Raw genomic sequence first — 70,597 nt, forward strand, 5'->3', positions numbered from 1 at the left:
AACACCACCAGAAGGAGCTGCAAGACAAAATAGTCCACGACCTACGGCAGCAGCAGCAGCAGCAAATGTCGAAGGAACAAGTGGAGCAAGAGATACGGCAGCACAAGCAAGGGTAGACAGAGCACGGCAAGGCAGAAGGGAACATCGGCATTCCCCAGAATTAAACGACGAGGATATGTGCGGTTTGCCGTGCTTCACAAGGAGAGTACGAAAAACTCGAGTCCCTTCGGGATTTAAGTTGCCCGATCATTTCAAAAAATTCGACGGCCTGCAAGATCCGGAGGATTGGCTAGTTGATTACCTCGAGACGGTGAAATTAGCTGGAGGGACCAGGGCAACAGCCATGCAAAGTATTCGGGTGCATTTAAGTGGAGCTGCACGATCTTGGATCAAAAAGCTTCCGCCAGGATCTATCGACATCTGGGATAGCTTTGAGGACATATTCGTCAAGAATTTCCGATCCACCTGCAAGAAGCCCGCGTCTCTAGAGGAGTTACGGGCGTGTCGACAGAAGCCAGACGAGCCAATGAGAAAATATATCCAAAGGTGGAACATCATAAAAAAACTCGGCAGAAAATATATCTGACGAGAGGGCAATAGATGCATTTGTCGCAGGGATCAGGCGTGGAGATTTTGTCGAAGATTTGGGAAGAACCAATCCAAAGACAGTATCCGCATTAATGGAAATAGCAAATAGATGGGCAGATGGAGAAGATGTTGTCCACAACAAACGGCATAGGTCGCCAGAGGAGGACCGCGGTCGAAATTATCAATCAAGGCGACGATTTCCTCGGCAGTACTCGAACTATGATGCTCCAGGTCAAATTTCGGCTGGTTTCCGAGCCAGTGCGAGGAGGAAATAATCGAGATGACTACCGGAGAAGTAATGAGCAACGAAGTGACAACGAGAGACGAATTTCGACAAAATAGGCAAAACAGCGGGCCAAGGTTCCGGAGGCCTTTTGTGTCTCCCGAAGAAATGATGAACGGGCCGTGTCGGATGCACTTTTTCCTTGACGACAACGGAAAAGACGGTCGGGACATTTGCGGAAGGATTGTCGAAATTTCCGGGCAATGTTGAGATACGCGGGGCATGCTAATGCTCGAGCGGCGCAAAGAAACCCTCGAGAACCCAGAAGTGAGGTCCACCTGCCACCTCCTCCCGCGATAACAGATGACAATCGACATCAGCTAAGAATAGCGGCGGCGCCTGCGCCACCGCCTTACGTTGACCCCAATTCTAATGGAGCGGTCTCGATGATTCAGAAGGGAAGGCCGTCCAATAGAACTCAGAAAGTAATCTCGCGACAGGTGTTCATGGCAGAGAAAATGCCTCCACCAACAGTTGAGTACCTCAATTGGTCAGGGCAAGACATCGGCTTCACCATAGCAGATCATCCGCAGCAAGTTCCTCGACCAGGGCAGTCAGCACTCATACTACCAGCGGTCATCGCAGGATTTGACGTGTCTCGCGTGTTTATAGATGGCGGCAGCAGCTTGGACCTCATGTACGCGGATACATTAAGGAAGATGAACATCTCCCTAGCAAACCTGAAACCAACGGACACGAGATTCCACGGCATCACACCGGAGAAGCCAAGCTATCCGTTGGGGAAGATAAACCTCGACGTTCGGTTTGGGACCCGAGAAAATTACGGAATCGAGAAATTGGAGTTTGAAGTCGTAGATTTCCCGTCACAATACCACGCTCTCGTTGGGACGACCAGCATATGCTAGATTTATGGCGGTACCACATTACACGTATCTATTATGGAGGATGCCCGGACCTAAGGGACCAATTACAATCAAAGGAAGCTTCGCCCTAGCCGATAAATGTGACAAGGATTTTCATCGACTATCAGAAACTTTCGGGATGCAAGCTGAATATTTGGCATCAAGGCTCATGACTGACTACGACTGCAAGGCCAAATAAAGAATCAACTTTCAACACTGAGAAAAATTCTAAGGAGGTGCAGATTCACTCGACGGATCCAAAAAAGACGACATCCATTGCAAAGGACATGGACCTCGCATAGGAAAGCGCGCTCGTCAAGTTCCTCCGTGAGAACTGGAAAATCTTCGCATGGTGTCCAGCTGACATGCCGGGAGTACCCGGGGAACTTGCCGAGCACCACCTTAACTTGGATCCACTAGCGAGACCAATCAAACAACCTTTGCGACGTTTTTCGGAACCAAACCGCAAAGCTATGCTATCGAAATTGATCGACTCGGAGAAGCTGGTTTCATCAAAGAGATATCCACCGAAGCCACTTGGGTAGCTAACCCGAGCGATGGTGCCAAAGAAAAACACTAAAGTCCTTCGCATGTGTGTCGACTTTACGTGTCTCAATAAACATTGTCCAAAGGATCACTTTCCCTCCCAAGGATCGATCGGATTATCGACTCCACGGCGGGATGTGAACGTCTTTCCTTTACGGACGCATACTCTGGTTATAACCAGATCAGATTAAAAGAAGACGACGAAGCCAAAACAGCGTTCATCAGACCGTATGGCGTATTTTGTTATAAAACAATGCCCTTCGGGTTGAAAAACGCGGGAGCAACGTATCAGAGGATGATGCAGAAGTGTTTCGCAACACAGATTGGAAAAAACGTGCAAGTATACATTGATGATGTAGTCATAACGTCAAGAAAGGGGACAACATTGATCGAAGATCTCAAGGAAACTTTTGATAACCTCGACAAATTCTGCATCAAGCTGAACCCGATGAAATGCTCTTTTGGCGTCCCAGCAGGAGAACTCCTCGGGTTCTTAGTTTCAGCAAGAGGGATTGAGGCAAACCCCGATAAAATACAAGCCATCGTAACGATGAGGAAGCCAATCAAGTTAAAAGAAATACAGCAATTAACTGGGCGAGTCGCGGCTTTGAGTAGATTCGTCGCCGGGCTGGGAGAAAAAGCACTACCGTTCTACGCGTTGATAAAACAAGGGGAGAAATTCCGGTGGAACGAAGAAGCGCGATAGAGCTTTCGAGGATCCGAAACGCAAAATCTCGACACCACCAATCTTGGTGGCGCCGAAGGAAAAGGAACCTCTCTGCTGTACATCGCAGCCACGCCACAAGTGGTTAGCACGGTGCTAGTTGTCGAAAGAGAAGAAGAAGGAAAACTCCATGGAGTGCAAAGACCGGTATATTTCATCGGTGAAGTTTTATCGCCGTCCAAACAGCGGTACCCGCGGTACCGAAAACTAGCATATGGAGTAATTACAATAGCAAGAAAGTTGCGCCACTATTTTTCGGCACACCCGATAATAGTAGTCAATGAAGCACCTCTCTCAAATATACTAAACAATCCGGAAGCTACGGGCGTGTCTCCCTTTGGGGAATAGAACTTTCCCTCGGGACATCACGTATGAAAAAAGAAAGGCAATCAAGTCGCAAGTTTTGCCGGATTTCATCGCGAGTGGATGGAGTTGCAAAACATGGGACCCCAGATTTGTCGAGAACTTGGACAATGAACTTCGACGGGTCCAAGAGAGTAGAAGGAGCTGGCGCAGGAGTGATACTCATATCACCAGAAGGCGACAAGTTGAAGTATGTCCTACGGATGACGTTCCCAAACGCATCCAACAATGAAGCAGAATATGAAGCCCTTATACACGGGATGAAGATGGCGAAAGCTTGCGGTGCAACTCGACTAAAAATCTTTGGCGACTCACAATTGGTGGCTCAGCAAGTCATGAACCAATGTGATGCAGTCAATGATAGCATGATAGCATACAAGGAGGTATACAATGAGCTGGAGAAGCTGTTTGATGGATGCGAGGTAAATCATATCGATAGGCTGAGCAATGATGAAGCCGACGTCCTCGCAAACATCGGGTCACGGTGCCTCCCAATCCCGCCGAGCGTGTTTTGGGAAGAAATAGCGGAGAGATCAACGAAGCCGAAGAAGGTGCAGGAAAAAGCAAAAGAAGGAAAAACTTCGGTGTCTCCCAAAGAAACCATGGAGGACGAAGAGGACCAAGAACTTGTGATGATGATAGAAGTTCCTTGGATGCAAGCGTACATATCATATATCCTCAGGAAGGAAATACCCGACGATCCAGTCGAAGCAAGGCGAGTTATTCGACGATCCAAAGCTTTCGCGGTGGTCAAAGGGGAGTTATATAAGCGAAGTATTTCAGGCGTCTTGCAAAGGTGTGTGACACCAGAAGAAGGAAGAATAATCCTAAAGGATGTGCATGAGGGAATATGTGGTCACCACGCAAGCAGTCGAGCTATTGCAGCCAAAGTCTTTCGAGCAGGATTCTACTGGTTGACAGCAATTGAGGACGCAAAAGAGATAGTACGAACTTGCGACGCGTGCCGAAGATTCGCCGCAAAACCGCACTCTCCGGCGGCGAGAACTTATGCCAATACCATTGTCATGGCCCTTTGCTCGGTGGGGACTCGACATGGTAGGCAAGTTGCACAAAGCTTCGCCGAGGAAGATACGAGTACTTGTTGGTTGCTTGTCTACAAATTCACCAAGTGGGTAGAAGCGAAGCCAATAAATTCACCGGACGCACAATCAGCAATAAAGTTCGTGAAGGGCATCGTTTTCGATTTGGAGTACCTCACGGCATCGTCACAGACAATGGCAGCAACTTCACGTCGAAGGAGTTCAAGGCATACTGTGCGGAAGTGGGCATCAAATTGCACTTCGCGTCAGTTGCACATCCCCAAACTAATGGTCAAGTCGAGAAAGCCAATGGCATCATCTGCAATGGCATTAAAAAACGTCTGCTAGGACCGCTTGAAAAGGCTCGACACACCTGGCCAGAAGAACTGCCAAGTGTTTTGTGGAGCATCCGAACAACACCAAACACGGCGACACAAGAAACACCGTTCTTTCTCGTCCACGGAGCTGAAGCCGTACTACCAATTGAAATAGAGCACGATTCTCCAAGAGTAACAGGGTACGACGAAGAAACATCACGAAAAGTTCGGGAGGATGATATGGATGCACTCGATGAAGCTCGAGATGCGATACTGTCACGGGTTACCAAGTACCAACAAGACTTGAAGAACTACCACGGTCGACGATTGCGGCCAAGATCTTTTCGAGGTCGGTGATTTGGTCCTGCGACTCAACCAGACAAAGTACGAGAAGCTCGAGTCACCATGGTTGGGGCCTTACATCGTCACGGAAGTCATCGACGGAGGAGCATACAGGATCAAGGACAAGAAGACAGGGGTTCATGAGAAAAACCCCTGGAACGTGGCGCAGCTCAGGCGGTTCTACGCATAGAGCCGAAATATAGTCCTTCTTTGTAAAAATACAATGTACTGAAACGCCCGCGAGTTTTCAGACGCACTCTTTTCCTTTTCGGGGCACCGAGTGGGGCCGGAAAGGTTTTTAATGAGGCGGGCTCGCGGTGCTGCAATATAATAAAGATAGTGGAGATATACTTCTTATTTTTCGACACGCTCGGGGGCTCAACGCCTAAGTCTCAAAATACATACAATATAGATTTACTGAAATATTTCGCCTTGGTACACTAATACCTCGCCAAATATAAAAATCGGAAGCCAACAATTATAAATATAGTGTACACGTCAAAAATCTTAAATGCTTTGGTCCAAGAACCTCGCAATAAAAATATAGAACTTCGATATCAAAGATACTCGAAGATTTGCAATCCATCAAAGAAAAAACAAGGATGTCTTATTACAACAGAAGGAAAAATCTTCAAGATGGAAAAAATAGTACAACCTTTACCCAGAAGGCTCGGGGGCTCCAACAATATAGAGGACTTTTGCAATATACAACAAATTTCTTCGGAAATAAAAAAGAAATCAAAAAAGGTTGAGATACAAGGTTTCCAATATAGTACAAATCAGTTAAAGCCCAAAATACTATCTACGGACAAGCCTCTGGTTGTTTTATGTTCAGCATAAGACCCCTTGATAAAGAACTCTGAGTCCATCCGAAGAAGCTCATCTATCATCGACTCGGCCACAGGAGCTACCATATCATCAATTGTGTCAATATCATTTTTTCGCCGCGTTTTCTTGGCCAGGCAATCAGCAACAATCTTCGTCAGGTCTAACTTTGGATGACAAATATTTATCATAATCATGGCGAACCTTGCTCCAGCAGTGAGTTGAGCTCGTACAAAATTATGAATACGGGGAGCATCTCTGAATACCTCCAATAATTCAGGAAGAGTTTTGGGAACCTCATTTCGAGGAAATAAAGTCCTATAAACAAGGGTTAATGTTGTCGTGCAAAAGCGAGAAATTCGCGCACTTGGCAAGCACGATCTTGGAACCTAACAATTTGTTGGGTTCGTTCGAGAGTGGCCCGAACAAACAGCCATGGTTAAGGGAAAGATTGACAAGAAGATTCGTTCTCTCGTTCACTCTTTGATCTTCGGCAGCAGCGTCAAGAACCGAGCCTATTAAGCGACAAGGCAAGAAATTTGAAGGAAGGCACAGCAAAATAAAGAGGAGGCATTATGAGGTCGGAAAAACGTACCTAACATATCTGTGCTAGCTTCCAGCATTAGCTCGAGCATACTATTTTCTCGGGTCGTGGCTTCCTTTGCTTCCAATACAGCAGCATCCTTGGCAGCCGTAGCCTCTTTGGCTTGTTGGAGAGCAAGTTTCTCTTGCTCGGATGCTTTCCGAGATTGTTCCATCATTGCCAGAGTTTGTTTCTTCATGGATTGAAGTTGTTGTCGAAGTTCTTGCAAATCTTCCGACAAATGTTTACTTGAAGAACCTTCGAGGGGATTATCATCGACTAGTACTTTCTTCGAGAAGGAAGATGCGAGTGAAGCAACGGCGGAACAAGGGTTGGTCGAGTAATTATCAAATATTAAGCTGGAAAAGAAAGTCCCGGGATCAATGATAAGCACGAAGAGGAATTTCATTAATTTCTAGAAAATTTACACGGACATTACAAAAGAAGTTCTCCAGAGGGACTAACAGGATAATTGTCGCCAAGGCTAAAATGGCGACAACGGCAAAAGGAATAGAGAAAACAAAGGAAAAGAAAAAGCAAAGGCATTCAACTAGACCTCCGGCCTTGATGAGCTAGGAGTCGAAGATGGCTTGATCCCGAGATAAGCCAGGATTTTCTTCGTGTTGGGCTTGGCTGCCTTGATCAATGACCTCCATCTTGATGGTTCTATCTGCTCGGTGTCGCCTACTTTCAACCAGTCAATAGTTTGTTGACTGGTCGGCGACCGAGGGCAATAGTGCTCTCGACAAGCAACCTTCATGTTTTCCTGGCGCATCTTCAGTCCAAGATCCTCCGGCGGATTGAAGTCCTTGGCAAGAGCGAGGAAAGTCTTAGGCTCCTCTTTCTTCGGGAAGAAGTAGGGGAACAACTTCGACATTCCTGCGTCAGCATTCACCACGCCTTCGCGAATTTCTTGGCCGTGAAACTCCAGATAAGACAACGCGTCAAGCGAGAGGATCATTGGTGGGATTCTCAAGATCAAAATCTTGGCTCGTTTGACCTGCCAAAGAAACAACATATTAGTCGACAGCAAGTAAAAATAAAGGAAAGCAAGTCTTACAAAAATAGAAGGGATCAACAAAATTACCGAGGAAGCGACGATTTTGTGTGTTCACGCGCTTGAGGATTCCCTTTTCACGAGCAGCTTGTGCGACCTTGTGCTCATTTAGAGCAGCTTCAGCATCTTCAAGTTTCTTTTGCAGTTCTTCGACACTAGCAGCTTTTGCTTTGGCTTCATCAGCCTCCACTTTTGCTTGGCTAGCGTCAAGTTCGGCTTTCTGGCGAGCCTTTTCACTTTGCTCCAATTTATGAGCAAGAGTGTCGGCAAGCCTGTTGGCCTCTGCAAGTTTCTCTGAAAAAATAGAAAAGAACAATCAAAATTGCGACAAAAATAGAAGCAAGAAGATCGGAAGCAATGACAGCACAAAGTTGTTACCTTCAGTCTTGCTGGCATATTCACGGTACCCAATAAATTGGGACCCAATGCGAACAAGCTCTTTGATCATGGGCTGTCAAAGAAGAATAGAGAAAGAAAACTTCGGTAACAGAAAAAAAATTGAAGGCACAAAAAGAAGTAAACAGAAGAAATATAGATATTAGCAGGCAAGTCAAAAACTTACATCATCTAAGAGCGCCTGAGAAAAGCTACCCAATTGAGGGGCAGGCTCGACGATCGTCTCAACCCTCGTCCTTTTTGGTGAAGGAGCAAGGGGGCTTGAAGGAGGAGTGGTGGTGACGACGTTTTGTTGAGGAGGCGAAGATTCTTCTCCTTCAACTACCATCTCCGACACAAGCAAAGTATGTGACGCGCTCGTCCGAGGAGCCACGTCACGAGTTGGTACTTCTTCCTCGTCATCACTGCGATTGAGGATCGATAGCATAAAAAGCAAGATAAGACAAAAAAATTCGACTACAGAAACAAGGGGAAATCAAGGTGACTTACGAGCTGACGAGGGATGCGAGATATGGATCATAAGTTGCCTTCTGATGTGAAGGATCAACTTCTTCGGCTTTGGAAGTGCCGGAATCTTCGGCGTTACTCCTCTTCCTTTTCCCTTTTGGAGAAACGAGCGGGAGGAGGAGATTGGGCCGACCCGAGTGCCTTCGGAAGATCCCGCAGATTTTCGAGAATCCACGGGTTCATTCACAAAAGACGGAGCTTCTTGATTGTCATCAGTGATAATAGCTCTTTCTTCGACTTCTCCACCTTCAGGAAGTGGAGGAAGCGAGACAAGTTTTGGATGATCCTGTGCAAAATAAAGCGAGGAGAGATATCGGGAAAGAAGCAACAAAAAGATAGCAAAGCAACAACAAGACAAATAGACAAAGGTTACCTTGGGAAGTGGATTGGCGGCACCGAACGGCGTCACACGGCAAGAAGAAGGGACAAGCATCTCTTTTGCTCGAGAGATGAAATTTTTCGGACAAGTTTTTCTAAATCCTTGACTTCCAAATTCACCGACAGACCGATCTACGTCTTCGTCGCCGGCATATTTCCGGAGAGGATATTTGCGAGCTTGAAGTGGCTGCACTCTAGTACTAAGAAAGTATGCAGTGATTTGGATACCCGATAATTTTTGGCCGCGAGTATTTTGCAACTCGCGGATACGAGTCATCAAGGTTTACTGTCGACGCCCTTTCTTCTTCGGTGGCCTCGGCGTCCCGAGAACGGCGGCGAAAGATTTTTCGGCGCCGTCAAAAGGAGGAATGTTGTCCTCCGCACATCCATGGTTTTCCTCCTCGAATGTACAACCACTTCTTGCGCCATCCTTGAACTGAGTCAGGAAGCTTGACGTCGAAGTAGTCAACAGTGGGACGAACAGAAATTACAACGCCGCCTATATTATAGGCGACATTTGGCGAGCCATTACGGCGGCAGAAGAAAATGCGCTTCCATAGCGCCCAGTTAGGCTGGACGCCAAGGAAGGCCTCGCAAAGTGTGATGAAGATGGAGATATGAAGGATGGAGTTTGGCGTGAGGTGGTGGAGTTGCAAACCGTAGACAAAAAGCAATCCACGAAGAAAAGGATGAATGGGGGCGGACAGACCGCGGATGAGGTGATCGACAAAACATACCCGGTACCCCATTGGAGGGGTTGGGTAGCTCTCCTCACTGGGGAAGCACAGCGCTTTGGATTTCTTGCTGATCCCCAGCTTCTTCAACATGTTGATGTCTTGCGAGGAAATTTTCGACCTTTCCTACTCCGCCGCTCCAAGATCCGCAGCGGCCATGGAGGATTCCGGTGTGCTGTGCCTCGTCAAACGGCGCGGCGGCATCAACAATGGCGCAGGATTTGCAGTCTGGAGGTGAAGAGCTCAAGAGGTTGTGAATCGCAGGAGGGAATTTGCAGATGAGAGAAAGAGGACGGCGTGAGCGGAAGTGTCCGAGGAGGAAGAAGATGATCTTATATAGGGGTGCGGTGAAACGACGGACCGTTGGATAAGGAAAATGTGTGACAGATGATAGCCACGTGGCAACAAGGGTAAAAAAGTAATTTAATGATGGAGAAGTTACGGTCTGTGCGCCAGAAAAAGCGGAGGACGTGTGTCCCCCACTTGCACGACGTGTCAAGATAGTGGATCAATTGGGCCCGCATGGCAGCGAGAAAAGACTTGTCGCAAATTTTTGACTAGTAATCGTGGCTATCGTCAGCAATAACGTCACCTTGACAGAAGAAAAATTCGGCTTAACGACTGCATTAAAAGGCGACATGAAAAAGTATTCGAGAGCTTTTGATCAAATACAAGTTTTTGAACAAATGCTCGGGGGCTACTTTGGAAAAATGAAGAGTTCAATAAAGACAAGATAGAAATGGTGTGAGCCTATGATCAAATACAAATATTTGTTCATAGCCTCGGGGGCTACTCCCATCGGGAGCGCTGTTCGCGCACCCGAGACATTATAAAACTTCGGGAGAGAAATAAAATATAGCGGCATAGAGCGTGGAGCCTACAACCAAGCACAATTCCTTGGCTGTAGCCTCGGGGGCTACTCCCATCGGGAACGCTGTTCGCGTGCCCGATGAAATTATAAAAAGAAAGAAAGTCGGAATGAAAAGAAGAAACATAGAACGAGCAAGAGAGTATATTTCGAGTTATAAATAACTCTGCATATACTCCCATCGGGAGAGCAATATAAGTCATCCGTGACTCGATAAAATGTGCCATTCCATCAGCCGAATAAGCACTCGACAATATATTCTCGGAACGCCGAAGTTGCGATCAATTTCGAATGCTCGCAAAACTTTGCGAAGGTAAGACCCCGGATCAATTCCGTGAGGCGTGGCGCTGTCTCGACGTCGGTTTGCTACTTTTATCCGTATCAACGGATACGAAGAAAAATCCTAACGGACGCGTTAGGTACCCGATAAATATGACTCGGGACTCGACAGAATGGTAAGACCTTAAGCGGCACCTGTCGAAGTTTACACCAGTATCCCGAAATCATGTCCGGGGACGTGATTTTGAAGTAGGTTTTTGCGGATTGCCACTAGAGCAGTTAACTAGTACCTGATCCGTCAGATGAACTAGCCCCAATTACCATTATCCCTGTACAATATAGAAATTTATATATGAAGAAATATAGAAAAGTTTAAGTTGTCGAGTAAAAATAAATAGTGGAGATTTTCCCTGACTCTACGATTCAAGCAAAATCTCGGGGGCTACTGACATAGGCATCCCTAATGGGCCTGCCGAAGATAGTACCCGGGGTTTATTGAAGGCCCACTACTCGAAGAATAAGAAGATTCGGAAGCCCAAGATGTTATTAAGGAAAGTTAGAGTTGTAATAGAAAGTCTTATTTGTAATCTTACGGGATGAGTTTGAAACCTTCCCGGACTTTGTAACTTGTACAAGCACGAATCCCTCGGCTCCGCCTCCTATATAAGGGGAGTCGAGGGACGCGAGATCATCGAATCATTGTCTACAAACCCTAGTTTTCATAATCGTCGAGTACTTTTCGGCTGAAACCTTCGAGATCTACTTGCCCTCTACTTCCAACTAAACCCTAGCCTACGATCCATAGGCATTGACAAGTTAATACCTTGTCAAAAGGGCAGAGTCGGGAGTTGGCCGAGGGGCCCACACCCTAGGGGGGCGCGCCCCACCTCTTGGCCGCACCGCCTTGTGGTGTGGGGCCACCTTGGACCCTCTCCGTCTCCTCTTCGGTGTTCTGGAAGGCTCCGTGGAAAATAAGACCGTGTTCTTTTGTTTCGTCCAATTCCGAGAATATTTCATGTGTAAGATTTCTGAAACCAAAAACAGCAGAAAACAGGAACTGGCGCTTCGGCATCTTGTTAATAGGTTAGTGTCGGAAAATGCATCAAAATGATATAAAGTGTATGTAAAACATGTGAGTATTGTCATAAAACTAGCATGGAACATAAGAAATTATAGATACGTTTGAGACGTATCAGATGGCGGAATACAAATCCCGCTATAATTTTTGGGCCGAAGCTATCTCCACCGCTTGTCATTCTTCTAACCGGCTCTATCTCCGCAAGGGCTTGAACGAGACTCCATATGAAATACTCACCGGCAACAAGCCTAATATCTCATACTTCAAGGTGTTCGGGTGTAAGTGTTTCTACAAAATCAAAGGAGTTCGTTTATCTAAATTTGCTCCTAAAGCTTTGGAGGGTATATTTGTTGGTTACGGTGCCGAATCTCACACTTATAGAGTCTTTGATGTATCCTCCGGGATTATCATCGAATCTTGTAGTGTGAAGTACGAAGAAAATGATGGCTCCCAAGTGGGGCAAGTTGATGTATGTGCAGGTGATGAAATACCTCAAGATGCCATAGTAAGAATGGTGTGGGATTTTTCCGCCCCGTTGAGGGACACAGTGTGGCGCCTCGGGAAGGACTATGCTCTACCACGGTGGATCCCTCATCTTCTCAACATCAACAAACCCCATCTATTGAAGCTAATGATGCACCAACCCAAGAACAAGAACAAGACCCTCCCTCTTGTGTGCAAGATCAAGGACAAGATCAACCAAGAATTCACGATGGCTCCGACGAGTATCCATTTGATATTTGCTCCTCACCAAATGATGTCCAAGATCAAGCACATGATGTTGAGCACTCTCAAGAAATTGAGGATGCTCAAGTTGAAGGTCAAGACGGGGACCCAAATGATCAAGTTGATTAAGTGAAACCTCCAAGGCCAAGAAGAACCAAGGAGGAGATCGAGGCTCGTCGTCTAGCAAGAAGAGAAAGGAACCTTGAAATTCGTGAACACACTCATGACAAGGTCCTTGGTGATTTAAGGGCAAGTGTTACCACAAGAAGGCAATTGGCTAACTTTAGCAATCATCATGCTTATATCTCCTTAGTGGAACCCAAGAAAGTATTTGAAGCCCTTGAAGATTCGGATTGGTTGGAAGCTATGCGCGAAGAACTCAACAACTTCAAGCGCAACAAAGTTTGTACCTTAGTAGAGAAGCCAAAGGGGTGCCGCAATGTTATAGGCACTAAATGGATTTTCAAGAACAAGCAAGATGAGTTTGGAAACGTTGTGAGGAACAAGGCAAGATTGGTGGCTCAAAGTTTCTCTCAAGTTGAAGGAATTGACTTTGGAGAAACTTATGCTCCCGTGGCTCGCCTTGAGTCCATCCGTATCCTTCTTGCTTATGCATCGCATCATAACTTTAAGTTAGAACAAATGGATGTGAAAAGTGCATTTCTTAATGGTCCTTTGCATGAAGAGGTTTATGTTAAGCAACCCCGGGGTTTGAGGATCTCAACTTCCCTAACCATGTCTATAAGCTTGATAAAGCACTTTATGGTCTCAAACAAGCTCCTAGAGCTTGGTACGAGCACCTTAAAGAATTGTTGATAGACCGTGGGTTTGATGTTGGGCTAATCGATCCCACTCTTTTTACTAAGAGGGTCAATGGGGAGCTTTTCGTTTGCCAATTATATGTTGATGATATTATCTTTGGCTCTACTAACAAAGCTTTCAATGATGAATTTTCAAAGCTTATGACCGATAGGTTTGAGATGTCTATGATGGGAGAGATGAAGTTCTTCCTTGGTTTTGAAATCAAGTAACTGAGAGAAGGAACCTTCATCAATCAAGCAAAATATCTCCAAGACATGCTCAAGAGGTTCAAGATGACCGAGATGAAGGGTGTAGCCACTCCTATGGTTACTAAATGTCATCTTGCTCTTGATCCCAATGGTAAAGAGGTGGATCAAAAGGTATATGGCTCCATGATTGGATCCTTGCTTTACCTTTGTGCATCTAGACCGGACATAGTGTTGAGTGTTGGTGTGTGTGCAAGGTATCAAGCTTCTCCTAAGGAGATCCACATGATGGCTCTCAAAAGAATCTTTCGATATTTGGTTGATACCCCAAGATATGGTATTTGGTACCCTAAAGGCTCAAGTTTTATTCTCAATGGATACACCGATGCGGATTGGGCGGGAGACAAGGATGATAGGAAATCAACTTCTGGGGCTTGCCAATTCCTTGGTAGGTCCTTGGTGTGTTGGTCTTCTAAGAAGCAAAATTGTATATCTCTCTCCACCGCCGAAGCCGAATATGTTGCCGCCGCAAGTGGATGCACTCAATTGTTATGGATGAGGCAAACTTGAAAGGAATACGGTGTCATTTGTGACAAAGTGCCTCTATTATGTGACAATGAAAGTGCCATCAAGATTGCCTATAATCCGGTGCAACATTCAAGAACGAAGCATATTGAGATCCGGAATCATTTCATTAGGGATCATGTTGCCCGTGGTGATATTGAGCTTATCTATGTTCCTACCAAAGATCAACTTGCCGATATATTCACGAAGCCTCCTAATGAAGCAAGGTTTTGCTATTTGAGGAATGAGCTAAATATCATTGATTCAAGGAGTATAGCTTGACCATCTTGCAAACACACCTTTGTCTCAAAACTTTATTTGGTATAGATGTGGGCATGGAAATAGGGGGAGTGCGGTTTAAATTGTTGAGCTATCCCTCCCCCCATATTGCCAACATTAAGAAATCATTCTCGTTATATCATATGTTGATATGTGAGCTTCAACGATGAGTAGTGGTTTGGGCCCAAGATATATCTTCGCGGTGCCATGCCATAACACTCATATATGGTGGCATAGGCCACCACACTCTTCTTTGTGAAGAGTTGGAGTAATTTGGATCTTAATTGGATTTCATTCGACATCTCCGTGTTTATGGGAAATCGCTCATTTTTTGTCTTCATTTGCGTTATTTGCAAAAATGAGTGATCTTGTACCATCCTACAGTTTGGATCATCTGTCCTAAGCCTATCACATCTAAGCCCTATCCTCTTCCTACTCCGAGTGCACCTATTTCCTGTCAAAATCCAGTTCTGGCTCTGTTTTCTGCTTCACCGGAAGTTCCGGTCGTTCGGACCGGTACTTCCGGCTGGATCCTTCTGGCCAGCGTCTGCCTGCTGTGTCGCTGATCTGTCGGTGGGAATTTTGTGGGACCGGAAGTTCCGGTGCCAACGAGCGGAACTTCCGCCCTTATGATTTTCCCACTTAACGGGTCGGGGACGAGGGGGGTAGTTCCTGCTCACCACTTTCCCCCATCTCACATTTTCCCGTGCTCTCTCTCCTCCCTGTGGCAGCGGCGACCTCACCGGTCCGATCTCCCTCCTCCGGCGACCTCCGCCGGATCGACTCCGTGGATTGGCATCCCCTCCTTCTCCTCCACCATGGCTCCTCCCGGTTTGTGCCTTTTCCCTCTCTATGTGTGGGTAGACCTCACTAGATGAAATATAGGGCATACTCTAGGTCAAGCTTTGGTAGACTCTCTCTAGATGCCGATTCTCTGCTAGATCTTGCCTAGGATGTTGAAGTAGTGCAGTTCACAACGCCATTGCCGCGAATCTGGTGGGAAATCTCGTTGTCCTCGAACAGCCGGATGTTCCGGCCGCTTGCGCCGGAACTTCCGCCAGGGCGGAACTTCCGCCGGTTCCCACCGGAACTTCCGGCCTGGCTTGTTTACTGCTATGACCTCAATATTCTGATCAGGATCTTGTTTTGACCTTCTTGTTTGTGTGCACTCATTTATCATCCCTATCCTCATGGTTGTATCCCAGGTGGCTCCAAGAAAAGAGGCAAGGGTCATGTGGACGAGGTAGAAGAAGAAGTTGAGCGCACTCGACCATCCAAGCTCACGGCTCGTCAACTCGCATCTCAAAGGCACACCAAGTCACCCGCAGTTCGTGGCAAGCAAGTGCATGTATCGGTGAAGAACATGCTTTATCTTGAGTACAAAGAGCTCCGGAATGTGAACCCTTACCTCATCCCTCGGAACAATAGGGTTGGGGATAAGCGCTTCCACAATAAGACTCAAGAGAAGATCTTTTATGAGGTATATGTACCCTTCAAGAAGGGGGTAGCCCCTCAACACGCCATTGACACCGCCAAGATGGCCGCCACAAGATACTTTGAAGAAGCCTATGCTATGTGTGGTGAGTTTGGGCTCTATCCCATTATGGAGCTCAACAAGGACTTCGACATCGGGTTGATTCAACAATTCTATGCCACCGTTCACTTTGAACAAGATGAAGCTAGAACTTTCCGGTGGATGACTCATGAAACCCTCCTTGAGGCTAACTTGGCAAGCTTTGGAGATGCTCTTGGATAGCCTCGCTCTCCGGGCGTGAATGCAAATGGTTGGAGGTCTCACGATAGTTCATTTGCTCAAACCAAGGAAGTCTTGGAACACCTCTATATCAAAGGTTGGGGTATTCCGGGCAACAATTGGACCCAAGGGTGGCAACCTTGATGAATTGCATTTATATGAAGTGGATCTTATGGCAAACTCCTATGCTAAGAAGGGCACCGGTGAGAGGCTTGATGTGATGGACTACATCTACAATGAGATGTGGTCATGTGTGATGGAGAAAAAGCTTCCTTCATTTGCTCCTTTCATTATGAAGCTCATTGAAGACACTTGGGTTGCTACTTGTCCGGCTCCTCTTCTTCACTCTATTCCTCTCAACATCACATCTCATGAAGTGAAGGTTCTTAGGGTCAAGCGCCACAACTCGCCCATAATAGATGTTCCCCCCATGGATGAGAAGCCACCTAGTTGGGCTTCTAAGCTTGCTCGCCTCATGCGACAGATCTTTTGTCTCACCTCACTGTCAATCACCGTCAGTATCAGCAGCATGCTGAGGCCAAGAAGTCTCGGGTTCGTCAGAAGAGCATTATGAGGGCTCTCAATGTGGACGTGTCTCCTCCCGGATCCGAGGAGAATATTACTCCGGAGGCTGAGTGGGTTTCTCAGCATGGCGTTCCTCTCCCTTCAGATGGTCTCGAGATCGAGTCTCCTCCTCACACTCCACCCTACCCCGGCGCTCCATCGGATCTTCCTCCCGGCTGGGCTAACGCCGACCCTTGGGACGTGTAGATCCTCCTGTCCCTTTTTGGTGCCTTGGTGCCAAAGGGGGAGAGTGAGACCTTATTAGGTTGCTCTCCGTTGGGTATTTGCATGGGGGAGTCACAAGCTCGTGTTGTCTTTGATTTTTATCGCTTGTGATTCCATTTATCTATGTGGTGTCGAACTATGTTCCTAGTTTTTATGTGTTTGTGAACCTTATCTATGTGTATGGTACACTCCGTATGTGAGTCTTCTATGGATATCTATGTGTGCATGATCTATCTCTCTATATGCTTATCACTATGTTATATTGCTAACTCATGGAAGATGGTTGCAAGATATAGGGGGAGCTTTGTTTCATATATGTTCATGCTCTTATCTAGGGGGAGCTCCGCTATATCTCTCACATACTTGTTGGTTACTTTGAGTTATTCCTTGCAAATACTTGTGTTGTCATCAAACACAAAAAAGGGGGAGATTGAAAGAACATTTCCCGCCCTTTTGGGTTTTGTGTGTTTGATGTCAACACTAGGTATATGTTTATGTGTGTTGATGTAGACAGGTACAAGATTTCATTATATATACATGGCTGGTGGAATGGTATGTCAGTTCTGAAGATTCTGTAGGTTTTTCACTTCGGGCGGAAGTTCCGGCCTCAGCTGGGGAACTTCCGCCCAGATGCTCCAAGCAGAGGCTTCTCAGCGCTGTTCAGATTGAAGCATTCGTTTGCTGGCCGGAAGTTCCGGTGAAGTTGGCCGGAAGTTCCGGTCAGCGGAACTTCCGCCCAACTTCCGGGCAAGTTCCGGAAACACGACATTTGTGGCTCAGTATGTCCAGTATGGTTTTTCTGCAATTTCGGAACTTGGCCGGAACTTCCGGTCACCGGAAGTTCCGCCCTAGTTCCGCCCAAACTCAGTCTGCCAGCTCGTCTGACGCGAAAGCATCCAGCCGGAACTTCCGGTCCTCTTGGCCGGAACTTCCGGCCCTCCTGGCCGGAACTTCCGGTGTTACTGAAAAACGTCCATAACGGTCAGATCTGAGAGCCCCACTCATATAAATAGCTCTCTTCTCCAATGGGACAAGTTGCTCAATCATTGCACAAAAATCTGCCAAGCTTCACCACCATTAGAGCCACCTCAAGAACACAAGATTTGCAAGATCTCCTCCCTCACCCAACCAAAGCTCTTGATCTTTGGAGATTCGAAGGAGAAGACACCGATCTACATCCTCACCGAAGCGATTTACATTTCCCCCTCATATGCTTGAGGGCCCTCTTGCTAGTGTTCCTCTTTGGATCCCTAGTTGATTGTTGTTGATGTATTGTTGTTGATTGTTGTGTTGTTACATATTTGGGAGCCTCCAATTTGGTTGTGGATGTGTGCCCCAAGAACCTTGTAAAGGCCTGATTTCCGCCTCGAGGAAATCCCTTAGTGGAAGTGGGCTAGGCCTTCGTGGCGTTGCTCACAGGAGATCTGAGTGAAGCCTTCGTGGCCGTTGGTTTGGCTTTCGTAGCAACCACACTCCTCCAAACGTAGACGTACCTTCTTGCAAAGGAAGGGAACTACGGGAATCATCTCCGTGTCTCCGCGTGCTCCACTCTCGGTTACCTCTATCCTATTCTATCTCCTATATTGCGTAGCTATATCGTGCTTAGTTGTTAGCTTTGTCATATAGGGAAATTCACTTAGTTGTATATCTAGAGAATTTACCTTTGTGTCAAGCCTAAATTGAAAAAGAACTAAAAATTGGTTAGCACATATTTACCCCCCCTCTAGGTGCGGCATACGATCCTTTCAAAAGCTTCCTCTTCCTCCATTGTTTCCACGACCATCTCGTCCTCGCTATCCATGTCTGAAGCAAAACAAATGGTTAAATATCATCCGCGGCAGAGGAGGCAACGAACAGCGACATGTCGCACCTACCACAAACCGCCTAATACCTTATGTGCGTGGAGGAGGAGCGGATTTTCCGGCGCGTTTTGGGACGCGTTGGTGAAGTAGCGGCGGCGAAAAGGATGGCGAGGGAGTCAGTCGTCACGGCAGTGTCCAACACATGAGAAATTATCCGTCGAGACGACCGACAAATCGAGCAGCAGCAGGAGGAGAGGGAGGCGCGACGAGAAATAAAAAGCGGGAAGCAACCGTTATGCATGTGGTCGCCGCCAAGTGGGTATCCGCCTCGCTTTTCTGTCTGTACGGCGCGCCCGCAACATCCCCTGTGGAGCGGGGATGGTCTCGGGACGCAGGACACCGTATTAAGCCGCGCCGAGCGAAAAGCCTCTTTGGGACGCGCGGTTGAGGGAGGTAATAGCCGGCACGCCCAAAAAGCTTTTGGGGCCGCTTTTTTTTGAGAGCAACCACATATTTCAGTAATCAAACACCAAGTTACATGAAGCAACACATGTGGAAACTAAAAGACAAACCGGGATAAAATGATTATCCTGAATTTGCAGATAAAATCCTAAAAGATCGAGAAATACAAAACGATCCCTAGGGTTTCCTACAACCACCGTAGCCAGCGGCCGCCGTCCAATTCCAACGCCGCCGAGACGAACGCAAGAAGAGATGCCGAGCCTCCACCTTTGCAAGATCCAAAAAAGCACCATCGCCAACGAGGCTTTGTGAGTCGATGAACAGGCCTGTTGCAAGCAGCGAGGCACATGTCGATGTGGCACGTCGACCGGGGGACGTTCCCGTGATGTCTTGGACCAAGATACGCCGCCTCCCATCGACGAAGTCGGAGAAGAACGGCATAACCACCACCTCTGGACCATCATCTTCGCTCCAGAAGAACCACCTCGCCCCGGCCTCCAACGCCGCCATGGACAACGACAAACGCCAGTGACACGCCGAGAAACAGATCTCGCCAGATCTGAAGAACAGCGAGAAGACCAAGCTGCCGATCTGAAAGATCGACAAGCACACGTTGCCAACAACTCCGAGACGCTGCCGCCGGTGTGGGAGTGGAGTGGAGTTGTGGCAGATTTATTTGCCCGGGCATCGCTCCCACCACCCCAACGATGCACCATAGGAGACAAAAACTAACCCTAACTATTAGACCATAACGGAGGAACGAGGTTCCCCCTTCCTCATGTCGCCGCCAGAGCGGCAAGCAGAGGAAGAGAAAACCATGCCCAACGCCCTGGCCGGAGATTAGGAAATTGGATCGCCGCCGCCGCCTCGTGAGAGCGGACGGGGAACGGTTCGGTTATCTGTTTTAGCTTCTTGGGGCCGCTTTGAGGACGCTGATGGAGTGAGATTAATTGGTTCAATTTTTAAATACAAAATAGGAATTTTCCGTCCTCAGGCCGGGCTTGACTTTTGCAGGTCGGGCTTTAACAGGTCCAGCCGGCCCGAAACCTGGCCCAGCCTGAGGTTTGCCCACGCGTAGGATAAGGTAAACTCTGGTCCCGCGTCCTCTTCCCCAAACTCAATCCAGTCTCCGCCTCCCCGCCCAGCGAGAACAAGGTCGCCGCGGCGATGATAGTTGCTACTGTCGTGGCCCCTTCGCTGGCCGGTTCTGCCTTTACAAGGCCCGCTGCGGCCTTCCTCCGCACGCGTCTCCTTTCTCCTGGAGACGCGCTGCCGGGTTCTGCTTCTCGACCGGCTAGCGGCTGCCGCGTCGCGCGTGGCGGCGGCGGCGCACGGAGGCCGCAAATCTCATTCGCAGCGGGGGGAGGCGCAGGTGAGGACACATTCTTCTTTATGTGCACCTCTATGTACCAAAAGCCACATGCATTGTGGTCTTTGTAACCGAATTGGGTAACCGAAATACTCGCCTGAGGATTTTTTTTTTTAATACACGCGTTTGTAAACTAGAATGTGGAGAATAGCTGTGTGCAACTCTGATGCAGGGGCCGGGAAAGGTTTCCTTCCATTATCTAGACAAATATAGAGTAGCAATGTATATGAGATTGAATTTGAAATGTTGGTTATCTTTAAGAGGAGTAACACGTGGATTATCAGAGAAGATGCTTTCACCCCCATTTTAAGTTACACACTTACACTGGCCACTAATTTTCTGAATGAACATCGATTTCAACCCTCTGCATGGCATAGCTTATTTAAGAGTCTACTTTCTAGTACACTAGGTTCCAGCTAGGAAAACTCTACCACGTTTCTGTAAATATATTTCTCTGTGTTGTGTTTCGCCCAAGGATTGGTCACATCAAATAATCACGAAAATGTGCGAGCAACAAACTTTGCCAAAGGCATGTCTTGTGTCTTTTCTTTTTTCTTTGATCACCAATTAAACCCAACTCAAATACAAGATGCAAACCGATACCGACTAGGACATGGAAACTAATTCCAACTCACATATAGGATTTTGGAGAACATTTGATTATTGTTCCAACACTCTGTTCACATACTTAAACTGGTGCTATCTTCTATGACCCAATGCTGCTGACCCAGTTAATAAATGGTGTCATTTGGTAAGACAAGTATCCACATGGTTGGACCTGATACTATGTTGCATTTCACACTTCAGAGAAGAGGATGTGCGCTTATGTTTGTTCTTTGAAATGTTATCCAAGATTAACTTTCAATATCTGAATCATAACTCATAAGGATGACTCATCATTTCCTTTTCTACTTTGGCTGTAGTTGGTGATGCTTTTGTTATAGAAGGCACAACAAATGTGAAGTTCTCTAGAGAGTTAATGGTTCCAGGCTCCACAGAGCCTTTGATCGTACTTGGCACAGGTACATTTTCTTGCTCATGTGCTTCTGAATTAAAATTGGCAGGCTGGCAGTACATTCTTCACCTCCATATCCTCGTAACATAAGAATAGTACTCTTATCCATTCTTTGTTGCTAAAGAACCAATAGTACTCCCTCTGTCTCAAAATAACTTGCTCAACTTTTTCTTGATACACACTAAAAACATGTCTAGATACAACCGTATCTAGATAAACTTGAGCAGCTTATTTTGGGACGGAGGGAGTATGAATTATGCACAAATATGTAACTTTTTATCCAGTAATTTGACAGGTTGACACAATAGGAAGAACAATTTAAAACTTGATGTCATGTGTTCCTGCAGTAGTTCATACTTTATTCCTGGTTGCTACAAACAATATTTATGTAGTGACTTCAATATATAACACTAATATGTTAGTGATCACAATATGCTGTATTACGTGTAAGCGAACACGCTGAATCTGGATCCAACCGTGCTTTAATAATATCTCAGTTTACCCAACTTGTCATGCTGCTATTGTTTCTAACCAAGACCCACCTCATTTACAAGTGGGACTTTTGACATATATATGCAATCATTTTTGTAACAAAAGCAGAGGGGTGAGAAGAGTGGAAGGAACTTAACTAGAATCTTGCATTAGCCATATTTGTAGGCTTGCAATAACTATGAAACTCATAACCCCAGTCGATCAACCTATGGCATCTCGTAGTCATAATCCTGACACCCATGTGTGTTCTGATCTAAATGAAATCAGAACGGAACCAAGTCAAGACTCTAGTTTTGTATGTCATTGCCTTGCCTAGATCAAACCGCCCGGTTCATTAGTTATGTACATTCAATGTCTCTTTCACTCATATGCTAATTGGCATGTGCTGTTATTTGTAAGTATAGTTCATATTCTTAACTTATGACGGTGTTATATTGTTTACAGTTTGCAATTTGAATTTTAGCTCACTCTAGGTTACAGAGACAAGTTCTTTGTCAAAGTATATGCTGCTGCATTCTACGTGGATTACTCCATTGGAGTTGATACCGAGCAGTGGAGAAAAAAGGTTGGCATTGAGGCTTTTGATGCTTCCACGGTTTTTGACTCCATTTTTAAAGGTAAGAGCCAAGCTCCAACTAGCAAAAGCTGAAAAATGAAATTGTAATACATTCTGATAGATCAGTGTACTATGCAGCACCAGTTGTGAAATGTCTGAGTATAACTCTTGTTAGAGATGTTGATGGCAAGACCTTCGTGAAGGCTTTGGATGACGTTATTGCTCGCCAAATAAAAAAACCAACTGCTGAGGAAGAATCTTCATTGTCAACCTTCCGAAATATCTTTTTAGGGCGCAATCTCAAACAGGGAACAAGCATCTATTTAACCTGGTCAGAACCATCAGTGATGCTGGTGAGTTAATGATCAACTACTTTCAACATTTAGATTCAAAACTTTAACATTTTGGGGAAACTTGCAATTGTTCCAAAATAAACTATGATATTGCATACATAAGTTCCCTACAAAGGCTGCCATGCCCCTCATTAGTATGGTAATAAGTTAATATCATTACTACAAACTAGACACAGTGAATGTTTGAACATGTTGTAATCCACCTCTTAGGAGGAATGTAAACCAAACTCTACCTTTTCAATGAAATGAAACGCACCAAACTCTACCTTTTCAATGAAATGAAACGCAAAGGTCCTTTGCGTTTTCTCGAAAAAAAGTTTGAACATGCTCTGTTTGGCAAGATATATACTCCTAGGTACTAAAATCGGATTTGTTTTAAATATCACAATGGATTTATAGTTTCCATTGATAAAGACGAAAAGTTTTGCAGAAAATAGTTACAAGGATGCAATGCCCTAAACAGGAATTAAAGACTACTCTCCTACAATTAGTTGGCAATGCCTTTGGACTTGGCCACGATCCAAGCTGCTGCCTCCTCAATTTTTGCCACTAGACTCAAAAGATCAATCTGCTGTTGAAACATTTTAGGATTTCGATGACTTCAAACTTTTGACCATTGTTCGGGCCTCTGCCCGTGGTACTGATCTGAGTCACTAGCAGTGCAAGGAGTGTTGATAGGTATGATTCTCCACGAGGCTAGGTTACGGATCTCCGATCCATGTCCAACCCATAGTGCAAGGCTCCTCCAAATTCTTCTCTCTAGGCATAAGAACAAAACTCAAATCTATTTAGGCTTAACAGTAGATTGAATTACTTCACTGCAAATTACATTTTGATTGTGAAGGAATTTAATTAATAGTATCTACTTTGCACATAGTCCTGAATCCGAATCTCGTTCTTCCTGACGGGGTTTCAACTCTGAGGCTCTAAATTTCTAGAACAGCTTGTTTTATGAGTTCTGTTATATTACAAACCTAAATAAACCAGCTATAAACTTGCATAGGTATGATTCTCCACGAGGCTAGATTATGGATCTCCGATCCATGTCCAACCCATAGTGCAAGGCTCCTCCAAATTCTTCTCTCCAGGCATAGGAACAAAACTCAAATCTATTTAGGCTTAACAGTAGATTGAATTACTTCACTGCAAATTACATTTTGATTGTGAAGGAATTTAATTAATAGTATCTACTTTGCACATAGTCCTGAATCCGAATCTCGGTCTTGCTGGCCTCTTTCCCAGCTCGAGGTCACACATGCCAATTACTTTGTCCGTGGTTTACTTAAGAAGTAACATTCAAGTGTTTTCCATTTTAAAAAAAAAATAAGTTGTCAGGCACATATCAAGATGCAAATAAATTTTGATCTGACCAATTTTCATTTGAATAAAAAGGAAAATCATTGATACAAGTTTGTGGAAAAAGAGAAATAAAACTTGAAAGATTAACTTGTTGAAATTGATTCCTGATGGCGCTAGATGATTTTTCACCGTGTTACTTCTGCTTTTGTAGGTCTCGATTTCGACAAATCAGGATGCGTCTCAAGTTGATGCTGAGATCAAGTCAGCTTCTGTTAATTATGCTCTATATGATGGCTTCTTTGGTAGTTCTCCTGTATCCCCTACATTGAGATCTTCCACTGCTCAACTGCTTGAAGCTCTCCTTACAAAGTGACACACAAAGTAAGATTGTTTATGGTTCCTGAAGACAAAGTACAGAGAATACTTAAGTAGTTTTCTTGGATATTGCATCTCATATATTCGAACTGGCAGTGCATATCTGTGTTACACTTCTGGGATTTTCTTCAGAATGTCTCTTCAAGTATATTTGAAGTAATATTTGTAAGATTGTTTATGGTTCCTGAAGACAAAGTACAGACTACAGAGAATACTATAGTAGTTTTCTTGGATATTGCCTCTCATATATTCGAACTGGTGGTGCATATGTGTATTACACTTCTGGGATTTTATTCAGAATGTCTCTTCAAATACATTTGAAGTGTGAACATTTGTAAGATGTCACGTGTTTATAACTGCCTACTTACCGGAAGTTTTCCATTTATCATCCTTAAACTTACTAGAATGCCTAAGAGGGGTTGTTCTAAGGCATGTGGCCACTTGGCATGACATAATACTACCTCTGATTGTGGTGGAGGAGATGATGTCTTGTGCCGCTATGATGGCACAGAGGGGCATTGTTGTGGGTATACTTTATGGGTATATCAACGGCATGGCCTAGATCCGGCAAGCCCGGGTGGCCCACAGTTGGTGATGAGGCATGTGGCCCATCGGGCGGCCCAGTTGTTGTAGATCATGAAGGATGAAGTCCAGCCCGAGAACGAGAAGCCGGATCTCTACCGACCTACGAAGGAGGCCGGATCCGTGACGGCCCATGAAGTATCCGGATCCAGCACGTACTTGGAGGAAGGCGGATCCTTGACGTACACGGCAAGACTTTGTACCGTAGTTAGGCGACTTGTATTCTGGCTAGGACTCTCCATGTAAACCCTAGATCCGTGCGCCTTTATAAGCCGGATCTTGGGAGCCTTAGAGGCACAACCACAACTCATTGTAACATCGCGAAAGCGCCTAGATAATTCCAGACAAGCGACGGTAGGCCCTCGTCATCGTGCGGGTGTTCCGAAGCCTGGGTAAATCGCGTACCACCGTCCCGTGTGCACTCCGCCCTATGGCCCCTACTTCTTCTCCCCTCGTGAGGATCCCTCCTCCGAGGTACCGTCGATTAGGCAACGACGGTTGGCGCCCACCGTGGGGCCTGCGGCGTCTGGAGGCCGGAACCGGGAGGGTTCCGCCATGGGAAGCTTCGACGACACCATCGCCGTGGGGCGTGTCCTTTACGCCGGAAATCTGCCGATCGTCCCTCCGGATGAGTGCTTGGATTCCGGCTAAAACCGACCCCGTCAAGCTCTCCATCATCCCGGTTGGCGGCATACACATCTTCATCGAGGAAACCATCGATTCCGACGGAAACCCACCGGTAAGTAGCGCCGACGCGACCGCCGGCGAGCAGGACGCAGTCGCGAAGATCCGATCTGAGACGCAGGAACTTCCTAGCGAAGATTCCGCCTTAGATTTGAAAAAATCAAAACCCACCCAATCCGCCCCTGAGCAGGAAATAAAGGTGGAAGACCAATGCAGATCCGCCTGGGTCTCCCAGGTGTTAGAGAAGCAAAGGTGTCACTTCGTGCACTTCTTGGCCCATACCGCCGGAACCGCCCCTCAAGAAGCCGGAGCTGGTCCCGAGCAGGTTGAGGCCCCGGAAAACAACGCTGCTCCGGATCAACAAGAGGCTGTCGGAGAAAGCGGAGCTCCGGTTGAAGAGTCGATTTTGGGCAACCTAAGCCCAATTTCCGGAGATGCCCAATCCATGGACACTGAAGAGTTCGATCGCAAGGTGAAGGAATATGGATACGGTGATCAGCCCGAAGTTGAATCCGCCCAGCCTAAACAGGTCCTTGCAACCCTGGCGGCGCTGGATCAACGCGAATCAGAGGATGATAACACCTACTCCGACCCACAGCCTTCCCGTGCAGGATCTCCGCTATCGCGGGAGCGTCCGCACAAGGAAGTGCTATCCCCGAAGAGCTGGTCGAACAAGCAGGCATGGAGGCAATCGCGCACTCGGCTATTCTCAACAAACCAATAACCCCTGACGATGCCGCAAATTCGGAAGCTCTAGAAGCAGCAAGACAGGAGATGCTGGCAACAGCCCAGAAGTTCGCAAGAACCGCAGCAGCAATGTTGGATGAAAGGAAAGAAGCCGCGCACTTCGTGGAAAATTTCCACCAGCGGGAGCTTGAGGTTGACGAACAACTGGTAAAAGTCAAGGAACTCCAGCAACACTGGAAGGACAAGGTCACCGAGCTTCGGCGAGGAGGTCGATAAAATCAGGCGGGATGCTATACCTCCCCGCAAGATCACTTTCGCAACCCCCACTGACAAACAGCCACTCGCAACTCCAAAGGATAACATAAAGAAGGCTGCGGAGATCTTGAAGAAAAAGACCGAGGAGATCGACATCGAATACGTCCGTACGCTCGTTGCATCAGCAATGAAGCAGCAGAGCAAGGCAGACACTTCGCGCAGGTTGGAATCCAACCCGGAGCTTTGTGTCTCTACTGCGCAGAAGGACGCCCACAACAATCGACATCACGATGACGAGTCGCGAACTGGATCCTCGGAACGCAGAAGGAAAACCAGAGAACACCCAAATCCAATCCCCATACCATCAAAGACGCCACCGTCAGATCCTAGAAAGGGAAAGGATGCGATGTACACTGGTAGGAACAAGTACCGGAATCCCTCTCCTCCACCCAACGGGTACCCGCGTCCTCCGCCCCCTCGCCGCCGTAGTCCAGTCGGAAACACCAGGCCTCACGGTCCAGGTGGAATCAACATCCGCGACAACGAGCAGCCTCCAAGACACAGAGAGCGTACGCCGGAACCCCGCCGGAGTCGGAACAATGACCGAGAACCCGAGCCTAGGAGGAGTTGGAACGAAGAGCGCGACCCGGAGCCTCGCAGAACCCGGAACGACGAAGGCAACCAGCACCATGGTGAAGGCAGCCATCGAAGCCGGAGTCAACATCGCGAAGGACGGGGAGACTCGGACGGTGGAAGCAAGAGGTCACATCGGCCCCCTCGCAGGTCTCCTTCACCACCACCCAGCGGTGGAGGCGGAGGAGGAGGCGGATGCGGTGGCTGGAGATCTCGATCGCGTTCAAGGTCCCCCCGCCACGGCTCGCGTGACGCACGGGAACGTCTCAACGAATACAAAACTGATTACATAGGCCCAAAGTGCTTCGGCAGGATGATTCGAGAGGAACCAACGCCAAGGATGAATCTCAAGCTACCCGGAAATCTGAAGACCTATGATGGTACCGAAAGGCTGGATACCTGGATCGAGGATTACTATAACGCAGTAACCTTTGCCGGAGGAACCCCTAATATCGCCTGCCGCATGCTTCAGTTGTACCTTGTAGGTCCAGCCCGGATCTGGCTCAGCGACCTCGAGAAAAATTCTATTTTTTGCTGGTTCGACCTGAAGACCGCCTTCGAAAAGCACTTCAGGGGCACCTACAAGAGACCTGCCACAACAAGCGACTTACAGGCATGTATACAGAAGAAAGGAGAAACATCAAGGAACTTCCTCACCCGATGGTTGGCATGCAGAAACGAGTGCGAGAACGTCGACAACCGCACAGCAATGCACGCCTTCATTGGTGGCTTGCAGCGAGGAGGACTCGCTGCGACACAAGCTAACTTGCTTGGTCAATGCAAACAAACCGACGTTGGATGACATGATCACCATCGCCAGCCGATCATACGCCGCCGATGACGACGCAGGCGGAGATCTAGCAGCAACAGCAATTCCCCTGCACCAGCAAAAGAAGAACCGTGACAACGGTAACACCAGCGGCAACAAGCGGAAAAACCCACCTGATGACCAGAAAGGTGGCGGATCCGAGATGGTCGCCATGGCTTTCCAGCGCGGAGGTCAAGGAGGCGGAAGAGGACGCGGTCGCGGAGGCGGAGCCGGCAGGGGCCAGCAGCGTAGTGACGAGGTCACCGCAGCCGGAGCCCGCGCTCCCCAAACCTATGAGAAGTACAGAGACATGCCCTGCCTGGCCCATTTGGACCCGGCTACAGGGAAGTCCACACACACTAACCGCAACTGCAAGTGGGTCAACGATCTGAAAAACGACCCGGAAGCAGGATATAAGCGAGCCCGGAAGCACCGCCCTCGCGGCAAAGGAGGCAAGGGCAAGAACAAAGACAAGGAGGAGGACAGTTCCGAGGCGATGGACGAGGATGATAACTCGCCGGATCCCAAAGCCGGATCCGCAGGTAAATCCAACCCCTTCGAGAAAAAGAGCGTAGGCGCGAACCACACCTTCCTCGGAACCCCAACAGTCTGCGCTACCAAGTCAGCTTTCCAGATCCTGAACGCCACAGTTCCGGCTGTACCGCAGTATGTCAGGTGGTCGGAAGTCCCGTGCACATTTGATAGGCAGGATCACCCTACCATTGTGCCAAAAGAATGCTACGCCTTAGTTGTAAGTCCCCGCATCGACGGGTATGACTTTTCCAAGTGCCTCATGGATGGCGGAGCCAGCCTGAACATCATGTACCTGGAGACTCTGGAGCGGATGAACCTTACCAAGGAGCAGCTTAAGCACAGCACCACTGAATTTCATGGTGTGGTTCCAGGTAAAAAGGCGAATTCCCTCGGCAGCATCAGACTTCCCGTGGCCTTCGGCGATGTTAATAATTTCCACGAAGAGATGATCACGTTTGAGGTCGTGCCCTTCAAGAGTTCCTACCACGTTATCTTTGGCAGGCCCACCTACCACAAGTTCCACGCAAGAGCATGCTACATCTACAACAAGCTCAAGATTCCGGGTCCAAATGGTATGATTACCATATCCGGAGACTACAAGAAGGCTCATGAGTGCGAGTTAGGCGAAGCCGCCTTCGCAGAGTCTGTGATATCTGGAGAGGAGCTGCAAGGCTACAGAGCCGCGGTGGATCCGACTGAGATGCAGACCACCAAGAAACAGATCTCCGAACAGAAAAACTCCTTCAGGGCCGCGATAGAGACCAAGAAAGTCAACTTCAAGGAAGATGACGCTACCAAGCAGGTCTCAGTCGGAGCCAACATGGACCCCAAATAGGAAGACGCGCTCGTCGAGTTTCTCTGCGCTAACATGGATATCTTCGCATGGCAACCTTCTGACATGTCCGGAGTACCAAGGGAACTCGCCGAGCACTACCTCAACATAAACCCGGGGGCTAAACCGGTGAAGCAAGCTATGCGACGCTTTGGAGATAAGAAGCGCCGCACCATAGGAATGGAATTAGCAAAGTTACTAGAGGCAGGTTTTGTAATAGAAGTAATCCACACTGATTGGGTCGCAAATCCCGTCCTTGTACCCAAAAAGAACACTGAAATACTAAGAATGTGCATCGATTACTCCGGCTTGAACAAGCATTGTCCGAAGGATCCGTTCCCTTTGCCGCGCATTGACCAAGTCATTGATTCGACGGCAGGGGCGGAACTTCTGTGTTTTCTTGACGCATATTCCGGGTATCATCAGATCCGGATGAAGAAGTCCGACCAAAAGGCGACCTCGTTCATCACCCCATTTGGCACTTACTGCTATGTTACTATGCCCTTTGGCTTGAAAAACGCAGGTGCCACCTACCAACGTACGATGCAGCGGTGCTTGAAGGACCAGATTGGCCGGAACGTACACGCTTACGTCGACGACATCGCGGTCATGACCCGAAAAGGATCCGACTTGATCAGCGACCTTACAGAAACCTTCGAGAATCTCCGACGGTACAAGATGATGTTAAATCCGCTGAAATGCGTCTTTGGCGTTCCAGCCGGAAAACTCCTTGGCTTCATTGTATCTAATAGGGGCATTGAAGTGAACCCGGAAAAAATCAAGGCAATTTTGTGCAAAAAAAGGCCAACTTGTCTCAAAGATGTGCAACGGCTCACTGGTTGTGTCGCAGCAATCAGCAGGTTCGTTAGCCGTCTTGGCGAGAAGGCACTTCCCCTGTACAAGCTATTGAAGAAAACAGACAAGTTTGTCTGGGACGAGGCAGCGGATGCAGCTCTTCAAGGGTTGAAGGACATACTCACCTCCCCACCTATCCTAGCAGCACCAGGAGAGTCAGAGCCTATGATCCTTTACCTGGCAGCTACAAATAGAGTCATCAGCCTCATCATCGTGGTGGAGCGACAGGAAGAAGGACACGAGTATGGAGTCCAAAGACCAGTCTACTACATCAGCGAAGTGCTGACGGAATCCAAACAAAGATACCCTCACTTTCAGAAGCTAGCCTATGGAGTATTCCTGGGCAGCAGGAAGCTGAGACACTACTTCCAGGAGCATCCAAGAATGGTCGTGAGCAAAGCTCCACTGTCAACGATTCTCAATAACGCTGACGCAACAGGACGCACAGCAAAATGGGGCATTGAATTATCCGCCTTCGACATCAACTACAAAGCCAGGACCGCGGTCAAATCCCAGGTCTTGGCAGATTTTGTCGCAGATTGGACAGAAACTCCGGATGCAAATTTGGAGCCGGAACCAGAGACATGGGTTATGCACTTCGATGGATCCAAGCAGCATCAAGGCTCAGGAGCCGGAGTCACCCTGAAGTCCCCTACCGGAGAAGAACTGCAGGACGTCTTGCAGATCCACTTCGAAGCTACAAACAACATGGCGGAATACGAGGCTTTACTACACGGACTGTGCATCGCTAAGGAGATAGGGATCAAGCACATTATTTGCTGCGGAGATTCCGACCTGGTGGCACAACAAGTAGCCGGAACCTGGAACGCCATAAATTCCGTCATGGCGGCTTACAGAGACGAAGTTGACGAGATCGCCAAGTGCTTTCTAGGATACGAAGTCAAGTACGTTCGGAGAGACGACAACGCAGCGGCAGACATGCTATCCAAGCTCGGATCCGGTAGAAAACCAATTCCGCCTGGTATTTTCCTGGAGCACCTACGGATACCCTCGGTGAAGGGCGCTAACCCGGAAAACCCAGATGTGGCAGTATCTCCGGCTACAGAAGTGATGGCTATCATTCTGGCTTGGACGCAGCCTTTCCTGGACTACCTCATCGATCAAAAGCTGCCTGAGGACGAGGTCCTCGCGCGACAGATCATCAGACGAGCAAGATCCTACACAATTGTTGATGGACAGTTGTACAAACGAAGCGCAACAGGGGTATTTCTCAAATGCGTCTTTAATCAAGATGGCATCGAAATCCTCAGAGAGATCCATGCAGGGGATTGCGGGCATCATGCCGCTCCCAGATCACTCGTTGCAAAAGCCTTTCGGCTTGGATTTTACTGGCTCACAGCTAAAGAAGACGCTGATAAGTTGGTAAAAACTTGCCGCGGTTGTCAGTACTACACTACTCAACCAAATGCTCCAGCCCAAGAGCTGAAGACCATCCCTATCACCTGGCCGTTTGCGGTCTGGGGGCTTGATATGGTTGGTAAGCTAAAGAAATCATCTCCTGGCGGTTTTGAATACCTCTTGGTCGCTATTGATAAGTTCAGTAAATGGATCGAGGCAAAGCCAGTGAGAAAATCCGATGGTGCTACGGCACTCAAATTCGTCTGCAGCCTCGTAACGAGATTCGGCATCCCGCACAGCATAATCACAGACAATGGCACGAACTTCGCGCAAGGAGAATTGAATGATTATTGTCATGATGTTGGGATCCGGCTAGACCTGGCATCCGTGGCTCATCCGCAGTCCAATGGTCAGGTCGAAAGAGCCAACGGACTCCTTTTATCCGGAATCAAACCACGCCTTGAAGAACCGCTGCGTCGCGTAGCCGGAGCTTGGGCAGAGGAGCTGGACTCTGTCTTGTGGAGTTTACGAACTACCCCCAACAGGTCAACAGGATTCACCCCATTCTTCCTGGTATACGGATCCGAAGCTGTGCTCCCCTCTGACATCATCCATGATTCACCGCGAGTCTCCGCCTACAACGAAGATACTGCTGATGAGGCCAGACAGCTATATGTGGACTTGATCGAAGAAGCTCGGAATTTAGCAGACCAATGTTCCACCATTTACCAGCAGAAACTCCGACGCTACCATAGCCGTCGAGTTCGGAATCGCTCGTTCATGACCGGAGACTTGGTCCTCCGCCTTCACCAGGTGAAAGATCATAAGTTGCAATCTCCATGGGAAGGACCCTTCGTCGTTAGCAAAGTGCTTCACAACGGATCGTACTACCTCGTCGATTTCCGAGAGCTAAAAGACAGACCTGCCAATTGGCACCGGAAACGCAAACGGGAGGATCCGGGTGACATCTACGATGAAACAGAACGTCCTTGGAACATTGCACAGCTACGTCCTTTCCACACTTAGCATAGAATTACATACTTTGTAATAATATTATACATGATCAATGAAATAAAGCTTTTGGTTCACTCTATGAGTCATTTACCTCCTTTACTTGTTCATTTTTAGATCGTGTATGCTTTTCCGACTAAAACCGCAGAGCTGGATATTTCCGCCTAGGCGTGTATGAAAGTTGTGATTTTCAAAAATCGTCCCTTAGGACGTAAGCTTAAGTTTTCTCGGTGGAAATGTTTTCTGTTGCGAATTCGTGGATTCCTAGTAGCGATTTCCGGCACCTTGGCTGGGGGCTTGTTTCCGCGGTTATTGACAGATTGCCATTGGGCTTCGTCGCCGCTGGCGAGCATTTCCGGCTAAAGGTCTTCCGGCTCGCGGAAGGTCAAGCGAGTAAGCCGGAAAACATCAAAATCAGCACTTGCTTTCCAACAAAACGAAACATGCAAATACTACTAAAGGATAGCAGGATAAGTTGTTTCCGCCCATGCATAAGTGTTTCGTCCCTAGCTACTTAAGAATTTAAAGTTATATTACAAACCCTCGCTAGGGCCAAAATGATGCATTGTTTTTCCCGCAGGAAGAAAGTTTTCACTCTCCCTTAGTAGGAGAAGTTTTGCCCTCCGGGTCCCCTTCCTCGGCATCCTTTGCCGGAGAGGACACGTCCTCGTCACTTTCTTCCGTCGAAGCTGCAGCGCCGTCCTTGGGTTCCTCTTGGGGAGCATCCTTGGAGCTGCTCCAGGTAAAATGGGTGCCGGATTCCGCAGGCCGCGCCTCCGCGTCACGCTCCTTCTGAAGTTCGGCTTCCAGGGGCTCGTCTGCAGGAAGCACGAACTTGTCGTAGAATTCTTCATGCCGGATCCTCCGCGCGATGCGGGTGTGATACGTCTCCAACGTATCCATAATTTCTGTTGTTCCATGCTTGTTTTATGACAATACTTACATGTTTTGCTTGCACTTTATGATGATTTCATGCATTTTCCGGAACTAACCTATTAACAAGATGCCACAGTGCCAGTTCTCGTTTTCTCGCTGTTTTTGGTTCCGGAAAGGCTGTTCGGGCAATATTCTCGAATTCGACGAAACGAAGACCAAACCTCCTATTTTTCCCGGAAGCGTCCAGAACACCGAAGAAGGGTCGGAGAGGGGCCAGAGGGCCACCACACCATAGGGCGGCGCGGCCTGGCCTGGGCCCGCGCCGGCCTGTGGTGTGGCGCCCCCAGGTGCCCCCCTGCGCCGCCTCTTCGCCTATAAAACCCCTTTCGACCTAAAAACACCAAAACTCTTGACGAAACTCCAGAAAGACTCCAGGGGCGCCGCCGCCATCGCGAAACTCCAATTCGGGGGACAGAAGTCTCTGTCCCGGCACCCGCCGGACGGGGAAGTGCCCCGAAGCCATCTCCATCAACGCCATCGCCTCCATCATGCTCCGTGAGTAGTTCCCCCATGGACTACGGGCTCTAGCCGTAGCTAGTTGGTATTCTCTCCCCATGTACTTCAATACAATGATCTCATGAGCTACCTTACATGATTGAGATTCATCTGATGTAATCGGTGTTGTGTTTGTCGGGATCCGATGGATTGTTACATTATGATTGTCTATCTACAAAGTTTATGAAGTTATTGTTGCTGCAATCTTGTTATGCTTAATGCTTGTCACTAGGGCCCGAGTGCCATGATCTTAGATTTGAGCTTTATACTATTGCTTAGATTGTATCTACAAGTTGTATGCACATGTCACTGTCCGGAACCAAAGGCCCCGAAGTGACGAAATCGGGACAACCGGAGGGGATGGCGGTGATGTGAGGGACACATGTTTTCACCAAGTGTTAATGCTTTGCTCCGGTGCTCTATTAAAAGGAGTACCTTAATATCCAGTAGTTTCCCTTGAGGCCCGGCTGCCACCGGCTGGTAGGACAAAAGATGTTGTGCAAGTTTCTCATTGCGAGCACGTACGACTATTATTGGAAAACATGCCTACATGATTAATGATCTTGATATTCTGTCGTAATGCTATTTCAATCCTATCAATTGCCCGACTATAATTTGTTCACCCAACACTTGTTATTGGAGAGTTACCACTAGTGTAGATAGCTGGGAACCCCGGTCCATATTTCATCATCATATACTCGTTCTATATGTCAACTGTTTTCTGGTGCCATTGCTCTCATATTACTATTACTGCTGCTGTGTTATTGTTACTACTGCTCTCATATCATCGCTACTTTCACATCACCCCCGTTGCTAGTGCTTTTCCAGGTGCAGCTGAATTGACAACTCAGCTTGTTAAGGCTTATAAGTATTCTTTACCTCCCCTTGTGTCGAATCAATAAATTTGGGTTTTACTTCCCTCGAAGACTGTTGCGATCCCCTATACTTGTGGGTCATCAAGACTATTTTCTGGCGCCGTTGCCGGGGAGGCATAGCTCTACTCATAAGTTCACCTGGGGAGTACACTCTACCTCTCTCGCTGTTTTTGTTTTACTTTATTTTGTTTTGCTTAGTTTACTTTTGTCTAGTTTATTTCAGTTTTGTTTTACTTTCCTCATATACCCAAAAATCCATAAAAATTTGAAAAATCGAAAAATTAAAAATTGCTGTTATGGGAGAACCTACAACCTACTTGGAGCTTATAGAATGTTATAATTGTTATAGAGAATCAAGAACTGGTAAAATAATGAGTGCTATGATAGAAAAATGGAATACAATTGCTAAAATCTTGCTTGAACGCCATGATATAAACTCGTTGCTCTCAACAGGATACTAAACATCTTAAATTTCAATGTGGCTTTAGTGAGGAATTTTTAATTAAGAACTATAATCGGAATTGCTATATTCATTATGGGTTCGAAGAGGTAGAACAATTTGTCTTATTTATGGGAGCCTCCGAGATAGAATCCTTCATGGTTGAGAATTATGTAACTTGTGTTGTTTGTAAGGACCTTAAAGATTATGTCTCTACTATCCTTAATTCTTGCATAGAATGCTACAGTAGGAATCCTTATATCCTCGATTATAAAGAGAGACACATTAATGCACAAGAATGCACTCACAATTTGCAGGAACCTGTGGAAGAAGGAATTGATGAACCTGAAAGCTCATTGGATGAAAAAGAGGAGGAAATTGAACCTGAAAGCTCATTGGATGAAAAAGAAGAGGAGAGCGACGAACAAAAGGAGGAAGAATGGATTAGCTACCCATGCCAACCTTCTAATGAGAGTAACTCTTTATCTCTTACACTATTTCATTGTCCTCCATACTTACCGGAAGAGGTTGAATGTTATGTTCCTGTGGATTCTCTTGAAATAGTACCTATGAGTAATACTTGTGAGAATGATTATGCTACTGTTATCTATGATAATCCATGCTACTTTGATAAATCTTATGATAATGCTTTGTTTGTGCCTGATGTCGAAATGCATGGTACTCAAGAATTTTGTTTGGCAAATGTCTATGATAAGGCTCTAGATGATGGTCCTATGTTACTTGATAATATTAATTGTACTACTAATGAAAATGGGATTGGAGAGTTCTTGACTTATTCTATGAGTCCCATATCTATTGAGATTGATCAACTACCTTGTTATATTATTAATAAAAGTAAGTTTGAAAGTTTTAATTCCACTATTCTTGAACTTGATAAAAATTATGTGTTTGGAAATCATGAAAAGTATGCTGCATGTGATAGTTATATTGTTGAGTTTATTCATGAAGCTACTGAAAATTATTATGAGAGAGGAAAATATGGTAGTAGAAATTTGCATGGTACTAAAACACCTCTCTATATGCTTAAAATATTGAAGCTACACTTGTTTTATCTTCTTATGCTTGTCACTTTGTTCTTCATGAATTTATTTGTGTACAAGATTCCTATGCATAGGAAGCATGTTAGGCTTAAACTTGTTTTGGATTTGCCTCTTGATGCTCTCTTTTGCTTCAAATACTATTTCTTGCGAGCGCATCATTAAAACTGCTGAGCCCATCTTAATGGCTATAAAGAAAAGAACTTCTTGGGAGATAACCCATGTGTTATTTTGCTACAGTACTTTGTTTTATATTTGTGTCTTGGAAGTTGTTTACTACTGTAGCAACCTCTCCTTATCTTAGTTTTGTGTTTTGTTGTGCCAAGTGAAGCCTCTAATCGAAGGTTGATACTAGATTTGGATTTCTGCGCAGAAAGAGATTTCTATCTGTCACGAATCTGGGCTGTTTTCCCTGTAGGTAACTCAGAAAAATATGCCATTTACGTGCGTGTTCCTCAGATATGTACACAACTTTCGTTAGTTTTGAGTTTTCTGATTTGAGCAACGGAAGTATTTTATTAAAATTCGTCTTTACTGGCTGTTCTGTTTTGGCAGATTCTGTCTGTGTTTTTTGCATTGTCTCTTGTGGACTTTAAGCGAGGTTTTCTAGACGTAGAGGGCTGTAGCTAATGTTTTATTGAGTTCTTGCAATGTGCCACTACAGGACCAAGGTGGATTCAAATTTTTTTGAGTACTAACCCCTCTAATGAAGTTTATGAGAAGTTTGGTGTGAAGGAAGTTTTCAAGGGTCAAGAGAGGAGGATGATATATGATCGAGAAGAGTGAAAAGTCTAAGCTTGGGGATGCCCCCGTGGTTCATCCCTGCATATTTCAAGAAGACTCAAGCGTCTAAGCTTGGGGATGCCCAAGGCATCCCCTTCTTCATCAACTTATCAGGTTCCTCCCCGAAACTATATTTTTATTCGGTCACATCATATGTGTTTTACTTGGAGCGTCTGTGTGTTTATTTTCGTTTTGTTTATGTTTGAATAAATTCGGATCCTAGCAATCCTTGTGTGGGAGAGAGACACGCTCCGCTTTTTCATATGAACACTTGTGTTCTTCGTTTTACTTTTAATGTTCAATGATAAAAGTTGGAAGCTATTGCACTTATTTATATTTGGTTGGAAACAGAAAATGCCTCATCATGTCTTGGATAATTTGACACTTGGCAATTGTTTTGAGCTCTCAAGTAGATCATGATTAAGTTTTTTCATGTAGTCTAAGCCTATTAGTGGAGAACTACCGTAGAGCTTGTTGAAATTGGTTTGCATAATTGATCTCTCTTAAGGTCTAGATATTTTCTGGTAAAAGTGTTTGAGCAACAAGGAAGACAGTGTAGAGTATTATAATGCTTGCAATATGTTCTTATGTAAGTTTTGCTGTACCGGTTCATACTTGTGTTTGCTTCAATTAGCCTTGCTAGCCTAAGCCTTGTATCGAGAGGGATTACTTCTCATGCATCCAAAATACTTGAGCCAACCACTATGCCATTTGTGTCCACCATACCTACCTACTATGTGGTATTTCCTGCCATTCCAAAGTAAATTGCTTGAGTGCTACCTTTAAACAATTCAAAATTTATTACCTCTGATTTGTGTCAATGTTTTATAGCTCATGAGGAAGTATGTGGTGTTTATCTTTCAATCTTGTTGGGCAACTTTCACCAATGGACTAGTGGCTTCATCCGCTTATCCAATAATTTTGCAAAAAGAGCCGGCAATGGGATTCCCAGTCCCAAATTAATTAACAAAAATAGACACTCCTCCATGGTATGTGATTGTTGGACGGCACCCGAGGATTCGGTTAGCCATGGCTTGTGTAAGCAAAGGTTGGGAGGAGTGTCATCATCATAATGAAACTAAAATAAAAAGGCACTCCTTCATGGTATGAGATTGTTGGCAGTGCACCCGAGGATTCGGTTAGCCATGGTTTGTGAAAGAAAGGTTGGAAGGAGTGCCACCCAAAAATAAAAATAATTCATGGGAGCCGCTCTTGAAGGTTTGTCTAGCAAGGGGGTTAGAGTGCCCACTACCATTCGTTGACAACAACAAACACCTCTCAAAACTTTACTTTTATGCTCTCTTTATGTTTTCAAAACCAAAGCTCTAGCACAAATATAGCAATCGATGCTTTCCTCTTTGAAGGGCCATTCTTTTACTTTATGTTGAGTCAGTTTACCTACTTCCTTCCATCTTAGAAGCAAACACTTGTGTCAACTCGTGCATTGATTCTTACATACTTGCTTATTTGCATTCATCATATTACTTTGTGTTGACCATTATCCATGAGATATACATGTTACAAGTTGAAAGCAACCGCTGAAACTTATATCTTCCTTTGTGTTGCTTCGATGCCTTTACTTTGAACTTATTGCTTTATGAGTTAACTCTTGTGCAAGACTTTTGATACTTGTCTTGAAAGTACTCTTCATGAAAAGTTTTGCTATATGTTATCTATTTGTTAGCAACTATAGATCATTGCCTTGAGTCACTTCATTCATTTCATATGCTTTGTAATAGTATGATCAAGGTTATGTAAGTAGCATGTCACTACAGAAATTATTCTTTTTATCGTTTACCTGCTCGGGACGAGCAGGAACTAAGCTTGGGGATGCTTGATACGTCTCCAACGTATCCATAATTTCTGTTGTTCCATGCTTGTTTTATGACAATACTTACATGTTTTGCTTGCACTTTATGATGATTTCATGCATTTTCCGGAACTAACCTATTAACAAGATGCCACAGTGTCAGTTCTCGTTTTCTGCTGTTTTTGGTTCCGTAAAGGCTGTTCGGGCAATATTCTCGAATTCGACGAAACGAAGACCAAACCTCCTATTTTTCCCGGAAGCGTCCGTAACACCGAAGAAGAGTCCGAGAGGGGCCGGAGGGCCACCACACCATAGGGCGGCGCGGCCTGGCCCGGGCCCGCGCCGGCCCGTGGTGTGGCGCCCCGTGTGCCCCCTCGCGCCGCCTCTTTGCCTATAAAACCCCTTTCGACCTAAAAACACCAAAACTCTTGACGAAACTCCGTAAAAGACTCCGTGGGCGCCGCCGCCATCGCGAAACTCCAATTCGGGGACAGAAGTCTCTGTCCCGGCACCCTGCCGGACGGGGAAGTGCCCCCGAAGCCATCTCCATCAACGCCATCGCCTCCATCATGCTCCGTGAGTAGTTCCCCCATGGACTACGGGTTCTAGCTGTAGCTAGTTGGTATTCTCTCCCCCATGTACTTCAATACAATGATCTCATGAGCTACCTTACATGATTGAGATTCATCTGATGTAATCGGTGTTGTGTTTGTCGGGATCCGATGGATTGTTACATTATGATTGTCTATCTACAAAGTTTATGAAGTTATTGTTGCTGCAATCTTGTTATGCTTAATGCTTGTCACTAGGGCCCGAGTGCCATGATCTTAGATTTGAGCTTTATACTATTGCTTAGATTGTATCTAAAAGTTGTATGCACATGTCACTGTCCGGAACCAAAGGCCCCGAAGTGACAGAAATCGGGACAACCGAAGGGGATGGCGGTGATGTGAGGGACACATGTTTTCACCAAGTGTTAATGCTTTGCTCCGGTGCTCTATTAAAAGGAGTACCTTAATATCCAAGTAGTTTCCCTTGAGGCCCGGCTGCCACCGGCTGGTAGGACAAAAGATGTTGTGCAAGTTTCTCATTGCGAGCACGTACGACTATTATTGGAAAACATGCCTACATGATTAATGATCTTGATATTCTCGTCTTAATGCTATTTCAATCCTATCAATTGCCCGACTCGTAATTTGTTCACCCAACACTTGTTATTGGAGAGTTACCACTAGTGTAGATAGCTGGGAACCCCGGTCCATATTTCATCATCATATACTCGTTCTATATGTCAATCTGTTTTCCGGTGCCATTGCTCTCATATTACTATTACTCGCTGCTGTGTTATTGTTACTACCGCTCTCATATCATCGCTACTTTCACATCACCCCCGTTGCTAGTGCTTTTCCAGTGTGCAGCTGAATTGACAACTCAGTTGTTAAGGCTTATAAGTATTCTTTACCTCCCCTTGTGTCGAATCAATAAATTTGGGTTTTACTTCCCTCGAAGACTGTTGCGATCCCCTATACTTGTGGGTCATCAGGGTGTCGTAGCCGTTTACTGCATCTAGGAGCGCATTGACATTCGCGTCCGGAGGAACACCGGTGGTCACCTGGTCAAGATCAAGCTCCGAGTTATGCGCCAAACACATGGTCAAGGCCATCGCAGCTGCGCCTCGAGCTGATGATGCTTGTAGATCCATCACCAGCTCCGGAAGAACGTCCATCTTTTGTATAAGCTTGCGAACATTGCAAGTACGACTCCTCTTGATGGATAAGTTGTAGCATATCTTCCGGGAGGCGGAAATGAGGTCTTTGCAATCATCGCCTGCTAGTTGAAGGAGGTCGTCTCGGGGGAACAAACTCCGACGCTTTTCCGGATACCCAAGCGGCTCTGCACGAGATAATCGGATATAAGTATGCAGTTTGAGCACAAGAAAAAGGTCGGAGCAAGCATGTACATAAGGTTCTAGGATAGTACCCAAGATGTTCTCACTGAGCAAGTCCCAGTGATGCTCCGCGGTTTCCATATATCTCTAGAGCCCAGTGAGTTCTTTCTGCTGCCTCTTGATGGTCTCGCTGTCAACATTTCTTTTCAACACAAATTCGCCCTTCTCCCTGGCGTGCTCGGAGTTTTTCTCCGCTAGCTGTTTCTCGGCCTGCTCCCTTTTTAGTTCCGCCTCCTTTAGTTTCGTTTCCAATTCTTGGTACGAGGAGCGCAGGTTCTCAAGTTCCGAGGAGGCTGTGACAAGGGACGAGGATGCGCCTATAATAACACAGGTCAAAATCGGAATGTGAATTAAATGATGAGCAAAGGGCGGAAACCAACCTTGGGCTTCCGCCAGTTGTTTGTTTAGTTCTGCATTCGCATCTTTCAGAGTCCGGATATTTTCCGCCTGACTTAAGGTAACGCGGCGCTGAAGGGCAATGTTCTTGTGCAGCTCGTAATGCAGTGCATGTTGTTCCTGTAAAATTAGACAGAGCAGGAGTAAAAATTCCGCCTGTATCAGTGGATTCCTTTAAAGCATTATTGCCGGAACCTTTCCGCCATAATGCTTGGGGGCTACTGCTTCAACTTAAAAATCTTTCCGTAAGTGATCTTTGTCTAAGCATTTAAGCGCTAACGTGCATCTACATTTCCGCCTACATGCTTGGGGGCTACCGGGGAGTACCTTTTGCTTGCAGACGAGTTTGTCGAGGAACTGGCCGACGTTCTTCTTGAAGTCCTGAATCTCCGATGTGGCGACATCAGTTTCCCCCAGGCGTTGTTCAACATGGCGTTGAGCAAGTCTTGTTCAAGTTCCCATTTCTCCGCCTCAGTAAGTTTACTAAAAAACTTAGTTGCGTATACCTTGGGGGTGGAAGCGAGGTCAGTCGGATCTCCAAAATTCTTCGGAAACACGACAACATCGCCAGCACCGGCTCCGGCTCTTTCGGAGGAAGTAACCTCAGCTTCTCCTTGACCTTGTACTCCTGCTTCGTCTTGAGCAAGTCCTTTGTCTTTAGGATCTTCTCCGCCCACCTTCTCGCTACTAATCGGAACAATTTCCGGTGGAGTATTGGCGGCAGGAGGGGGAGAACGATCAGCTTGAGAGGGGGACGCTTGAGGAGCAGTGTGAGATGTGTTTGGCGGAGCTGGAGTAGGGGGATCAACAGCCGGAGACTTTTTCATGTATTTGGTAATGGGCTCTTGGCTGGTGGTCCGGGTGGCGGCGGTACTTGGATTCCTACAAGCAAGCGAAGGGGTTCGCGTCATAAATAACTTCATCAAAATAGAGATGCACTACACTCGGAAACTTACGGGGCACCGGGGATGATGGGGCGCGAGCGTTTGCCAGCTGTTGCCAGCATTTTCAGACGAGCTTGCTCCGCTCTCTTCGAATTTAGCGGAGGGGGCTTCACGGTTTTTGGCTTTTTGGCGGAGGCCTCGCCGCTGGCTCCGGCTTCTGAGCCGGAAGCTTTGGCGCGGGGACGCTTCGAAGGTCGAGGGGCCGCCTTGCGGGGTGCCTGTTCCTCTTCCTCTTCTTCTTCATCCGGAACCTCCTCCGCCCCGTCGCCGCTGACAGGAACACGAAGAATGGTGCGAAAGTTTTCCTCCGCCAAAGTATCGAGCTGGAGGGAATAAGCATATAAGTTAAGATCGATATCCAAAAACTTGTGAAGTTTGAAGTAACAAAGGAAACAGAGCTTACCGGAGGACATTGGTCGTTTGTGTAGATATCCTTGATCAATTCCGGGACCGGTTGGCCCCGGCCTATCTTCACGAGCGTTTTGATTCTCCTTTTCAGAGAGTCAGCTGGAAGGTCGTGGCGGGTAGCCCGGAGTAGGTCGTCCGCCCCGGTGTATGCGCAAATTAACCGCGTATTATGCCGCAGTGGCTGGATCCGCCGGGTGAACCAGCTAAGTGTGAGTTGAGCTCCGGTTAGCCCGTCATGGACTAACCAAGATATTCTCCGCGCCGCTTTCCCCAAGATCGGAGTTTGAGCGAGTGAGGGAACGAAGCTCCAGCTCGCAAGTTCTTCCGGAGGCTCGTTGATGAACTTGGGCAGGCCATCATGGACGTTCGGAACTGAAATGTTCTTTTCATAGAACCATCCGGCGTTCCAGTACCGGACGGATTCATGCGAGTCATGTGGTGGATACATGCGTCCAGGTCGGAGCATGAACGTCATGCTCCCACAGTTCACCATTGCTTTTTTCCTTTGTTTCCTTCTTCACTCGGAAGAAAAACTGCCATAGCTTGACATCTGGTCGGATTCCAAGATGCCCTTCGCAAAGTGTTGCAAAGTTGGAGAGGAGGAGGTATGAGTTGGGGCAGATATTGTGAGGCTGGAGCCCATACGTGCTGAGGATGGAGAGGAAAAACTTCGAGCAGGGGAGCGACAACCCGCGCTCCACCCAAGCCTTGGTCATAACTACTTCATCAGCTCCGGGCTTGGGGACGTCGGTGTCGCGTATGAAGCTCCAGTAGGCGGAGATCATACCCTCGTTCTGGAGCTCTCTAAGCTCCACGTCGGTGGTTTCACAGGGCCACCATTGACCCCGTTCTCCCTCGCGGATCCGAGCCTTGGAGGCCCTCTTGTTTTCCACTTCCTGCACTTTGGCTGCCATTCTCGCTTGACCCTCGAGTTCTTCTTGAAGTTCTTTGAGGGAGGGGATCCGGCCTGGAGTGGTGCTGGAAGATGCGGAAAATGGTTGAGCTAGCCGGATGTCGGAAACATATGGTGGTATAAATGCTATGGGATCCGGACATATTGGTTCTAACGAAGTGGGATTTGGGCTACTCGGAGAGCCAGTACAGTGCGGAGAATCGATTGGCATGCTTCCGGCTGCACCCATTTAAAATATTCGAGTAATCAGAATCTACGCTACACTTCTTCTTCTACGAGACCGGCGCACTTACCGTTAATGGCGCGGTGGTTCCGTGGGACGTCGGCGAGGTTGTGCTGGCCGGACTTGTCGCGTTGCGCTTCCGAAGACCACGAAACGGCGGCGGTGGAAAAATCTCGATTAAACACGTAGATCTCAGGTCGAGGGAGGCCTTGGAGTGGCGGCGGGAGAAGTTCCCCGTGCAAGAGTTCGCTGGAGTTGAGATCCGTCGGGCGGCGCGGCGCGAGGAAGAAGATGAAGTGGTGAGGTGCGGTGAAAGAATGAAAAATTACCGAGCCGCGGGGTATTTATAGGCCACGCGCGGAGATTCGGGATTCGGATCCAACGGTGGAAACGGAACGGTCGCACCGTTGGATGGATGACACGTGTCTTAGGTCAAGTGCGGTAAAACGACGTGGAGGTAACTTAACCATGCACTCCCGAAATTTCCGGCTAAAGATTTGCATCTGCGAAAATTTAGCGCGGGAAATAAGGAGGTTGTGCGCGGGAAAAGCGGAATCTCCGTTGCGATACCTAATCTGAAGACGAAGGATTTCCGAGTGAATGAACCCGGAATCAAGTAAAAGTTTTGAAGCTCTTCAAGATTCTCTTCGGATCCGAGCTGAATGAAGTCGGAGGAATGATGAATCTCGGAGAACTTCGGGGGCTATTGTTGTGGGTATACTTTATGGGTATATCAACGGCATGGCCTAGATCCGGCAAGCCCGGGTGGCCCACAGTTGGTGATGAGGCATGTGGCCCATCGGGCGGCCCAGTTGCTGTAGATCCTGAAGGATGAAGTCCAACCCAGGAACAGGAAGCCGGATCTCTACCGACCTACGAAGGAGGTCGGATCCGTGACGGCCCATGAAGTATCCGGATCCAGCACGTACTTGGAGGAAGGCGGATCCTTGACGTACACGGCAAGACTTTGTACCGTAGTTAGGCGACTTGTATTCCGGCTAGGACTCTCCATGTAAACCCTAGATCCGTGCGCCTTTATAAGCCGGATCTTGGGAGCCTTAGAGGCACAACCACAACTCATTGTAACATCGCGAAAGCGCCCAGATAATTCCAGACAAGTAGCAGTAGGCCCTGTCATCGTGCAGGTGTTCCGAGGCTGTGTAAATCGCGTACCACCGTCCCGTGTGCACTCCACCGTATGGCCCCTACTTCTTCTCCCCCTCGTGAGGATCCCTCCTCCGAGGTACCGTCGATTAGGCAACGACAGGCATGCAGCGAAGGAGGCTAGACCCTCTATTAAGGAACTAGCGAGGACTGGGCGGAGGTTGAGAGGGAGCGGGAGTGACAACTACGGTTAGAGGGAGTGAGAGTGGGGAGGGGCATGCATATAGGGATCGAGCCAACCAAATGACTTTTGGGCTATAGGAGTGATAGGAAAGTACATCACATACGGTTATCTTCAAACCTTCATTACCACCGATGTTCACATATGGAAAGCGTCCAACCCGCACCGGCAACGATCATTGCAGATGTGGGTCAGGTCGTGAGCGCCCAATTCTGGCATGCCTCACCGCCCACACGCTTTCTACCATGTGTGGCTATAGAGTGCCGGTGCCGATGAAGGTGTCTTATGTATTGCTCTGTATTAGTGCTATTTCATAGTCTTGCACCAATTTTATGAGATATTGCTTTTATAAAATGCTTATGACTTGTTCAATTGGACAAGTCAACGTTGGTCAAGAGCTGTACAAAAAGGAAACATGAAGAAGCAAATGCCTTTTACCATGTTACAATGGTAAAATGGATGGCAAGAAATGAAGAATCTCCAACCAAGATTATGAAGTCAGACACTTCCTCCTCGGTTTGATGATGTGAAATACGTTGATGGTGGTGATGATTATGAGACAAGGAGGAGAGATGTAGAAGTTCCACTCCAAGCTCAGCGCTGCCAAGGAGGAATATGCCTATAGGGAGGAAGTAAGAGAATAAAAATGTTTCAAAGGAGAGGAGAGAGTGTTGTGTACAGGAGGCTCTCCAGGATATGATCTCAACAAGGAAAGAAATTAAGGCTGGGAGGAAGCATGAGACGAAAGCAAGGTGAAACGAGCCCGGTGTCATTAACATCGAAAGGTTGCCATTGAGGAGAAGTAGAGTGTCATGTGAGAGGATGTGATGACCAAGACCATGGAGAATATAAGCAGAGTATATCATGTTCATAAGCACGGATGGCCTTGATGATCAACAATTAGCATATGTTAATTCTATGCACACATACCTTGGCATCAAGGCTGAGAATTTATGGGCGGTAGTGGGAGCGGGATTCGATCTTTATGTTTGGGCAATTTGGATGAACTATATAGCTTTTATGATCTTTTGTGTTTTCATGAAATTTTCTGATACATTTGGACCATGTGTTATGTCAGAATTTTAGTTAAAAAAGATTATGGATGTGAAATGTTGTTGCACCATATGTAGGAAAACTTAAATGAATAATTTATTTATTATGATGTGAAAACGGAGTTAACATGGGTGTATATGCATACAAAAGTGGAATTAGATATAAGGATGAGATTGAAGCATGAGGCCAAAAAGAGAGGCAATTTTAGGCTCACCTTACATTGCATTTATGGGTGAGTCTTTTGTTAGTTTCTTTGGAGATGCTAGACCGATATAATTTTGCACAATTTAAAATAAGAAAACATATAATCAAGCCACACCTAAGGAGGTCGTGTTTGACTGAACATGCACAGAATATTGAATGATTACACCATATAGAGTTTCATGTAAGATGGAATGTTTGAAAAATCTTATGGATGCTGCAATTCTCACACAAAAAAACATGAAGCCACCTTGCTAGCTGTCCTAACACCTACAAGATTGATGAAGGAGATGGCCATGTTAGGACCATGTACCTTTACCTCACACCTACCCCCGTCATGTTAAAATCGGAGGCCTCACCAAATCACCCAACAACTAGCCAGGAGGAAAATCCGATGCAAACCTTCAACGCCCACAATCGCACATGCTCTAGTAGTCGCCGACGTCATCTTCCGCTGACCCATCTTCCGCCGACCCATCTTTAGGACAAGGATCAAGGCGTTGATCTTGCCTGACCTGCCATCGATGTCACCACGACGCCAGACAACACCACCACCCTACACGTGTCTATCATCATACGCCCACCACCGAGACCCCCGCTGTTGACATCGATGGCATGCCACCTTTCAATATCCATCCTCTACCACCGGATATCCTACGTGCTTGCATGCCAACTCTACCAATCCTTGGAAAAAAAAAAGGCCAATCAAGTCTTTGTCCTTGTATTAAGAGGAAGAATCAGTGTGCAGAGATTTGGTTAGGCCGACTGGACTGGAGCACATGGGTGAAGAAGAAGTCGCCGCATCTTTGCACTGTGCGGGCGTGCCTGCAAGTCTTTGGATTCCCAAGTGGTCAGGTCAACCTATGCTTGTGCTACTGCCCCCTACTCTGGGCCCACCTCCGCTCCACCCACAGATCGCGCAGTCACTCAACGACGACGACGACGTGAACCGGTCACCGCCTGCTCGACCCCACCCGTTGCAATTCGCGCGCCGAACAACGGACGGGCCCACCCGTCAGAAGGACACAGTCGTCGGCGCAGCAGCAGCAATCGTCGGATCGGGTCCAAACCCAACACAGGCTGCTCGCCCCTGTTTTATATCCCCTCCTTCCTCCTTGAGCAGACCTCGCCGTCGTCGTCGTTGGCATCAGCGACTCAGCGGCGAGCCCAGTCTCAGCGCCGCTCCCCTCCCCCCGCCCCACCTTCCTCGCGTCGGAGGGCGACCCGATCGCGGAACCAGCTCGGCCGCGCGCCTATCTCTCTCCGGTGAGCGATCCAGATCTGCCCCGACCCTCCCCGATCTCGACCACCGCCTGTTTCGCTTAACTTACACGAGACGCTCATTGGTTAGCCGCGGACTTGGACAACTCTAGTACTAGTTGCTGTCATCACGGTGTAGCATTTCTTTTTGTGTGTTTCGGCCCTCATTTGAGGTTTACCCCCTTGACGAATGAATATGATGCGCCAGCTTCTGGGACACTGCTGGTTTCTGCTTACATGTTTGATTACTCAGGATGTGTAACCCAAATTGTACAATAGCAAAAGCCTATGTTTATGGTTTAAACTCGTTACCGCTCTGGGGTCTTTCGGGTGATACAAGTAGGTAGCATTCATGAGGATTTTGCTATTGCTGAGTTTAGTCTTTGTTTCTGCGCATTTAACACCATTCCTGCTTTAGATAGTACTGAACACTTCTAGCAAAAAAAAAAAATTGAGTTGATTAGCGAGCTTCTGGAGTGATCTCTATTTGGGCTTTATTGCAGATTACGAATGTCTTTAACGCAAGTTTGGGATTTTCAGGACACGCCGACAGTTAAGCGGTTAGTTCATTGGTGGAGGAAGCCAGCTACAGCAATGTTCTCCTTGGCCCATGGTCTATGGAAGTACATTTTTAACAAGACCGAGTTCCATGTTCTTATTCTTGGCGTTGACAAGGCCGGCAAGACTGTAAGTGCTCTCAAACTTTAACAATGAAATAGATAAGCTGGTAATTTATTTCTGCTTCTTTGTCTCAAGTTCGGTGGTCATTTATTACTTGGTTATTCAGCTGTTCCAAATAAATGCACTCATCATGCTACATTGTCAAGTTTGTCAAATCTAACAAGTATGATGCTCAAACAGATGACATGTTTCATAGGGGAAGACCTATTGATGACAATACATTCTAGCATACTCTCTTTTGGTGATGCTATTTGTTGATTGTGCATCAACTGGAAATTGCCTAAATCTTAATTTTTCTTTTTTATATAGTTGAAAATAGGCGTGTTGTACCTGATTTCCTATTTGTACTTCTTTTTGGCCATATAGTATATTACTACTCTATTCTGGCATTCTGCGTGTATGAACTTGTATAAGTCCAATTTCCCTCCACCCTGGTCATGCTAAACTAGCCCACTATACCTTTCTGGTTAACTTCTATGGTCCTACATCGGCTATATTCTTTTGCCCATGATGCTTGTCCTCACAATCCTCATATGTGTTCTAAAATGTGGTATCTATATTTGTATGCTAACATATATGTACCTAGTAAAAAAAAACGTTGACTAACGGGGGGAAGATTCCCTCCCTTGGCTATACATTGTTAGATAGGTGATGAGACCTCTCCAGCAGTGGATTTATACGCGCTAGATAACACCCCGTTTAATTCGATCCCCTTGGGACTCGAACCCAGGTGGGCTGGCTGCGCACTCGCATGCCTTGCCACTGAGCTAGCACTCTAGTTCTCATATATGTACCTAGTAGCAATATGTTTCTAACATTTGTATAATTCATGTTACAGACATTATTGGAAAAGGTGAAATCAACTTACCTGAAAGGGGAAGGACTTCCACCTGATCGTATTGTTCCTACTGTTGGACTTAACATTGGACGCATTGAGGATTCAAATGCAAAACTTATTTTCTGGGATCTGGGAGGTCAGGTAAGACTGCTAATGCATTCTTTTGGACTGAAATCCCAGTGGACTATTGGTACTCCTTCTATTATGGTTGATTGTCTGCTGAGTAGGTTATTAGGTTAATTGGAGTTGCAATCTACATGTTGTTTCAAATTTGTACTATGTGGAGGATGTATACCCTAGGATTGAAGAACTATGACCTTGTTGCTTTAGGAAGTAGGCAACAACATCCGCTGGCGAAGTAGAACATTAGAACATTTGCTTATGTTCTGAGTATGTGCGGTCATGAATCTTTGTTGCGTATGTGGAACAAGGAGATGCTTGCTCCACTTGATTGTTTTTTGATCAATTTCATGTTTCCGGCGATGTGCTATGTTTTGTCTTATCAGGAAAGAATTAGGGAAGCATGTGATATGGCCCATAGTTGGACCCATATCTGTGTTGTTCTTTGCACGTATTCAATTCCACTGGTTGATATCACCTTGGTTTCGTAACAGGAACTCCTTATAAGCACATACCAGTCATGAAATTCCATTTTACATGTTCAGATTTATGACATGCATTGCATGGTTGCTAGGTTGGTCTACGGACGATCTGGGAAAAATATTACCAAGAGGCCCATGCCATAGTATATGTCATGGATGCTGCAGCTGAATCATCATTTGAAGATGCCAAATCTGCCTTGGGTAAACAAACCTTTTTTCATCATGAACTAACTATTGTATCATCGTTAGATGTGTAGAATGTTCTTGTTATATCTGAATGATATCACTGAATAGAAACCTAACATTTAATTCTTCAGAAAAGGTTCTTCGCCATGAGGATCTGAAAGGGGCACCGGTCCTGTTATTTGCCAACAAACAGGTGAAGTTTTTTTTTTTTTACTTTCCTGAGATGACTTTTGAATTGTTTATCTGCATGTTCTCTTTTAAACCACCACAACATAATACTGGGGTTAACCATTAAACAAACTTGTTCCTTAGAGCAAAGTTAGCGCATTAATAAAAAATATAGTCAAGTCCACATGCTACATCCATAAGTAACCCACCATATTAATATAAATATGTACCATATATTGAGACAGTAAAAAAGAGGGAAGGAGCTATAGCCCTTCCATGATAAATTAAACAATGATTAGGCTTTTCATTGTCTTCAAAGTACAATTTAGACCATTTAATTTTTAATTTGTTAGGAAAAAATATAAATTACACAAAAAATCCTCACTTGCAACAAGTCTGATAATATTCTCATTTTATATGCAACTATTCTATGTGTGTACTGTATCGCTTATTTTTGAAAGCTAATTACCCTTGTTTTGCTGTTATTTTCAGCAGATAATAACGATATCCCTTCTGATCTAGTCAACCATTTTCTTCCGATTTCCTCATTTTACCCAATTTTTCAAATTTATATATAACATGTCAAAGATATTCTTCATAAATGGATCTTGGGAGTTGGTTCACATTTACTTCTACAAACTGGGATCCATATGAATATGTCAAATAGCTTATTTATCTTATGTTCTCATGTTTGGATTTGCTTCAATTTGTCTGTGCAGGATTTACCTGGAGTTATCTCTGACGAGGAATTGAGTAGGCGTATGCACCTTAAAGAGCTAAATGATAGGCCATATAGATGTCAGGCTGTATCTGCTTATGATGGGTGAGAATCCCCACTGTTCACCTCGACGGATGATAGTTGAAGTTCGCTGATTTTGCCGGAGAAGGCTTTTGCCTTACTGTTCTAAGTGCATTGTGTGCTGAGTGTTTTTTCTTTCGTTTTCATGGAACACTTGATTTTTTTTCTGGCAGGAGGGGGATTAAATCTGGTATAGACTGGCTGGTGGAACAGATGGAAAGAAGTAAACGCACCGAGGTTCTAAGGGAGCGCGCAGGTGTAACTGGGCAGATTTAGAACGTTGACAGGCATTTCTGAATGAGCGTGTCATGTGATGCAGATGGCTTATAATCTGCATGATTTTGCGTCCCGGCGACAATTTTCGGTTACAAGGTTAATCCTTCCAGACTGCCTAGGAACGTGGAGCAAATTGTTTAGGTTGTGCAGCGTTTGTGCTGTGTTGATGGTGATATGATTCATTTGGTTTTTGCACATGCCATTCTTCTGTATCTAAAGATCCATTTAGGAGTCGTGTTCATATGATTGCATCAGGAAAGTTTCGGTATAGAGGGGTCAAAGAGCAGTGTGCTCCAGTCATGTTCTTTGTGAATGGTAAAAGAAAGAGAGAAAGAATCTATTGTAATTGGGTGTTATCTGAACTTGAATTACAGAGCTTGAAACTTAAAATTTACAGCTGAAATGGAAGTTTAAATTTCTGGCCTCTGCAATACCTTTGCCATCTCTCAATTCCGACGGAAAACTGTCTTCCTTTAGTCGTGGTGGTTAAAAGAAGCACAGTTCATCCAAAGACGAATTATATGCCATTTTGTGCTCCATGTATGTTTATTTTATTATCATGCTCATACAGATGGTCTGCTACCGTGTCTTAGCCGTCAAGTGCTCGTAGAGGCCATTTGATTTGCAGGATTCCTAAAACATGGTAACAGGACAAACGCATGACCGAGTCGTTTTGTCTCAAACGAATTTCAAATATTTTCCAAGTGTGATATTCCTACATAGATTATTGGATTTGTAGGATTATTATTCATAGGGACTTTTCCTATGGCTTCTTTCGCACAATGTTTATAGAAATAAATTGTATCCACTCAAACCTTGTGAAACAAATATTCTTGTTTTCCCTTTGGTGCGCTCAAACAAATCTTGATGTAGACAAACAAACAGATTTTGAATGAGCATGGCATTGCAATTGTACGTTTCTTTTCTAGTATTGCGCTTTGGAATCAGAAAAAAACAAAATAAATGCAGCAAAATGTTTAGTGGATGGAATTTTTCTTCCAAAATAGAGTGCAAGGAATCATGCGTCATTAGAAGAAAAACTCGGGGGATTCCAATCCTGCGAAAGAAACTGACTAACATAGGAAAGAATCCTCGATTCAAATTCTCCAAAATGCTGTCAAATCCTCCACTGCTCATTCCTGGCTAGCCTTTTAGCCTGGATCACAATTTATTTCATGCATTATGTGTACCAAACAGGCCTATGGAAGAATATTATTAACAAAATGACACCATATATTCAGATACCCCAACTGCAGCACGACAGAGCATGAACTGACCCAGTGGCTCGAAGCAACACCTAAAACTGAAGGCCACAGTCAGATACTACCAGAAAATCAAAAGGCGGGGCATACATTAGCGACAGTGATAACAAGTGGCGCCCTGCAGATGTAAAACTTAGATCTATCAATGGCCGTGAACACATCTATAATCGTTACTGGATCCTTGAATTGCAACTACATTTAGCATTAACCCAGCAAACTAATGATGGAGCTTTACAAGGTGCTCGTATATTATCCAGGCTTGGGGATAAGCAGCTTCATAAACTGACAGAGAAAAATATTTGCCACCGGCTAATTATATCTCCTCCAAACATACAAGTAATTCAGCTCCAGCAAAGGGTGTTTGGGGCAGCTGACTCTTGTTTGTGAAAGAGCTGTTTATCTATCTCAAGAAACTACATATATGGTTTGGTCCGATGTCAAATTGGCCCATCCGATCAACAAAAACATATTAGATGGAATGCAGGTATCCCTTTTCAATCACAAAAGGGACTTTTTTTCAGCAACCAAAATCACATCAGATGTAAAATGCAGGCAATGCCGAAAATCTGTTCTAAATAACCACGTCGACTATTTCAAATGCTGTCATCCTCACAATTCTCTGCAACAATGAACAGCAACCAAAATCACATCAGATGTAAAATGCAGGCAAGGCCGAAAATCTGTTCTAAATAACCACGTCAACTATTTCAAATGCTGGCATCCTCACAATTCTCTGCAATAATGAATCAAAATATCACACAGATTGCTATAGAACTACCCTTATCTCTTAACACGAGTATTGCCAAAGAAATGATGGAAACAGAAAGGCACTTGGTTTCATGATTCTCTAGTCGATTACTTGTAGCCACCTTTGTTGCTTCATTAGAAAGTTCGATTAAACATGATTATCAGCAACTTGGGTTTTTAAATCTTCCATGCATAAATTACACCTAATTATCCATGTTTCTCTGGGTGTGCATATGTATACTTCAAGCGGGCAATATAAGAAAGAAATAATATTTGAGTACCAAATCTAGAATGTGATTTAGAGGAAGGTAAAACTGCATAATGTAGGTTTCTGTGTGAATCATAAAAGAATGCTTGACTATCCAATTACCTAACTGCACTATCTCAGTGAATTGCGATATGAAGGCTAGTTCAACATTTCACAGGAATTGAAAAAAAAATCTAAGAAACCCAAATCATACAGATATAAACAATCATCAGCTTACTACAAACTGCAACAAAATCGAACTAACCCAAACCGCATAGGTCTACTGAAGCAATAAACCTACTAACTAGATCCTAGTTAAAGCAGACCATTTTTTGGTCAGCAATATACCATGAGATGCAGACCATTACGATATGAACAATCTACCATGAGATGATTATGATGCTGTCTTTGCAAGAGACCAAGTATTGCTCAATTTCAGTACATTGAGAGTTAAGACATCTTGTTAGTTTGATAGATTGCTGCCAGCTTCAGTATCCATGATTTCGGCCAATGAACTTTTTTGACATAAATTATGTAACACGAAAGTTGATCACATGCTAATTACAGATATTGATCCTAAATTTACTAAAAACAATCAAGCGATCATGATGAACCAAAATCAATAGTATAAGGAATTTAGGTCATACACGAAATCCTAGGAAAGCATAATGAAAACATTGAAGTATGAACTTCATAGTAGAATGAAAAACTTTGTATTGCCAAGTGAATCATTATAATAGAGCTAATATATGCCTTTGTAACAAAAAAATAAGTGTCTGTGTTCAGGAAGAAAAAGCCAGCTTACTTACTTGCTCATTTGCTCTCAGAGGCTTCTCTAGCCATTGTGGACACCCTTGAAGAAACCAAAGTGACATGACAAGCATTACCGATCAAGCAAGGCTTAGTCTATGAAGCATTATTTTCATCACAAGAAACACTCTCAAGTTTGTCTGCCAAAGACAGTACATATCCTGACAACTGGAGACACCACAAAGACACAGGTACTTCTAGCCAGCCTAAACGGAACGACTCAAATGCTAGCTAAGTGCCTACAACAAGATGAGATAATAGTACAATAACAAGAACTACACAAGAAGGGTAAGGGTAGTCCTTGAAACATCTGCTCCGACCGACTAACCATACAATACTTGAGCACCACAGCAAGCCCTGGCAACGGCTACATCATCCTCCCAAGATTATCCACCCTCAAGAACGGCATGTTGTGTAAATTCCCCAGATTCCCTAATATATCTTCAGTTGGATCAACATCCAGATGGAAGGTGCCCAGATCCTCAACCCCTCCAGCGACATTTGCCCTGCTAGTACCATCAGCAGCCTGTGCCTCCTCATTTATGTTAATCCCTCTGACCTCCTCCAGCTGTTCACCTTCACCGTCCTCAGCCCACCCATCCTGTCCAAGCATCGACTCATCAATGCCGCTCTCCACACCACCACCGAAAGAACGCCTCCTGAGCCCTGCCCCAACCTTCTTGCGGGCAGTTGTCTTCTTGACCCTACCTCTGGATGATCCACCACGCCCACGAGCACTCCCATTCTGCGGCTGCCTGTCATTGCTGCCTCCACCACGGTTACCATAGCTCCTACTAGCGGCGCCCCCACCACTTGGCGCATTGTTCCAAGGGAAGACCTTGTAAAATGGCTTCCAGTTGCCACCCAGGTCCGCTTCGTTGGGGAAACCCAGGGGGAAGAACCCCCAAGCACAGTGGTACATCTCGGTGCCCGGCACGACGGTGGGCGGGGTAGGGATCTCAGCAGCCACGAATCCCCGGCGGCAAGACTCGTTTGGGCACTTGAGCGCGCGGCCCACCAGGTCGCGCGGGTACTGGTGGACGTAGCAGCAGAACGGGCACGCCGTCCAGAAGTCCGCCGCAGCCGCGGGAGCGGCGGCAGCTGCAGGTTGAGCGGGAGCATCAGGCGGGGTGTTGGTAGAGGCGGAAAGGCGTTGCCGGCGTGCTGGATCGGAGAGGAAGTTGTAGGCATCGTGGACGATGCCTAGGGCGACGTCCGCGCCAGGATGGGGATTGCTGGATTGGAGGAGGAGCGCGAGGCGGCGGAAGGAGCGGGATATGGTGGCTTGGTCGGCGGTTTTGGAGGGCACCTGGAGGACGGCGAACGGGTCAGGTTCGCCGGTGATGAGCATCGCCTGCGAGGCGAGGAGGACGTCAGCGACGGCGAGGAGCTCGTCGACGCCGGGGAGGAGCGGATCTGCCTCCACCGCGCGGTCGGCGAAGCGCTTGCAGCCGACGAGGTCGCGCGCGTTGAGGAGCTTCTCCGCAATCTCCAGCCATCGCGGCGCCTGCTCCCTCCCGCCGGCCTCTCCGCCGCCTCCACTACCGCCGGCGCCGACAGAGAAGTTCATGGTTTTGGGGGAAATGGCTTCGGTTTGCTCCTTTTGGGTGAGTTTTATGACGCGAATGGGTTGTGTGATTTCTTCCCGATTTCGTGCATAAAAGCCACTTTATGGGAGCGCATTTACTTGTATCCGATGGTAGACAGCAGTACAACACAACATCGATACTCCCGCAAAGAATGCTAGTAAAAAAAGCATTTACACAAGGAGACACTATACCCGTGCCGGTTTACAGGGTCTATGCGTCTCCCAAGATCATCAATTTAATTAATATAATATAAATTTTACATTATAAAAATTATGCCATTAGAAAGTACAATATTTGAGCTTTCTAATGAGATATATTTTGTAGTATATATTTTGTGTTACATTGGTAAAATTAACAACCTAGGAATACTCGTAGGACCTGTAAACTGGGACGGAGGTACTCTAGTTTCAAAAAGAAAAGAAAAAGCAACTTTGCACGCACAGGCGTGACTCATCCTAAATATACTTTTTAGATATCAAAAACGTCAATTTTCATTCAAATTTATATATAGTTTGCAGAATTTAAAACAAAATATAAAGAGCCTAAACTAACTCGTAGGGGATGAAGTAGTCAAGGTGATGCCTCGTTGAAGCCGCCGTGCTCCCACAATTGAATTTTAATTTTAAAACTCCTATAGAGAAGAGAATCTTAGACATTTTAGATGAACGGAGAAAATAAAACTTATAAAAGTGCTACATTATTAAAAAAAAATTGGCATGATAAGAAAATCATTAAAAGAGACTTCAAAAAGGGTGATCAAGATTTATTATTTTCTATAGAGTCAAAATAGGATGGCCTAAATGTCATACAAGAGATTTACCCCTACGGAGCCATTTGACTTCAAGGAGATATTAGAGAGAAACCCTATGCTGTTATTAGGCAACGTCTTAAATAGTAGATTGCATGCCAAAAAAGTTTATTGGATTGGGTCTCCAAAGTTCCGAGAAAAGGTAACTCTTTGGTACGTAACTGCTTCGGAAAGTCGTGAAATTTCTATAAGTTCATTTTTTATGAAAAATACGCCATGTACCAAAAGGATTCGATGAAACATAGTCGGGAAGGAGGAGAACACCTACATGGCACGGTTAGATTCCTTGGCCGTGCCACCAGATGCTTCTTCGCCTTCCGAACTCCGTTGCGCCTCTGTTTCATGCTCAGACATCGGTACTTACCCAAAAACCTTTTATAGATACTCCATCCTAACTTTGTAATCTCATATTGAGTCAAATAAAACATTGTTTTTGAGTTTCTACCCTCGAGGTTTTTGACAAATCATGTATTTTTTAGATTTATAGAATAGAGATAAAAGCATTACCACAGGCTCATTCATCGAAAATCAAAATCATAGAGACAGGAAAAGAAAAACAAATTTCTATCAAATTAATAGAAAGAAGGATACCTTCTCTGATTTGAATCCCGTCCTCCTTTAAATAGGATATCTATATACTTCCCTATGTGCAATGTCTTCATGGGGAGGCTCGCCACGAGGGTATTTCCCTTATGGAAAAGAGGATCGACCTTGGTTGGACAAGATGAAAAAAATGGAAGAGGAACAACAAATCACAAGAAGGGATTTAAACCATGGAGCGGGTGGAGTTGAGCTGAAGCAACTATCAATTGTCTTAAGAAAGAGATTGTAAGGAAGAAGCACGATTACCAGGATCTCGCAAACACATCAAATTGTTGCAGGAACTAGAGGAAGCAAACATATGAAACGATGATTAAGGGGATGCAAACCCACATCTCAATCTGTATGGAAATAATCGAAAAGCTTGAAAGGAGCATTGATACGTCCCAAACGTATCTATAATTTCTTATGTTCCATGCTACTTTTATGATGATACTCACATGTTTTATACACATTATATGTCATTATTATGCATTTTCCGGCACTAACCTATTGACGAGATGTCGAAGAGCCGCTTGTCTGTTTTCTGCTGTTTTTGGTTTCAGAAATCCTAGTAAGGAAATATTCTCGGAATTGGACGAAATCAACGCCCAGGGTCCTATTTTTGCACGAAGCTTCCAGAAGTCCGAGGGGGAAACGAAGTGGGGCCACGGGGCGACGACACAACAAGGCGGCGCGGCCTGGGCCCTGGCCGCGCCAGCCTACTGTGTGGCCCCCCTGTTAGGCCTCCTGACCTGCCCTTCCGCCTACTTAAAGCCTTCGTCGCGAAACCCCCAGTACGCGATTCCACGTTGGCGCCGGAATCCCTGGTGTTGCGCCGCACTACACTCCTCCGCCATCAACCTTCAACGTGCTTCTTGTCTCCTCCTGGTTCGATAAACCTTGGTTTCTTTCTGAGGGAAAACTTGCTACTGTACGCATCACACCTTCCTCTTGGGGTTCCCAACGGACGTGTCGACTGCACGCATCAAGCATCAAGGCATACAAGGCCAGGGTAAGCACATTCACTGAGACCATTTAATATCTTGCATCTAGTTATCTTTTATTACGGGGGTTTACCATCTTTTATCTTATTTTATGCTTTGCTCTTTGAGCACTATCTATGTATTTGTTTGCAAATAGTTTTTTTCGATAGGTGTTATCCATGTTTCCATTATTTGGGAATTTATGGGGAGCACTCATGCAAAGGATCACACCATGATAGTGGTTTAACCACACTTCGCTTAGAATTTACTAAGTTGATCATGCTAGACAAGCAATGAATTAATCAAACAATATTAGATATAAAAAGGGTATTAAGTTTTGAATTGTTTCATCTAGCTTTATGGGCGAGATTTAGTTGTATATGATATGACATTAGGAAGAGATGCTATCAAGGGGAATGAGATACTCTAACTCATTGTTAACCACGAGTGGTCAATTAAGTTATTTAAGGATCTTGCAATAGAACTTCTAAAAATAAAAGAATAAAAGAAAAAGAGAAGTAAAGAAGAAGATGAAATGAAAGAACATAGGAGATTTATTGCAAGACTTGAGAGTAACAAGTGTGACATTGTGATTTCAATAGTTAGACCGTCAACTGATGCCATGTTTTGTGCTGAACGTGTTTGACCATCTAAGACAAATACTTGGATAATAAGATTAAACGTTGTGCCTGTCTTGTGTGATCTATTCTCAATATAGCATCGGAGTAGGCAACAAGATGAAGAGACGAGGCCTTATATGTAGCTGCAAACGGAAACGGGAAGTACCATTGATGTACCATATATAATATGTTCTTGATCAATAAAAAATGGGACCACCTACGGGCCATGCATGAATAAGAAAACTTGCTGAACAACATATGAAAGCATGAAATTGATCAGATCATGGCTGTTCATGCGGCGATTGATCTTGGTCTGGATTTTTCTCATGGGACGGTGTTGGCTTCTCATGTCTGGCGCACTCTTAGATCTAGAGTCCACCCCGCTCGTGACTCTGGGAACTTCATCATGGTGGTCTCCTTCGCCATATCTTCCTTCAGGCTTGATGAAGATTCAGTCTCTTTGGCTCTTGAGGCTGCGACTGGTGGCTACTGCGACGATCTCAAGGTTTCGCTTCTACGAGGCATGGTATTCTCTTTCTCTGTCTCCTCTAAGGGAATTGGTTTGTTTATGCTTGCTCAAAAAATTTATAGCTGCCCCCAATTCAAATGTTATTATCATCTATGCAGTTTTGGGGGGCCAAATTGGTGGCATGAGTTCTTGTTGTGGGAACGTGAGTGTGCGGGAGAATTGATTTTAGCATCCAGAGCTCGTCGTAGGGTTCGTCCAACTCCTAGATGGATCAGTTGATCTAGGGTTCGTACGGTTTCTTTTCGTCATGTGGCCCCTTCTGTGGAGTCACATGTTGTGCCTTCTACGTCTTTGGAGTCTCTTGCTTCGCTGCCAGCGCCGCCTGCCTCACCGGCGGTGAACTGACAGCAGTTGATCAACTTCGGCAGGTTTGATCCGATCCCTATGATCGTGCCCGAGATTTTTGGAACGGCTCCCTCGGATCCCGCTCCTTCCGCGCCTATTTTGATTTCAAATCCACCTCTCTCTCCTAGGTTGCATGCTTCTACTCCTCCTGGGCCACCTTCTGGGCCTCCTGCTCACGAGAGAATGATGTGATACTACCTACACAGGTTAACTCAGATGATGGGCTTTCTAGTCTGGTTAAGGCTTGGGCCTAGACCTACTGGGACTGCCACAAATGTCTGTGTATGGGCCATGTGGCGCATGATTGTCGTCGACAAATTAGATGAGGTGCTATTTTAATTATGGCCATAAACAAAGGAACTGCCTTAACAAACCCTACCAATTAAAGAAGTGGGTTCCAAAAGAAGTGCCAAAATCCCCAAATATCTGCGACGCTTCCCATCCTTTGTCATCAACCCCCGTCTTCTCGCCTTCCTCTGCTCCTGTCTCATCCCACCACCGTGGCGCAGCGCCGCCTCTTCCACCTGTGAGCTCTTCTTCGAAGGCAATGGCTAACTTCGAGCTCGATCCCCACCTTTTCCTTCCGAGGGGCCACAATATCATCGACGGAGGAGTCCTTCGTATCCCTTGGACCTTCATCACGCCACTTCATCCCAGATCAGTTCGAGTCCTTCTGTGTGGCGGTGGTTGAGCCTGAACCTCCAGCTCAAGACTTGCATGATCTGCTTCACCTTGTCAGAGACTTCATCGTCGGCATTGGATTTCAGGTGATAAATTTACAATCTTGGTTTTATGGAGTTGGTCTGTTCCAAATGCATAGTCCTGTTGCCCGAGCTGCTCTAGTTGATCATCCTCTGCGATATTTTTGGCCGAATCGCTTTATTCGTTTTGAAAACCATAATGAGGGGCCAGGATATCGTGTTCATCAGGGGGTTCGCAATGGTTGGATCATGTTCATTGGAGTACCGATGGATTTACGTAATGATGGCTGTATTAGGGAGGCAACAAATACTTTTGGTGACTACCACTACTGGTTCTGTCGTGACTCAATGAGATGCAGAATTCTAGTCTATGTGACTTACTCCTCTGTTCAGCTAGTGCCTCGTGATGTCATCTTCAGACATCCGTTAGTGGGTAGATTTACTAGCATCAGACGCTCCTGGACTGCTATTGTTTATGTTCTGTCATCTGAATTTGCTGATGTAATTCCTGCAAATGAAGATCATATGGCAGTAGATGGAAATCCCCATCCACTTCCTGGTGGTTTGGTCCCTGATAACAATATGTTTGTGCTTCCTGAGTACCCTGCTAATGGATGGAATGATGCACCTCAAGATCCTTTACCTGGTCATGTTCAGCCTGCTGTTCCTGCTGACATGCCTGCTGATGTTCCGAACGATTCAACTTCTGAAGTTACTGTTGCTCCTCCTTTCTCACCTGTTGTGCAGATAGTCATGATGAATGAACAACCTGATGTTGAGCTCCCTCCTTTTGTTGTTTTACAATTTGTTGGCTAATCAGATACAGGTGGAGGCCTTGGCAGCTGCTGATGTTTTGCCTCAGCCTGAAGGTGTTGCTGCATCACCTGTAGATTTTGTTGCATCCGAGGAGCAAATTGCTGCACCTAAGGGATTTGATGCAGCTAATTTGAACATTGTTGCACCCTAGGATCAAATTGTTGCACCTGAGGTATTTGATGAAGAAGAAATTGCTGTTGTGGGCTTTGGATTCTAAGAAATTGCTGTTGTGGAATTTCAGCCAGAGGAAAATATGTTCCTGCAGCAGCAATACTTAGAGCCAGAAAACCCAGAAAGAGCTGTTATTTTGTTTGTTCCACCTGTCTTTCAGCAATTCAAGGATATAAATACAACTCTTGATGCTATTCAAGCTACTGCAATTGCTGGCTTGGTTGCTGATCTGGAGTCTCAGATGCCATCTAGGAAGAGAACCTGGGACTCATCTATCTCTGACAAAGATTCTGCTGTTGAGCCACATGTTATCTTGCAGCTTGATAGAAGAGTGGTTTCCATTAGTTCCATCAAAGTCATTGATAACCTGATGCCACATTCTGTTCTAGTAACTCATTCCCCTGATGTTGAGAAGGATTTGGTGTTCTCTGATATATGCCACCTGGATACGTTGCAAACGTATATATACTTTTTGATGCTACATGCTTATTTTACACCAATTTATATATGTTTTGCTTACACTTCGTTGCACTTTTATACATTTTTCGGCACTGACCTATTAACAAGATGCCACAGTTTCAGTTCATTGTTTTCTGCTGTTTTATATTTCAGAAAAGTTGTATCGGAAATATTCTCGGAATTGGACGAAACAAAAGCCGAAGTTAATATTTTACCGTAACAAAGACAGAGTCCAGAGGGGGGACGAGGAGGCGCCACAGGGTGGGCAGACCACCCTCTGGTGCGGCCTGGGTGTGGCTCGCGCCAAGGGGTGGTGTGGGCCCCTCAGGCGGCCACCGACCTCGCCCTTCCGCCTATTTATTCACGATCTCAAGAAAAACCTAAACACCCGAGCCTCGATCCACGAAAATTTCCGTCACGGCCGCCATCGCAGACCCTAGCTCGGGAGGGTTCTGAAGCTCTTCCCGACACCCTGCCTAAGAGGGAGATCATCACCAAAGGCCTCTACATCACCATGCCCACCTATAAAGTGATGCGTGAGTAGTTCATCCCTGGACTATGGGTCCATAGCAGTAGCTAGATGGTTGTCTTCTCCAGTTTGTGCTTCATGTTTAGATCTTGTGAGCTGCCTATCATGATCAAGATCATCTTTATGTAATGCTCATGTTGTGTTTGCTGGGATCCGATGAATATTGAATACTATGTTGATATCGATTATATATTTTCCATATGTTATTTGTGATCTTGCATGCTCTCCGTTGCTAGTAGTTGCTCTGGCCAAGTAAATGCTTGTGACTACAAGAGGGAGTATTTATGCTCGATAGTAGGTTCGTGCCTCTAGTTTTCTGGAGGAGTGAGAATAAATTGTAAGATTGTAGATCTTCTGTTGCCACAAGGGAGAAAACAACAATTTTTTTTCCAAGGGTAATTCTATTGTTTACTTTACACACATAGCTTAATGCGATAATCTGTTGCTTGCAACTTAATACTGGAAGGGGTTCAGATGATAACCGGAAGGTGGATTATTAGTCATAGACGTAGTTGGATTACTATCTATTTATTATGTTGTAATGCCCAAACGAATCTCATAGTAATCATCTTGTCATGTATGGTCTTCATTCTGTCAATTTCCCAGCTGTAATTTGTTCACCCAACATGTTATTTATCTTTATGGAGAGACACCTCTAGTGAACTGTGGACCCCAGTCCTTTCTTTTACACTTATACAATCATCTTGTTCTGTTTACTTACTGCAAACACTGTTTCTTTAATCCCACTACAAACAAACATCCTTCTCCACACTATACATTTAATCCTTTATGTTTATTAAAACCGGTGAGATTGACAACCTCACTGTAAGTTGGGGCAAAGTATTTTGCTTGTGTTGTGTGCAGGTTCCACGTTATTGCTGACGCCGGTAGTGCGCCCTGCCACAAGTCAGCTAGCAACACCTTCAGAAGTCACGCCTTTCTCCTACTGGTCGATTAAACCTTGGTTTCTTGCCGAGAGAAAACTTGCTGCTATGCTCATCATACCTTCCTCTTGGGGTTCCCCAACGGTGTGCAATCTGCGCTCATCACTCCTCAGAAGGCGCAGGGGTGATTAGGCGTGTGATGACCCACAAGTATAAGGGGTGTATCGTAGTACTTTCGATAAATAAGAGTGTCGAACCCAACGAGGAGCAGAAGGTGTTGACGAGCAGTTTTGATCGAGGATTCACTGTAAACACTAGCAAACAGGTTTGCTGGGGTATTTGGTATTGCAGATAAATAAAGTACGAGTAAATAAAATGCAGTAATAATAATTGCAGCGAGTAGCCCAATCCTTTTTATAGAAAAGGACAAGCCGGTTGTTTACTTATGATGACCAAACGTTCCTGAGGACACACAGGAATTACGTCAAGTGCTTTCGCTTCACATAGCTGAATAATCTTCAATGGTTTCGTAAGTGTTGTGTGGGTGAACCTATGCTAATGCACTACCCCATACTTGGACTAATACATACTTGTAATTATACCTCTTGCAAGCATCCGCAACTACAAGAAAGTAATTAAGATAAATCTAACCATAGCCTTAAACTCCGAGATCCTACACTCCCTCGTGCCCCGGTTTCCTAACGGGGGTTTGGGTTTCTGTCGCTCCCGCAACCCCACAATTAGTAGCCAAATACAAGATGCATTCCCCTAGGCCCATAAAGGTGAAGTATCATGTAATAGACGTTCACATGACACCACTAGAAGAATAGCACCACAACTTAAATATCAAATCATTGCATATTACTCAACATAGTTCCACTACTAACAGCATGACTTCTCCCATTTCCTCAAGAACTAAACGAACTACTCACGAGACATCATATGGATCATAATCAGAGGTGATATAATGATGAATAAGAATCTGAATATAAACCTTAATTCAATGGTTTCACTCAATAGCAGCAACTACAAGGAGTACTCAACACAGGGAAAGTTTCCCCTATGAACTAGACAAGTATTGAACCCAAGATGTTACAGCGGGACATCGTGGAGATGGCGGTGATGATGGTGTTGGTGGTGGAGATGACGGTGATGATGATCCCGATGAAGTCCAGCTCGATGGCGGTGACGATGGTCCAAATTTCAGCCTGCCGGAGAGATTTTCTCTCTCTTTGGTTCTCTGCCCTGTAGCAATGGAGGAATATTTCTTTGGTCGCACCCTAGATCTTAGGTTTCCCGAGGGTTTGAAATACGTGAGGGGGTGTCGTCAGAAGTGGGCCAGGGCGGCCACACCATGCCTAGGCGCGACCTAGGGTGGGCACGCGCCTAGGGGTGGTTTGGAGCCCCCTGGCCCATCTCGGCCTCCCCTTCTGGCTTCCTCCGTCATCTGGAAAAATATGATTTTTTGTATCTTTTTTGGTGGTCTTCAGAAATATGGTCCTTGACGCTCCTTTTTCAAGAAGATTCCTGGCTTCGGTGGTTAATTCTTCAATAATCATCAAACATGCAAAAATATATGGAATGACATACGTATCACCTCTAAATATGAAATATATCAATGAATAACAGTATATTATGATATAAAATAGTGATGCAAATTGGACGTATCAACTCCCCCAAGCTTAGACCTCGCTTGTTCCCAAGTGAAACTGAACTTGGTAAACCAGACCACGAGTTTATGGAGTGAATTGTCGATAAACAAAATACATACAAGAAGCATCATACTTACCAATACACAAGTCATTATAGACAACAACTTCTTCTTATATAATTCAACTTGCAATGAGTAAGGAATCATTAAATAGAGGTGCATAGAGGAAATCATAATTGATGATGGCAAACTTTTGTTCTTGGTCAGAGAACAATTAACAAATTGTACTTATCTTTCGAGCAGAGTCTTTGTTTAGAGCTTATTGCCGAAATCACATGCTCAATCATTGCAATCTCTTTACAATCATAGATAGCTTTTAGAGTTATATTCATTCATATAAAAGCATTGTGCTACACAAGGAAGAATAAAAGAGAGGATTGAAAGGATCAACATATATAAATGGTTGGATCACAACAACTCAAATGCTTGCTTGAGATAGAGGAAAATAGGTTTACTGACTCAACATAAAAATAAAAGAAAGGCGCTGCACAGAGGGAAGCAAGATTACTCATGTGCTATAGCTTTTTTGTTTTAAATGCAATAGGAGTGTTGAAAATATATATTTTGAGAGGTATGCATGTCTATGTCAACGGTAGTGATAATTAATATGACTCATCATATAAGTTGCGGGCCTCATGCCCATATACTATTAGCGCCCAAAACCTTGTCTTACTTTAATGATTACCAAAGATCTTCAACATATGCATATAGTTTAACCAAGTATCGCAAAGGGGTACCTCCATGCCGCCTGTACAAAGGTCCAAGGAGATAAATCACATTTGATTTCTCGATTTTGATAAATCTCAACTTTAGACATCCATACCAGGTCAACATAGAAAACATATGGCCGGTTGGACTCCTCAGATTAATGCTTTAAGCATTCAACAATAATATTATCTTGTTTGAGATTTGAGGATTTAATTGTCCGGCTGAAACCTCCACCATGTGAGCATGGATTCGGCCCTTTGCTCTTCTCTAGCAAATATGGATACTCCAATCTAAACGTGGCAATCCCAATAATTTCACACAAGGTGGACATTCATAGCATGGTAAAACATGATATACAACAAAAAGAGACACGTTGATGGTGTTCCCGAGACAACATGGTTATCGCATAACAAGCAACTTATAAGTTAGATAATCCTTACGAAAAGTCTCTTTGGCACATGAGCTCCAGTGATCCCAGTATTTGAAAAACATATTTCTGCAATTCCAAAAAATCTGAAATTAAATGCGTACATATTTATAAACATTCCAAAGGTATGTTGTAAATTTCGGATGAAAATATGTTGTATTTTGAGCTATACAAAAAAGACAAATTTCTGACAAAAATCTAAAGTTTTCATCCCTACAAATTTGTTATTTTTCCTCAGCTCAAAATACAAGGCATTTTCTACCACAAATTTACACGAGTACTCAGAACATGTGTATGTATTTGTGGAATAAAATTTATAATTTTTTGAAACACATAATTTTTTTTTAAATATTACAAACATCAGGAGCACTGGCACCAGGGTGCACCAAATCTGCTCTCGTAATCCTTATCACAATAGTCTTTGTAGACCAAAACACAAAATAGGTAGTAATGTTTGAAAGTTTAAAGGTAGCAGACCAGCAATTCACTTTGGAGTGGCGGTGAAATGCCACATATAGGTAGGTATGGTGGACACAAATGGCATGAGTTTTTTGGTTTATGGTTTGGATGCACGAGAAGCATTCCCTCTCAGTACATGTCTTTGGCTAGCAAGGTTGGGTAGCAAGCATAAGAGTTGAGGGATACAAACAAATGTACATGTGATAGAAAACAATCATGCAATCTTTCTTGGGAGTACAAACGATTTAATCTTAAGAATATTAAGCTTATGAGCCAACAAGAAAGAAAGATAATGGAATAATATATGTACATGTATTTCTCTCTTTTCTACTTAAGCCTCAAAGTAATGTTCCTACTGACCAATGCTAAGTTTGCCAAGACCAACTAGAATTACTTAATGATCCTAAAGTGATACCAATACTAACCAACAAGATTAATCATATGATAGAAGTTACAAACTAAAATAAGGTGTGCAAAAAGTAAAAGATAAAGACTTCTCATTAGTATTCTATAAAGGCAACTCACACCAAGGGATACATAGGTAATCAACTAATGGAAATATACTTCCACACTGCAAACTATCATATATGATAACTTTGCTACTCATGATATGACTCTACTGAAAAGTAAATAGGTAAAAGAGAATATTGTGATACCGCGGCACTCCCCCAATCTTGGAACAAGCCAAGGGGATGCCAATACCGATGACGAATTACTCCTTCGGTGGTGGTGGTGCGTCCATGATTGGAGTAAGAAAGTTCTCCAGCATTCTGCGAAGCCGGTTGTTCTCCTCTCGAAGAATCTCCACCTCCTTCCTTAGAGCTCGATATTTATCACAAAACTCATCAGTGACTCGAATGTCCTCTTCTGCTGCAGGGAAGGAGCTGAGGTCTAGAACTGGTGGTATTGGTCCTTGCATATTATGAGAAAAAGCATGCCCAATGTTAATTGATCCTACGAGGGTAGGTTTCCTTGCCCTCAATCTTGCAGAAATCTGCCCCTCTCCGCTTGATGATATCTCCTTTACTTCCTCCATCCGTCCAGCAAGAGTCCTTCGTTCAAGATCACGGAGGAGCTCGCACCGGCATTGAAGCTCGTGATCCTCTGAAGATGAATCTCGGGATGACATCTGGACAGAAATAGATCGAAACAAAAACACGATGAGAACACGATATACAGACCTCGGGGGATCCGGGGGATTATATAGCAAAACGTTTTGTAACAAAAGGAAGAGAACAAGGCGAAATCGGGTCGGAAAGGGGCTCCAGGGCGCCCAGACCATGCCTAGGCGTGGCCTGGAGTTGGCCCGCGCCAAGGGATGGTTTGGTGCCCCTGGGCATCTTCTCCGACCCGTTTCCGTCTCGTAATTTTTCATATTTAGCAAAAATAGCAAAAGCATAACTTGGAAAGCTTAACAGAAACATTTTCTTACTAAAACTGTTACCTATTCGAAAATGGACTCTGCAGATTCCTGGATTTTCTCCTTACTGAATTCTTCCCGCGTCACCACTTGAATTATATCAACATCTTCATTATAAGAATCTCTAGAAATATAATGTTTGAGTCTTTGCCCATTCACTACTTGTGTAATGTTGTCCTTCAATGAAGCAATTTTTATGGCACCGGAACGATACACCTCTTCAATAATAAAAGATCCTTCCCATTTCGAGAGTAATTTTCCTGCAAAAAATCTGAGACGAGACCTATACAATAAATCTTTATCGCCTACATGGAACTCTCTCTTAAGAATTCTCTTATCATGCCACTTTTTAACCTTCTCTTTAAAGAGTTTAGCATTTTCATAAGCTTCATTCCTCCATTCATCTAAAGAACCCAAGTCAAGCAACCTCTTCTTACCGGCTATTTTAAAGTCTCTATTAAGTTCTTTCACTGCCCAATACGCTTTGTGTTCTAATTCTAAAGGCAAGTGACAAGATTTTCCATAAACCATTTTGTAAGGAGACATACCCATAGGATTATTATAAGCAGTTCTATAAGCCCATAAAGTATCATTTAACTTACTAGCCCAATTCTTCTTAGATTTATTAACAGTCTTTTGCAAGATAGATTTAATCTCTCTATTTGATAATTCTACTTGCCCACTTATTTGAGGATGATAAGCTGAAGCAATTCTATGATTAACATCATATCTAGCAAGTGTCTTTCTAAAACCACCATGAATAAAATGAGAACCTCCATCAGTCATAAGATATCTAGGCACACCAAATCTAGGGAAAATAACATTATTAAGCATTTTTAATGAGGTCTCACCATCAACACTCTTTGTAGGTATTGCTTCTACCCATTTAGTAACATAATCAACAGCAACAAGTATATGTGTATAACCTTCTGAAGGAGGAAAATGACCCATAAAGTCAAATCCCCAACAGTCAAATGGTTCAATAACAAGAGAATAATTCATAGGCATTTCATTGCGTCTAGAAATATTGCCAACTCTCTGGCATTCATCACAAGATAAAATAAACTTTCTTGCATCTTTAAAGAGGGTAGGCCAATAAAAACCTGATTGTAGAACCTTTTGTGCAGTTCTATCTTCAGCATGATGTCCTCCATAAGCACTACCATGACATTTCCTCAATATCTCCTGTTGTTCATATTCCTGAACACATCTTTGCATAATACCATACACTCCTTGTTTATATAAGTGTGCGCCATCCCAAAAATAATGCCTCAAATCATAAAAGAATTTCCTTCTTTGCTGAGCTGTAAATGTTGGAGGCAAATACTTGCAAACAATAAAGTTAACATAATCAGCATACCAAGGACTCTCACGCGAGGTTACCTTTATTGCAGCCAATTGTTCATTTGGAAAACTATCATTAACAGGAATAGGATCATAAGAAATGTTTTCCAATCTAGACAAATTATCGGCAACATGATTTTCAGCGCCCTTCCTATCTACAATATGCAGATCAAACTCTTGTAAAAGCAACACCCATCTAATAAGCCTAGGCTTAGCATCTTTCTTTTTCATAAGGTATCTAATAGAAGCATGATCAGTGTGAATAGTAACTTTCGAATCAACAATATAAGGTCTAAACTTATCACAAGCGAAGACTACGGCTAGAAATTCTTTTTCAGTAGTAGCATAATTATTTTGAGCAACATCAAGAGTCTTACTAGCATAATGAATAACATTCAACTTCTTATCTATTTGCTGGCGAAGAACGACACCTACCGCAAAATCACTAGCATCGCACATAATTTCAATGGGTAAATTCCAATCAGGTGGTTGAACAATAGGAGCAGTGGTTAAAGCCTTCTTTAGAGTTTCAAACGCCTCCTTACAATCATCATTAAAAACAAAAGGTACATCCTTTTGGAGAAGATTAGTAAGAGGCTTTAAAATTTTAGATAAATCTTTAATAAACCTCCTATAGAAACTAGCATGACCAAGAACACTACGAATACCTTTAACATCCCTCGGACAGGGCATTTTCTCAATTGCTTCTACTTTGGCTCTGTCGACTTCAATACCTCTTTCAGAAATTCTATGTCCAAGAACAATCCCTTCATTTACCATAAAGTGGCATTTCTCCCAATTAATAACAAGATTAGTTTCTTCACATCTCTGCAAAACTTTATCAAGGTTGTGCAAACAATTATCAAAAGAAGTCCCATAGACGGAGAAATCGTCCATGAATACTTCCACAATGTCTTCAAAAAACCATGGAAAATAGTAGACATGTGTTATCACCAG

At 45.1% G+C, this 70,597-nt stretch overlaps 3 protein-coding genes across 3 annotated transcripts; 2 read left to right on the forward strand and 1 right to left on the reverse strand.

Annotated features, from left to right (window-relative positions):
* Positions 1-20,292: 20,292 nt before the first annotated feature.
* On the forward strand, positions 20,293-24,950 carry LOC124702569 (fatty-acid-binding protein 3, chloroplastic-like). The gene is made up of 5 exons (XM_047234720.1): positions 20,293-20,525; positions 21,446-21,544; positions 22,503-22,646; positions 22,724-22,938; positions 24,449-24,950. The coding sequence occupies exons 1-5, from the start codon at positions 20,321-20,323 to the stop codon at positions 24,608-24,610; spliced, it is 825 nt and encodes a 274-aa protein (XP_047090676.1). The 5' UTR covers positions 20,293-20,320; the 3' UTR covers positions 24,611-24,950.
* A 23,531-nt stretch (positions 24,951-48,481) lies between these two features.
* On the forward strand, positions 48,482-51,920 carry LOC124698492 (ADP-ribosylation factor-related protein 1-like). The gene is made up of 6 exons (XM_047230975.1): positions 48,482-48,626; positions 49,459-49,599; positions 50,153-50,261; positions 50,378-50,439; positions 51,134-51,237; positions 51,387-51,920. Exons 1-6 carry the CDS (start codon positions 48,534-48,536, stop codon positions 51,487-51,489), a joined length of 612 nt encoding a protein of 203 aa, XP_047086931.1. The 5' UTR covers positions 48,482-48,533; the 3' UTR covers positions 51,490-51,920.
* Positions 51,921-54,628: 2,708 nt separating this feature from the next.
* On the reverse strand, positions 54,629-56,176 carry LOC124698493. The gene has a single exon (XM_047230976.1). It carries the CDS (start codon positions 56,123-56,125, stop codon positions 54,923-54,925), a length of 1,203 nt encoding a protein of 400 aa, XP_047086932.1. The 5' UTR covers positions 56,126-56,176; the 3' UTR covers positions 54,629-54,922.
* Positions 56,177-70,597: the final 14,421 nt, after the last annotated feature.

This window comes from Lolium rigidum, chromosome 3 (assembly GCF_022539505.1).
Source record: "Lolium rigidum isolate FL_2022 chromosome 3, APGP_CSIRO_Lrig_0.1, whole genome shotgun sequence".
Taxonomy (NCBI): Eukaryota; Viridiplantae; Streptophyta; class Magnoliopsida; order Poales; family Poaceae; genus Lolium; species Lolium rigidum.

Coding starts and splice junctions, on each gene's coding strand:
- LOC124698493 (XM_047230976.1), bottom strand. CDS start 56,125: ATGAACTTCTCTGTCGGCGCCGGCGGTAGTGGAGGCGGCGGAGAGGCC.
- LOC124698492 (XM_047230975.1), top strand. CDS start 48,534: ATGTTCTCCTTGGCCCATGGTCTATGGAAGTACATTTTTAACAAGACC. Junction 48,627..49,458: donor TTGACAAGGCCGGCAAGACT/GTAAGTGCTCTC, acceptor TTCATGTTACAG/ACATTATTGGAAAAGGTGAA. Junction 50,262..50,377: donor AGATGCCAAATCTGCCTTGG/GTAAACAAACCT, acceptor TTAATTCTTCAG/AAAAGGTTCTTCGCCATGAG.
- LOC124702569 (XM_047234720.1), top strand. CDS start 20,321: ATGATAGTTGCTACTGTCGTGGCCCCTTCGCTGGCCGGTTCTGCCTTT. Junction 20,526..21,445: donor CGCAGCGGGGGGAGGCGCAG/GTGAGGACACAT, acceptor CTTTGGCTGTAG/TTGGTGATGCTTTTGTTATA. Junction 22,647..22,723: donor TTTTGACTCCATTTTTAAAG/GTAAGAGCCAAG, acceptor TGTACTATGCAG/CACCAGTTGTGAAATGTCTG.